Here is a 71812-nt window from a genome sequence, read left to right as displayed (position 1 = left end):
GTGCTCTTAGTCTGATTTAGCCCTTTCAAAGGTGTCCATTATTAGCACACTACTGTTAATATAAGAGTCAAAATGGGGCTGGCAAGATGGCTCCAGGGAAACTTGCTTGCCACCAAGTCTGATGACCTGAGTTTGATCCCCAGGACCCACATAGTAGAAAGAGAGAACTGATTTTAACAGGTTCTCCTCTGATTTCCACATGCACCAGGGCGCCCCCCCCACAACTAAATTAATGAAAAATGAATTTTTGTTTTGTTTTGTTTTGCTTTGTTTGAGACAAGGTTTCACTATGTGGCTCTGGCTGTCCTGGAACTCACTATGTAGGCCAGGCTGGCCTCAACCTCACAAAGATCTTCCTACCTCTGCCTCCCCAGTGCTAAGTTTAAAAAGAAAAAACTGTATTTTTTTTTAAAAGTCAAAATGGTTGCAGACTGGTCAACATAGTCTTAAGAGATTTTGCTTGATCTGATCATTCCAATGGTTTTATAAAATTTACAATCACCATGCTGCAAATACCATGGTCCACAGAGCAAAAATCCATGTGAAGCAAAAAGGAAGAAGTCCGGCTAACATGACTTAGTAGCTGGTGCTGGTTCAAAGTTCTAGAGTCTGACACCAGACAGTTTATTTTAGGCATATTTAAGCACAGCACAATTTTGGAAAAAGTTTCCTAGTGATAATTAACTCAATTCCACGTGCACAATAAAGCTCAAGACATGAAAACATTGAAACTCTTATAAAAGTTCCATGAAGATGGAACTCTTCCATAAAGACGGGTTCTATTGACTGAGGAACAATGCTCAAGATAAGGGTCTAGGGAGGATGACTAAGATAAACATAACAGTCTTGCAGATCCAGGTGTGGCCTGGCCCTACAGATAGCCCAGAGGTCGACAGGCTATTAACCACAAGCATTTCCAGCCTTCTGGACTGGAAACAGGCTATAGATCTCTCCTTTTGAAGAGACAACCCTCTGTGTTTAGCATTCCTGCTTTCCCAAGCGCTTATCTGTGAGCACAAGGACCTAGCGCCCTCTACACCGGGTGTGGGTCAGATTTGCATTAGTCTTGCCCAGCTGCCTCCAAAAGGACAAGGAGAAGCAGCTGTTTCTTGTTATAGGACTCAAAGACCACCATCCATAGTGGGGTTGCTGGTTCTGTGTTCTGAGCCTGAATTTTTCAAGTTGCCCATCTATTCTGCACCTGCATAAAACTGCCTTTGCTGGACTGGAGAGATGGCTCAGAAGTTAGGAGCACTGGCTGCTCTTCCTAGAGGTCCTGAGTTCAGTTCCCAGAAGCCACTGGTGGCTTGCAACCATCTGTAATGAGATCTGATGCCCTCTTTTGATATTCATGAAAACAGAGCACTGTATACATAAAATAAATAAATAAAAAATCTTTATAAAACAAACTGTCTTTGCTTGGGATTTATTTGACCCTTGTTTATGTCTCACGTGTTTATCAGCTTATTCTCTCGCTCTCTCTTTGGTGTTTTGGAGACAGGGTTTCTCTGTGTAGCCTTGGCTGTCCTAGACTCACTTTGTAGACCAGGCTGGCCTCAAACTCACAGTTATCCACCTGCTTCTGCCTCCCTGAGTGCTGGTATTAAAGACATGCACCGTCATGCCTGACTTAGCTTATTTTTTAAGAGTTATTTTTAATTGTGTGCCTCTGTGTGTCTGTGTGTACATATGTACACGCAAGTACAGTATACTTGAAGAAAAGGGTTCTGGATATCCTAGAGCTGAGTTACAGGTGGTTGTGAGGTGTTGACATGGGTGCTGGGAACCAAACTTAGGTCCTCTGCAAGAGCAGTAAGTTCTTGTAACTGCTGAGCCATCTTTCCAGCCTGGCAGCTGTCATCAATACAGCCTACCTCTGTTACTTCTTGAGAGGTCACAAAATTGTGACATTCTAATTATAGCACGTTTGTGTATTTACTAACAGGATTGAATTTTAAAGAACAACACTGGGCAGGGCTGGGAAGGGGCAGTATAGGGGTCAGTGGTAAAAGTGCTTGCCGGGAAAACCTGGCTACCTGCCATTTAATCCCTGGAGCCCAAGCAAAGATGGACAGAGAGGAGAACCATCTCCACAAAATTGTTCTCTTACTGTCACACATGAATCAGGGTTTATACGCACACACACACTTAAAATCTCAACTCCATGTATCCACACAATTAAAAACCCAACTTCTTACCAACTATTTGACATATTAAATACCTGGGATCATTAAGACAGATAAAAAACTTGATGTCTCTTCCTTTATTTACCCATTTTTGTAGTTTAACTGTCTTAGTTATTTTCCTATTGCTGTGACGAGTGCAACTCTTATAAAAGAAAGCATTTAATTGGGAGCTTGCTCACAGTGTTAGAGAGCTAGTCCATTATCATCATGGTGTTGAAAGCAGACAGGCATGACACTGGGGCAGTAGCTGAGAGCTTTTCATCCTGATACAGAGACGGGGTGGGGGGCTGATTCCTGGTTTTTGAAACCTCAAAAAACCTCCACCTCTGATTATATACTTCCTAATCCTTCCCAACTGTTAACCAACTGGAAATCAAGAATTAAAATATATGAATCTGGAGCTGGAGAGATGGCTTAGCAGTTGAGAGCACTGACTGCTCTTCCAGAGGATCAATTCCCAGCAACCACATGGTAACTCATAACTGTAACTCCTGTTCCAGGGGACCTGACATCCTCACACGGATATACATGTAGGCAAAACACCAATCCACATTAAAAAATAAAGATAAAATCAAATATGCGAGCCTATTGGGGTCATTATCATTCAAACCAAAACAATAACCAAGGAAGATGTGTTAGTTAGTTAATTTGTTTCTTTGCTAAGACAGAGTCTCACTCTGTAGCCCAAGCTGTTCTGAAACTGACCTTAAGCCTACAGTGATCCTCCTGCTCCAGCTTTCTGAGTATTGAGATTACAGCCATGAGCCAACACATCTGGTTAGGACTTATTTATTTGTTTATCTTTTATTCTAAGGAAGAACATTTAATTGGGGCTGGCTTACAGTTTCAGGGGTTTAACCCATTATTGTCATGATGGAAAGCATTGATGTGCACAGGCTGACATGGTGTTGGAGAAGCTGAGAGTTTTTATTTTCTTTTTCTTTCTTTCTTTCTTTTTTTTTTTTTTTTTAAGACAGGATTTCTCTGTGTAGCCTTGCTAGCCTGGGCTCACTTTGTAGACCAGACTGTTCTTGAATTTACAGAAATCTGCCTGCCTCTGCCTCCCAGAGTCCTGGGATTACAGGCATGAGTCGCCGTGCCAGGCAGGTGGTGAGAGTTCTATCTGGATCCACAGGTGAAGGGAATCCACAGGCTTATTTATTTTTGGCATCATTATAAGTGGACAAATTTCATCCAGCCACTGATGGGAGCAGATGCAGAGACCCACAGCCAAGCACTAAGTAGAGCCAGGAGAACCCTGCAGAAGATGGGGAGGAAGTATCGTCGGAGTCAGAGGGGTCAAGGACACCAGAAAAACAAAACCCACAGAATCGACTCAGCAGGGCTCCTGGAGACTGAAGTGAAAACACAGGCTCTATATGGGTCTGTGTGTAGCTTGATGTTCTTGTGGGACTCCCAACAATAAGAATTGGGGCAGTGCCTGACTCTTTTGCTTGTGCTTAGGACTCTTTTTCTCCTGCTGGGTTGCCACAACCAGGCATGATATGAAGATTTGTGCCAAGTCTTACTGTACCTTGTTAGGCCATATTCAGTGGATATCCCTGGGAGACCTGCTTTTTTTAAAAAAAGGGAAACAGAAGAGTTAATCTGGGGGAGAGAGTAGGTGGCAGGAGGGACTGGGAGGAATGGGGGGAGAGGAAACTGCAGTTGGGATATGATGTATGAGAGAAGAACAAATGTTTTTAAAAATTGACAGATTTTTTTTTGAGGCAGGGTTTCTCTGTGTAGCTTTGGCTGTTCTGAACTCACTTTATAGACCAGGCTGGACTATAACTCACAGAAATTGACCTGCCTCTGCCTCCCAGAGTGCCAGGATTTGTGCCACGGTGCCCAGCTTAAAAAGGACAGATTTTTAATGAGTGGTATGTATGTGAATCTTGTTCTAGTTAGTTCCAGTTATCAACTTGACATGGGCTGGAGTCGCCTGAAGATGTGTCAAAAGAGGGAATTCCCAGATCGGATTGGCCTGTAATTGTGTCTGCTGAGAGGCTGCCTTAGTTAAAAATCAATGTGGGATGGCCTAGCCCACTGTGGACAGCCCTTTGAAAATGCTATGTGGAAACCTACTGCAACAGGAAAAACATATAGTTAAAATGGAGTTGCCCTATGATGGGGGGATAATGCCTCCCCCAGACACCATTGGCTATCGAATTAAATGCCCGGTGCCAAGCATGTATTTCGAGTTATTGGTCAGTGGAGTCCTGTTGATCTGTTACCATTGTTCTTGGTTGCTCTCCAGAATTTGATGGTAAGACCCTATTGTTGACGACACTACACATCTGAGTCACAGGACATGGCAAAATCAATCAAGTACCAACCTGGAAGTTTCACTGTAGCTTTCACAGTTGTGGTGGTTTAAATGAAAATGGCCCCCATAGGTTCATAGGGATCTGAACTATTAGGAGGTATGGCCTTGTCAGGCTAGGTTGTAGCCTTACTGGAGGAAGTGCGTCACTGAAGGTGGGCTTTGAGGTCTCAGATGCTCAAGCCAGGCCCAGTGTCACTCTTCCTGATGCCTGCTGATCGAGATGTAGAACTCTTGGCTCCTTCTCCAGTACCATGTCTGCCTGTGAGTTACCCTGCTTTCTGCCATGACGATAATGGACTAAACCTCTGAACTTGTAAGCCAGCCCTAATTAAATGTTTCTCCTTCTAAGACTTGTCATGATCATGGTGTCTCTTCACAGCAGTAGAAACCAAGTATAACAACAGTGCTGCAAAGTTCTATGTAGTGCTACAGAGAGAAAAAAAGAAAGCTATCATCAGTCTTAGCCAGTTGTGAGTTCTGCAAGCTATAATGATTGGCCTAGCTGGCAGGTGTGCCACTGGTGCAATAGTGACAAGAGTGGTATGGAAGTAACCAATCACATCCTAATTGGGTTTAAGGCTCACTCCGTTAAGATGGACCTCACATACGAAACTGTTAATTGGGCCAAAAACTCATGGAAGACTAGGTTATTGACCCTAGGGGAGAGCCTAGCACTATTATTTTGATAAGTAGACCCAGAAATAAACAGCTCTGTACATTCATGTGGTTTTGTGTTTGTGTTTGGTTTTGTTTTCAAGACTGTGTTCCTCTGTATAGCCTTGGCTGTCCTGCACTCACTTTGTAGACCAGGCTGGCCTCAAATTCACAAAGAACCCCCTGTCTCTGCCTCCCTGAGTGCTGGGATTACAGGTGCAGACCACCATGTCCGGCTCATTCGTACGTTTATACCTACAGATTACTGTATCTCTCACCCCTCATCATAGAAGCCTTTTTTAGAGAGACCCACAACCAGTCAACATGTAGAGAAGAAAAGGCTGTAGAGCGCTCAGATCTAAATGGGGCACCTGTATCATGTTCTCTCCCCACAGGGCTCAGGGATCACGTTAGAAAAAGGAGCGGAAACGTTAGAAGAGCCAGAGTGAGTGAATGTCTGCAGCAAAACATTTGTTGGACATGACAGCACGGTTGTACACTTGAACTCACAATGTCTAGGATTGTTTTCAAGATCAAGCCAGTCAAAATCTCAGCACAGATAGGGGAAGGGATCATTAAGTCCTATCCCCATCTGATAGCTACTGTGAGAGGGATAGTCATCTTTCTTCAGACATGTGGGCACTGAGAAGCTATCCATGAGCCAGAAGATGGTTCCATAACCGTGCACATGCTGACAGTCTAGGTAACTCAGTAACTCAATGAGTATTTTTTTAAAAATAATTTATTTAACTTTATTCTTTTTGTGCATTGGTGTGAAGGTGTCAGAATTCGTGAAACTGGAGTTACAGACGGTTGTGAGCTGCCATGTGGGTGCTGGGAATCGAACCTGGGTCCTTTGGAAGAGCAGACAGTGCTCTGAACCACAGAGCCATCTCTCCAGCCCCTCAATGGGTCATTTTAGAGGGGGGTTGCTCAGTGCTGAAGTCCCAGCACTTGGGAGACAGGGGTGGATGGATCTTTGTGAGTTTGAGGTCAGCCTGGTCTACAGAGCTAGTTCTAGGACAACCAGGTCCTTTCTTGAAAAACCACCTTAAATTAAATTAAAGCAAATGAAGTTTGGAAGGAAATGTGTGGGAAAGGAGAGAAAATTAGAAGGGTGGGAATGGGGACAGATTTAATCTAAACATGTTATGTGCACATATGAATATTTAATAAAGAGTTCCTTGCAAAAGAAACCAGAAGAAACAGGAAAGGGATGTTGGATTTACAAGTTCAGAGCTCTCATCCTTGGTTGGTTGGCCCATTGCTTCCTGTCCTGAGGTAAGCAGTGTGGGAACACATGGCAGGAGCCCTCACCTCCTGACAGAAGCAGAGAAGAGAGAAGAGACCAGTGACCCACCCTCAGTGATACCGGACCTGGAGCTAGCCCCTGACTCTCTAAACTTCCATTGCTTCTAGTAGTGTAAGCTGAAGATCAAGCCTTTCACAGGTAGCCCTTGGGGAGAAATGAACCCAAAACCACAGCAAATAGGGACGTTCAGCGGGAGCAGGCGCAGGATCCAGCAGTCTTCTCCAGGGCCTTCCTCCCCACTGAGGACTCCTCACTCAGTCCAATGCTACACTCATTCTGTGCTCCTATCTTGTGCTTTCAAATTCTTTCTTTCTTTCTTTCTTTCTTTCTTTCTTTCTTTCTTTCTTATTATTATTATTTTGGTCTCATTGTGTAGCCCTAGCTGGCCTGGAACTTGCCATGTAGACCAGGCTTGAATTCACAAAGATCCATCTGCCTCTGCCTCTCTAGTGCTGGTATTTAATGGCCTATGGCATCATTCCTAGCCTCTTTTGTTGTTTTTTTTTTTTTTTTTTGAGACAGAGTCTCACACTATAGCCCAGGCTTGCCTTCAGCTTCAAACAATCCTCCTGCCTCAATCACCTGTGTGAACTTTGCAGGCATGTACCACAACATCTGGCATTAAATATATATATATTTTATTGAGCAGGGCATAGTGGCACACTCAGCTCTTGGGAAGCAGAGGCAGGGGGATTGCTGTGAGTTCGAGGTCAGCCTGGTTTACAAAGGACAGCCATGACTACATACAGAAACCCTGTCTCAAAAAGCTTGCTTATTTATTTATTTATTTATTTATAGCATCTCGCGTATCCCAGGCAACTTCAACATAGTATACAGCCAGGGAGCTCCCGATCCCCCGTTCTCCACCTTCTAAGTTCCTGGTTACAGAAGTATGTCACGGTGCTCGGTCTGCTTTGCTGTTGTTTGACAGGCTCTTGCTATACAGCACGAGCTAGGCTGGACCCTGTGATCCCTGCCACAGCCTCCTGACAGCAGGAACTGCAGGCGTGCCACACACACACACACACACACCCCGGTGTATTATGGTTAATCTCACTTCCAGTTTGCTCCCGGGAGTCTGGGAAAGCACATCTCTTATGTGTCTCTGTGGGAGGAAGACTGCCCTGAATGGATGCTGCACAGCAGACTACTCTGGAGGCCAGTTGGACCAAACTGGGGGAGGAGGGAAGAAGTGTACGCAGATGGTCGTACACAGAACCTTTCCACCGTGATGCACCAAGTCCAAGGAAGAATGGGCTGAAACCTCTGAATTAGTCAAAATCAATCTTCCGCTTGAAATTGGTTTCTTGAGCGTTTTGTCCCCAAAGACAAAAGTCTGACAATTACTTTTGAAACTTTAGTGTGAATGCCAGAGTCCTAGTATAAAGAATTTACTTCATCCCTCTACAAACGCATATGCAAAGCTAAGAGAAATAAAGATGTCACAAACTGGCCAGAGGGACGGCTCGGCAGGTAGAGGTACTTGTCCCCAAGCCTGATGACTTGAGTTTGATGGAAGGAGAGATCCGATTCTTGTAAGTTGCTCTGAGGCCTCCACATATGTTCAGGTGCACACACAATCATGTGCCGTACATAAACGAGTAAATGTGCTGCTTTTTTTTTTTTTCCAGGAAAACTGTAACAATTGCAAAATGGTCCCACGAAAAGTATAGTTTGTTTGTGGTTTTTTGTTTGGTTTTGTTTGTTTGTTTGTTTGTTGTTGTTGTTTTTTGAGACATAGGGTATCTGTCTTGGAACTCTGCAGACCAGGCTGGCCTTGAACTCATCATCCTGCAACACACACAGCCCTTATGACTACAGATCTAAAATGTGAGCCTGCCAGAGCTGCAACAGTGCTTCACAGCCGGGGGCAGCGTTTCAGTGTGTAAGAGCCTGTCACATTCCTGCTGTCTAAGGGGAAGGTTCTGATGAATTCATATAAGAACTGCTGGTCTTGGATTGAACAGCGACACGGCCCATCGAAAATCATTTCATGCCTGTGTTGGGGCAGGAGAGATGGCTCATCGGTGAGGAACACAGGCTTCTCCTACAGAGATCAGGGTTTGGTTCCCAGCACCATCTGGTAGCTCCCAGACACCTGTAACTCCAGTGCCAGGGAGTCTAACACTCTCTTCCGGCCTCCCCGGCACTGGCATGAATGTGGTGTACATATTTGCACGTAGGTAAAAAATACTCATGCACATAAAAATAAAATTTTAAAAACTATACTAATATTATTAGTATTTAAATATTTATTTTATTTACAACTGATTATTGTATGTGCATCGGTGTTTTGCCTGCAGGCATGCCTGGGTGAGGGTGTGAGACCCTTTGAAACCGGAGTTACAGACAGCTGTGAGCTGCCACGTGGGGGCCGGGGATTTAACCCCTGCCCTCTGAAAGAGCAGCCAGTGCTCTTAACCGCGGCGTCATCTCTTCTGCCCCTATTTATTACATATTTATTTATTTGTTTATTTATTTTGGTCTCTGTGTACGCGCATATATAAGCCTTAAGGGTGTATTGCCGTAGTGAGTGCGTAGAGGGCAAAAGAGATCTCTCTTTCCACATATGGATCCTGGGGCCAGAACGTGTGTCCTCAGGCTGGATGTCAAGGATCTGTACTTAATGAACCATCTTGCCAACACTAAACATTTTCTCTCTCTCTTTTCTTTTCTTTTTTGAGACAAGGTCTCATGCAGCCTAAGATGGCTGATTTTCCTACCTTTCCCTCCCAGGTGCTGTGTCATGGATTCCCCAGCACATCTAGCTTAATGTGGTTCCAGCAATCAAGCCCATCACTTTGTATTTGCTAGGCAAGGTCTCTACCCACTGAGTTGCATCTTCAGTTCATGGTTGTCCTTGAAGGTGTAGATGAGCATTTCTCTGGGGAATAAATGATGTTTGTCATAAGAACGGACAGTGAGAGCTGGGTGGTGCATGCTTGTAATCCCAGGAGGCAGGAGGATTGCTGAAATTCAACACCAACCTGGGTTACATAGAGAGCTGAAGGCCAGCCTGGGCTACATGCTGAGACTCTGTCTTTCAAAAACAAAGTGATCAAGTGCGTTGGCTGAGGCCTATAATGCCGAAGTGTGGGAGGAAGAAGCATGAGGATCAGAGCTTAAGCCAGCCTTGGCTACTGAATGAGTGGGAAGTCAGTCTGTTCTACATCAGACCCTGTCTCGAAACAAAACAAAAAAGGTGTCTCTAAAGGAGCAAAGCAGGCCCCATCCCCATATCTGACTTCCTGTCTCATAGATGATTCTGTCTTCATGTAACTGGGTCTAGTTGCTTCTTGAAGTGGAAGTTTCTGGGTTGGTTTTTATTTTTGAAGACTTGGGTGTGTTCTATGATGACTTGCTAGGAGCTTTCTCGTGAGAGAGCATGAGCTGTCTTGCTGCTAGCTGTCTCATGCGAGGGACGTGCATTCAGCCAGCTGAAAACATCTGTGGGTAGCTCCGAGGAGAGGAGATACACAGAAGCCCACGGACAGTGAAACTTTCAGGGTGACACCGCTGCCCTGGTCTTTGGGCTTCTACAGACGTCACAGACAGAAACGTTCTGGAGAACTTCTCGGTGGAACCCGACTGAGCCTTGAGGCTTTTGCTGACTTGCCCAGATCTTCTGAATCATGCTCATTCGTGTTGCTGTTTCGTGTTGGTGTTTGGACTGGACTGCTGGTATCTGGACAACAAAGAGTGGACTCACCCCAAGGAACTACTTCTAAAAAGGTCGCAACCCCTTTTTCCTAATAACCTTTTCTCCCATACCTCTCTGGTCAGTGGGTGGAGGAGGCAGAAGTATTGAACAACCCTAAATAAAATAGGTTTGGTGAAAAAGCCTCCATCTCCTCCCTTCTTCCTACACCTCCTTTCTTATTTTTTTTAAAAAACACTTTTAATTAAATTTACTTATATGCATATGTGCATCGTACATACATACAATATGTGCCCCAGTACGCACGCAGAGGTCAAAGAACAGCTTGTGGAGCCAGTTTTCTCCTTCCACCTTTACATGGTTCCCAGGTTGTCACTTGGAAGTCATGTGCTTTCCTGGCCGAGCCCTCATGCCAGCCTCCTTCTCCCTTTAGGTTGCTTTTGTCAGGTAGTCACAGTAGCAAGAACCTCTTTTTAAAGGGGATTATTTATTTTATGATTATGTTGCCTACATGTCCAGAAGAGAGTGTTGAAGGCCCTGGAACTGAAGTTACAGATGCTTGTGAGCTGGAAACCAAACCTAGGTCCTCTGCAAAAACAGCAATTGTTCTAACTCCTGAGCCATCTGTCTAGCCTCCTCTCTTCCTATTCTTTTTTGATACATGGTTTCACATTAGACTGGGTTGTCTTAAAACTCACTATGTAGCCTATGGTGGCCTCAAACTCACAGCAGACCTCCTGCCTCAGCCTCTCAAATGCTAGGATTAAAGCCTGGCTACCTCTTTCTCTACGCAGCACCCAGATTTAAGCACTTTGTGCCAGCAACAGAAGACAGACTAACAGATTTTCTCATTGGTTATAACCTTGCCTTTGGGTGCTTTAAACATTCTGAGCAAACAATCCAACTCAATGTGGGGACAACTGAATGCTGGCGTTGCCAATGGTTTGTTAGTGAACTGACTAATTAATTAATCAAGCATGTATGGAGGGTTAATATGTACCAGGCATTGTGCAGGTCCCAGAAGCCCAAGCTATCCAGGGTTGGGAGATCCTTGGACTTGGCTGCTTCAAGTCTTAGGAGCTGAGCAATAAGCCAGAGGGGAAAGCGCTGAGGAAGAGAAATTCAGATGTGGGAATTCATGGTGCTTCTGGAATCTCATCCACAGAAAATGTGGCACAGAAGGCTGAGATCCCCAGGGGCCATCTCTCTCAGGGCAGTTGCCTCAACCAGAGAGGGAATTGAGTCTAGCCAGACTGATTTATGTCTTCAATTTAATGTTGCTAAATAGCATCTCCAGAGACAGTGTGGTGCAGTTTCCCTTGTACGGTTAATCAAGGACTCTGCCGGAGCACTTAACACTAAGCCCCAGTCTGATTGTTTCTGACTTTGAGGTGACTGTTGTAGGTCCAAAAGAAGTCCAGGAAATTAGTTTCCTGACCTTTATAAATAACAGCGACAATCAGGTCATGGGAGCACAGAACTGAGATCCGAGTACTCGGGAGAGGGAGCCTTAAGCGTCAAGGAGCTCAAGGTTATTCTCGGCTGCATAATGAGTGGGAGGTTAGCTTGGGGAAACTGTCACAACAAAACCAAAACACAAACCAACCAGACAAACAACAGTAGGAGAAGGCTGAGACAGGAAGAAAAAAACAGGGTAACCCAAAGAAAAAAAGCACCTGGCTGTGCTGGGCTTCTGGACTGGGACCTCAAGTGGGGACTTCTGCTTGCTCATTTGGAAAATAATATATTGGTGCCCCATTCAGCTGGGTCATTGAGTGGATGAATGGCAATAAAGGATCGCAAAGACCCACTCAGGAATGGTGGGAAAAAATATTTCCTTTGCTCTTTCCTTGTGACACAAAATGACCATAAATAAATTCGTTAGCCTTTTTATATAGCTTTGCCTTCTCTCTAGAGTCATAATTGGCTGTTAGTGGAGATGGCTGCAGAACTAGCCATGTTTTATTCTAAGACAAGCTGGGGGTGGGAGGCACACCTCTAAACTCAACATTTGGGAGGCCAGGGCAAGAAGATCGCCGCACGTTAGAGACCAGACTGTCTGCAGGGTTCTGTGAATTTGGGTCAGTATAGTATATGAGTGGTGATTAAACAGTTTTGCTCCTAGTTCACAGTCACAGAAATGTTTAAAACTGTTGTCTACCAAATATTTGTTTCCCCCTTCCCTTGCCCCTAAGTACAAGGTTTTGAGTTGCCCAGGCTGGTCCTGAACTCCCTAGGAAGCTGAGAATGACCTTGAATGTCTAATCCTCCTGCCTCCACCTTCCAAATGCTGGCATTATAGGAGCGTACTACCATGTTTAGTTTGTTGGGGTTTTTGGTTTGTTTTGTCTTGCTTTGCTTTGTCTTTGACACAGATTCTCATTCTGTAGTCCAGGCTACCCTAGAACCCACTATATAGCCCAGATTGACATCTACCTCAAGGCAGTGCTCTTGCCTTACCTCATGAGGTATAGCTTACAGGTCCAAGCTGCCATGCTTGGTTCTAAAAGCTTAGTTTTAATTCTTAGCCATCCTTTCTGCACTGTTGAGAGAGTTCATCTCTTGCCATCGAGACAGAGAAATACCCAGACTCCTTCCCAGTTATTCTTGGAGATAAGATGGAGCCAGCTCTCAAGTCTACAAAGAGACTCCTAGAAAAGGGTTCCTCCTTAGTAACGTAGCTCTGTGGGATCAAGCCCCCGCCCCCCCCAGCCATCCCTTGACCACGATAACAAACATGGTATACAGATGGATTGAGGGGCAGGATGTGAGTTCCTAAGGCAGCCTGGATCACAGAGTGAGAAACTAAATTCTCTTTAATGTCATTGTTGAGTCACAGACCCATAAGCAGAGAATCACAAATCTTTACTGCCCAGGCAGAGGCAAAGAGGGTCAGAGTGCATTACACCACACAAGGATAAACATTCCAACAACAATAAAGAAACTAACATAAGCCATTGTTTTAGGGCTGGGTGTGATGGTACCTGCAGTAATTCCAGCACTTGGGGGCCTTCTACAGAAAGCTCAGTTCATTGTTAGCCAGGGCTACACAAGACTTTGTCTTAAGAAGCAAAACAAAAATCGTTCTAGACCTTATGATACCTGTAAGCTCTCCTAGAGAAAACGTATGCATGTCTGTAGACTACTTCTATGATCTGAGGCAAATGAATGCCAGTAGGAAAGAATTCCAAGTGAAGAACTTCATGGGCAAAAATGTTGAGTCCACATGGAAATTAACCATTTTTGGTCAGATCTAACCTATTGCAAAAAAGTTATTTTTTTTTCCCCAAAGAAGGACAATTTTCAAATCTGACAAGTATTTCTTTTTCTTTTGGTACGAGTTCTTGCTTCATAGCCTAAGCTGCCCTCAAACTTCCAATCCTCCTGCCTCAGATCCTGAGTGCTGGGGACTAGGGGTGTGCACCACCATTCCTAATCTTAAAGTTGAAAAATTTTTAGGACAGACGGTTTAGAATGTTAGTGAGTTAAATGGAGAGTTAAATGAGGCTGAGCTCACAAAGTGGAGAGTGGAAGGGTGGCTCAGGCTTGAAGAACAGAGTACCCATGTTTGCCTCTCAGCACCCTCATGGCCCCTCACGACCATCCATTGCTCCAGTTCCAAGGAATCTGATGTCCTCTTCTGGCTTTGCCAGACACGAGGCATACTTGTGGTATACAGGCATATATTCAGACAAAACACACATATACATAAAAAAAATTTTTAAACCTTTTAGAAGTCATATGTGTATATAAAGAAAACAAGTGGGAGAGTGAAATAAAAATTCTAACAACAACCATCAGGGGAATGAAACATCACTGAATGAGTTTCACATAGTTAGTATAGTCAAAGAGGGGCCGGGGAGATGGGTCAGTGGGTTTACTGTGCTTGCCACCAAGCCTGACATGCTCATGCCCCCCCCCCCACCACATGATGGAACTAAAGAATAAACTCCGGCAAAATGTCCTCTGACCTCCACACTCATGCTCTGATGTGCTCAGCCACATACACACACACACACACACGTACACAACCAAACAAACAAATTTAAAGGTATATATTTATAATATAACAATTGGTGAATTCAAAAATCCAGTCAAATTATCTAGGATGTGTCACAGCAATGCGGGACAGGTGAGAGGTTAAGAGGACGTGAAGGACTGGATGCAACTGTCTAGCAAGTCTGGAAGAGGAGCTCTAGAAAGGGAATCAAAAGCCTGGGCAGTGTGGTTGTATCTTGAAGGCTCCCCAAGGCTCATGATTTGAAAGCTTGGTCTCTCAGCCTGTGTTGCTGCTCGAAAATAATGAACTTTTAGGAGCTGGGTCCTATGTTAGTTGCTCATGTTACGCTTATGGGAGAAAGGATTTGCTTTAGCTTAAGGTTCCAGAGAGATAGGGTCCATCAGGGCAGGGAGGGCATGCATGGTGCGATCAGAAAGCTGGCTGATCATGTCTCCATCTACACAGGAAGGGAGAGACAGACAGGCAGAGACAGAGAGAAACAGAGACAAAGACACACAGAGAGACAGAGAACAGGAAGTAGGATGAGGCTATGAAGTCCCCTAAGTGATGTACTTCCTCCAACAAAGCTGCACCTCCTAAGACTTCATAACCTCCCCAAACAGCACCACCGACTGAGGGCAACATCTTCAATACCTGAGCCTACGGGAGAACATTTCTCATCCAAACTACTACAAGGCCTAATGGAAGGAAGCTGGGTCATAGGCAAAATGCCCTTGAAGGGGTATTGGGACAGTGTACTCCTCGTCTCTCACTTTGTGCTCACTTGTGTAATCGTCTCTCCCTGCCCATGCACCCATCATAATATACTGTGCTACACAAGCCCAAAACAGCAGGACTAATGACCAGGGGCTGTAAAATGAGCCAAAACAAACCTCTTTCTTTATTAACTTGATTGTCTCAGGAATTTTGTTACAGTACCAGAAAGCCAACTAACAGCAGGAGAAGGAAAAGTCAAGAGAATTAACCATTTAAACATCTCTACTGAGGGCCAGCAAGATGGCTCAGCAGGTAAAGACACTGCCACCAAGCTTGGTGACTTGAGTTTAATTTTAGGAACCCATATAAAGGTGAAAGGGGAGAACTGAAAGTGGTCCTCTGACTTCACACATGTGCACATGAACCGATGCATGCACAAGCACACGCGCATGCGCACATACACGCACATACACACACACACACACACACACACAAATAAATAATGTAGCAAAAAATTTAAATCATCACATCAAGTTTAGAACAGGGGGCAGGGTATGTGGCTCAGCTGATAGTATTCACCTAGAATGGATGACCTCAGAAGAAATAAGGAAATGGTTGGCAAAACAGACAAGAAAGCCAACAATGTGGATGAAAGAGTCGAGAGGAAAGAAACAAGATAACTGAGATTCTGAAAATAAAAAAATAAAAAAATAAAAAAAAGAAAGAAATGTTGGAAATGGAAAATGAAACATAGTGGGATGCATTACTTAAGGACTTGGCCAATCGGAAGAAAGAATTAGCAGGGGTGGAGGACAAGGATAACTGAATGCTGCATTCAAGCATCAATAAGGGGGAGGGGGAAGAGAACACAGCGATTACAACAGAAAGTGTGGGGCTGGAAAGGAGCTCAGGGGGAGGGAGCACTTGCTGCCTGCCTTGGGGTTTTATTGCTGTGAAGAGACACCATGATCAAGGCAACTCTCATAAAGGCCGACATTTCATTGGGGCTGGCTTACAGATTCAGAGGTTTAGTCCATTATCATCATGGCCAGAAGCATGGCAGCATGCAGGTAGGCATGGTGCTGAAGGAGCCAAGAGTTGTACATCTTGATCTGCAGGCAGCCAGGAGGAGACTGTCCAGCAGGAGAGGAGGAGGCGGCTCTGGGTCTCCCTGGCCAGACTTGAGCATGTAGGTGAGCTTTCAAAGCCCTGCCTCCATGTTGAGTCACTTCCTCTAACAAGGCTACACCTCCTCCAGTAAGGAAGGCCACACCTCCTAACAGGGCCACTCCCTGTGGGTCAGGCATTCAAACACATGAGTCTAGGGGGGGCCATTCCCATTCAAACCACCGCACTGCCCGTGCAGATGGTACAGCTTTGGTTCCCGGCAACCAGGTCAGGCGTCTCACAGCGACCTGCAACTCCAGCTTCAGAGTATCTGATGCTCTCTTCTGAACTTTACGACCACTACATTCATGTAGGCGCGTGCGCGTGCGCAAACACCCACCCACCCACCCACCCTTACAACTTAAAAATAAAATCTTTTTTCCTTTCAATTTATTTATTACAGTTTATTCACTGTATCCTGGCTGTAGCCCCCCTCCATCTCCTCACAGTACCACCCTCCCTCCCTCTTCTCCCCCTATGCCCCTTTCCCTAGTCCACTGATAGGGAAGGACCTCCTCCCCTTCTATCTGACTCTAGCCTATCAGGTCTCATCAGGGCTGGCCGCATTATCTTCTTCTGTGGCCTGGAAAGGCTTCATCCCCCAGGGGGAGCTGATCAAAGAACTGGCCACTGAGTTCATGTCAGAGACAGCCCCTGTCCCCCTTACTAGGGAACCCACTTGGAAACTGAGCAGGGCGTCTAGGTCCTCTCCATGCATGGTCTTTGGTTGAAGTATCTGTCTCTGTAGGACTCCCTGGGCCCAGGTTTTTTGGCTCTGTTGATCTCCTTGCACAGTTCCTGTCCCCTAAAATGTGATCATGAGTTGTATCCAACAACTCAGAGATAAGACCAAGAGACTGAGAATCTACAGGACTGACAAGGGAGCTGAGATAAACACTAAAGGCATAAAGAATCTATTAAGGCATAAAGAATCTATTAAATGAACTTAAAACAAAATTTCCACAAATATTGAGAAAGATGCAGACATTTAAATACAGGAGAAATTAAGAACCCAAAACAGAGACAGACGAGGGAGAACATCTTTACAAGATAGCCAATATGTTAAAAATATGAAGCAAAGAAACAACATTAAAGGTTATAAAGAAGGGCCTGGAGAGATGGCTCAGGAGTTAAGAGCACTGGCAGAAGACTAGATTTTGTTCCTGGGGCTCCCACGGTGGCTCATGTTCTCTCACTCCAATTCCAAGGACCTAACACCCTCTTCTGGTCGCTGTAGGTACTGCATGCATGCGATGCACATACATTCAAGCAGGCAAAACACTCATTGACTTTAAAAAAGTAAAACCGGGTGTGGTGTCATGTGACTTTAATCCCGGCACTCTGGAAGTAGAAGCAGGTGGATCTCCGTGAGTCTGAGGCCAGCTTGGTCTACAAATCGAGTCCAGGACAGCAGAGCAGAAACTGTCTTCTGACCAACACAGGCCCACTGTGGCATGCACGCTCCCACATCCAAGAACAAAACGCTTGGTAAAAGTTCAACATCACTTATAAAACCCCCAAGACATTATAAACAGAGGAACACTCACAACAAGAAATCTGTCGTTAAGGAAGGAAAAAAAATCTTACATCTAGCCTACTTTTTTGTGGTGTTAGTCATGTTTATGGTAGGCACGTATTCTACCAATGCTATCATATTTAATGACAAAATACTGAAAAATCTGAGCCAGATGTGATGTAATCCTAGCAACTTGTGAGGTCAAGGATGGAAAAAATAAGTTTGAGGCAAGCCCGGGCTACATATCCTGACACTGTTTCAAAAGCAAAACAAAATACCCTGGAAGATGCAGGCATCTACTTTTCCCACTCTTATTCAACATTATAAAGGAACAGTTAAGTATCTTCCCCACGGCCAGCAAGATGGGCTCTGTGGGTAAAGGATCTTGCCATAAGTTCAACCCCCAGAAGCCATGTAAAGATGCAAGGATTCACAAGGTTGTCTTTTGACTTCTACACATGTGCTGTGATGTGCAAGCCCACTTACGTGTGTGTGCGTGTGCACACACATACACACTGCACATAATCCTGGCACTTGAGAGATGGAGACAGGAGGACACTGGATGTAAGGACTACCTGTGCTGCACAGCAAATCCCTGCCACCAATAAACAAAACAAAACAAAACAAAACAAATTATTAATAGTAACTTAAAAACCCAACAGCTTCTCCAAAACCAAAGCAAAGCCTTCAAACTTGAAATAATGTACCAGAACCCTACTAGGTTTGAAAAGTAATTTTACAAGGTCACAGGATACACAGATAATTTAAAACAATATCTTTCACTGCAATCGATGCCCAACTGGAAACCACAATGCTAAATGCAGTACCACTTGCAACAGCACAAAACAGAACCACGAAACAAAGATGACTCTGACAAATGCCAGCGAAGCTGAGTCTGCAAGAACAAAACACACTGACCAAAGAAATCAAAGCAGAGGTTGGCAGACAGCGAGACTCAAGGATTAGAAGACTCAGTATTGTTAAGGTATGAGCTGCTCCTGAATTTGATCTATAGATTAAGTATGATCTATTCAGGATCCATCAACTCGGAATTCAGGGAGAAACCAATAAGTTGATTTCTAAGAATTATGTAGGAAAGGATACTAAAAGATACTAAAACCATCAATTTAAATTGGCTTTAAATTTTTTATAATGTTAAGAAAGTATGTGTGTTATGTGTGTTATGTGTGTGTGTGTGTGTGTGTGTGTGTGTGTGTGTACTCATAGCATCATATCATCCATGGAGAAGTCAGAGAACCCCCATGGGGAGTCAGCTCTTTACCATATTGGCCCTGGGAATTGATCTCAAGTTGGTGGGCTTGGATGCAAGAACCCTAACCCATCTCTCGCCCCAAAAATTAGTTTTAAAGGACCAGATATGGAGGAGTCAGGCTACCTGATATCAAGTTTCCTGCAAAGCTACGCTGGTCAAGGGAGAGTGATGCTGGGAAAGTAGTAAGCTGTCCGGCACAAGTGTGGTGAGGTGGCACATGGTTGTACTCCCAGCACAGCAGAGGCAGACCCCAAGAGATCACCATGAGTTTGAGGCCAGCCTGGTCTACACACTGAGTACAACCAGTCAGGACTACATGGTAAGACTCTTGCAAACAGACAAACTGATCGGGGGGACAAAATAAACTTCAGAGAAAGATTCAAATATATGAGAATAAGTTGTTGGTGTTGAGTTAGTTTTGTGGTTTATTTGTTTGTTTGTTTGTTTATTGACACAGGGTCTCACTGCATAGTCCACACTGGCCTGGAACTTATTACAGCCCCAGGTTGGCCTGTAACTGGAGGTAATCTTCCTGCCTTAGCTTCTTGAGATTGTAGTTGTGAGCCAACATGCTCAGCTACAGTTTCTTCTTCCTCTTCTTCCTCCTCCTCCTCCTCCTCTTTCTTCCTTCTTCTTTCGGTTTTGAGTGCTTTTCTTCTTGTCTTTTCAAAACAGGACCTGGACTCAAACTCTCGATGTAGCTGAGAGTCACTGAGCTCCTGAGCCTCCTTTTTTCACTTCTTTAGTGCTTGGATTATAGGTGTGAGCCTTTGAGCCTACCTCAAAAAGATTATTAAAAAATCTTTAGTTGATCTAATTCATATGTAATAAAATTCATGGACGTAAAACATACAATGTAATGGTTTTATGTCCACATAGTTGTACAACCGTGCCCAAATCCATCAGTATCCTTTCAACACCTGAAAAAGAAGCTGTAGCCATCAGCGGTCCACTCCTCTCTCCCCCACTCCAGCCCTGGGCAATGACTCTTCTACTTTTCGCCTCTGTGGATTTTCTCATCTTGATACATCAGAGAAGTGGTCTTTATAGAATGCTGCCTTTTGTGCCTGGCTCCTATCACTCAGTTCATTGTTTTCTCAATCCCTCCACACCATAGCACGTATTAACATTTTGTCCTGTTTTATTGTTGAGCAGTATTCCCTTGAATGGCTACATACACTATATTTTATGGATCTGATTACCAGTTGAAGGGCATTTGCTTTTTTCTACTTTAGAGATATTATGAATAGTGCTGTATAAATTATTATATGAGTTTGGAGTAGCCATTTTTTTCTAAGAAAAGTTTATTTCTTCTTCTTTGCCTCCTCCTTCTTCTCTGAGACAGAGTTTCTCTGTGTAGTCTTGGCTGTCCTGGAACTCACTCTGTAGAGCAGGCTGGCCTTGAACTCTACAGAGATCCACCTGCCTCTGCTCCTCTGAGTGCTGAGATAAAAGGCATACACCACCACCACTTGGCTGAAAAGATTATTTCTTATATGTGCATGCACACAAACACACATGCCTGCATCTGTTATGTGTGCCACATACGTGCAAGTCTCTTGGAGAGCAGGAGAATGTCAGATCCCCTGAAGCTAGAATTAGCTGCAGGTAGTTGTGAAGTGCCGGGTGTGGGTGCTGGGAACCTAACTTGGGTCCCTTCAGAAGCAGGAAGTGCTTCTAAATGCTGAGCAGTCTCTTCAGACCATATTTATTCATTTTTGAGATAGGGTCTCACTATGCATCCCAGGCTTCCTCAAACTTGAAATCCTCTTGCCTCCATCTGTTACATTCTAGGGTTACAGGTGCGTGCCACTACACATGGCCTCTGATTGTTGACAAAGGTCCCATGGTTATAAAAAAAAAAATTGCTTTCCAACAAAAGGTTCAGCATAGCCACATACAAAAGTAAAAATGACTCTTGAGGAACCGGGGATGAAGCTCAGTTGGCTGAGTGCTTGCCTCCCCTCCTGGAGCCCTGAGTTAAATCCCAGCACTGCAAGATCTGGGCCTGGGGGTGCGCTGATGGAATTCCAGCATGCGAGGAGCTGGGAACAGAAGATCAGAATTTAAGATCATCTTGAACTTCATCGTAAGCAAAAATTGACTCAGTGTGCATTACAGAGGCTCAATGTACAGAGTAAAATGGAAAATATCTGGAAGAAAGTACAGAATAAAATTTTCTTAAATTTTCTTGGGTCAGGCTGGAAAGACAAAGGAAATTAAGGGGAAATGAGAGGAAAAGAAGCCCCTTGCCCTGGGATTCAGTTTGCCTGACTAATTGATTGATGTTATGGAGATAAAAATCTCCCATAGCCCAGACTTGAATCAAACTCACTATATGTAGCTAAGGATGGTCCTGAACTCCTGATCTTCCTGCCTCCATCACCCAAGTGCTATTCATATTCAAAATTTAAAAGATAAATATATTTCTTAACTCAAAATAGTTTGGTACTGGAAGAGGATGGACATAGAGACCAAAGCAAGTTGGCCTTTGAAGTTGGGATCCAGGGACCTACTATGTTTTGTATAACGGGTTCCTCCTAGGGTTAAAACACTCCATCTTTCAGAAAGCTCCTTGAGCAGGGAGGTAAACAACATAAAATAACTTCAGGAAGTCCCTGAAACTGAACAGGTTCACTAAGCCCCTCTGCCAGAATAAGCAATGAAAGCTGAGTCCCTCTCAAATGAAAGGAAGCTGAGCTGCAGAGAATGCTTTCAGACAAGCCGAGCTGCCGAGGCGTGGCAAACAAACAGAGCTACAAATAAGAGCCTGAAACCTAACCACTGCCTGAGGAGCAGAAACTAGCCGAGCTTCGCAGAAGAGGTTTCATTCTCCAACCTGTTGAGCTGCCTGCAGTATGCTCCAGGTTTCCCAGTTTTGTGAGCTGTCACCCATGCTGGAGTAGGCATTGGTGATACAGCTATCTTTGAGTCCTTTCTGCTCCTGTTAGGTAGCCCCTCACCCATGTAAGTAACCCCAATCAGATTCACTGGTTCACCAGCTTGGATTTTGGTCTGTGGACTCCCTATCTGGGCTGAGTAGACGTGTATCCCGTATCTCCCCAGGGAGTGTGTTGTGACACAACAAAAATGCTAAGTATCCACTCTACCTCTAAGCTATGGCTAGCCGGAAGCTTCCCGTTCCTGTCTGACTTGAGACAAAATATTGCCCAGTTGCCTGGGCTGATCTTGAACTTGTAATCCTTTGCCTCAGACTCCTAAGTAGCTGGTCTGCATGGTACAGCAGGCCTAGCAGTTCAGCTGGCTTGCAGCCAGGTGCCAAAAACCGCTAGGGAAAGAACAGTCTTACTTCAAAGTTGTTAGAAAATCTAGATCTCTGTTCAAAAAGAATGAAGTTGAGTGGACTCTTGAATCATACTATTCTATTATTAATTTTGATCTTAGCCAAAAGGCCAAGAAGTAATTGTTGCTTATTTTTTAAATAATGATTTTAAAAAGGATTTGTTTTCATTTTTATTTTCTTAGACTATATTATTTTGTCTGATCTTGAAATGGCATTTTTAGGGTTTTCAGGAATGTGTCTCAGGGCCTCACGTTTAGCAAGTGTTCTGCCAATGTGTTACATACCTGGCCTGATACTGGACTAGATTTCATCAGTTCCTCATTACTTCCTTTATTCTATCTCCGTTTTCCCAACTTCAGTAACAAGAAATCTAGGTGATATGAAATTTTGTTTATTTCATTTTAGTTTTTAGTGTGTGTGTGTGTGTGTGTGTGTGTGTGTGTGTGTGTGAGACCTCAGAGGCCAGAAGAGGACATCAGGTCCCATGGAGCTAGAATTACATATAAGCTGCCCTATGTGGGTGATGGGAACTCAGCTTGGGTCCTCTGTGTCTTAGTTAGGTTTATTATTCCTGTGATGACCAAAAGCAACTTAGGAAGGAAAAGGTTTTACTGTTCATCAATGCGGTGGTTTTAATAAGAACATCCCTCATAGGCTCATATATTTGAGTGTTTAGTCACCAGGGAGTGGTACTATTTCAAAGGATTAAAAGGATTAGGAGATGTGGTTGGAAGAAGTATATCACTGGGGGGCGGGGCTTTGAGGTTTCAAAAGGCTATGCCAAACCCAGACTCTCTCTACCTATGGATGGGCTCTCAGCTATTACTCCAGTGCTTGCCTGAATTCCACCATGCTCCCCATTATAATGATAATGGACTAATCTATGAAACTGTAAGCAAACCTCCAACTAAATATTTTCTTTTGGGGCTGGAGAGATGGCTCAGAGGTTAAGAGTACTGGCTGTTCTTCCATTGGTCAAGAGTTCAATTCCCAGCAACCACTGGTGGCTCATGACCATCTCTAATGAGATCTGGTGCCCTCTTCTGGCTCACACACAGGCAGGATAGTCTATAAATAATAAATAAATAATCTTTAAAAAAATATTTTCTTTTATAAGAGTTGCTTTGGTCATGGTGTCTCTTCAGCAATGACTAAGACAATCATTGAAGGAAGTCAGGACAAGAACTCAAGTGGGATGGGAACCCGGAGGCAGGAGCTGATACAGAGGTCATGGAGGAATGCTGCTGCTTACTGGCTTGTTCCTCTTTCTTGAGACATCGTTTCTCTGTGTAGCCGGGGTTTGTCCTGGACAGGCTGTGATCCACCTGCTTCAGCCTTCCAGAGTGCTGGGATTACAGGCATGTGCCACCAAGCCTGGCTGTGCTTTGAGGCTTAAAAACCCATGCCACGCCCAGTCTGTGTGTGTGTGTGTGTGTGTGTGTGTGTGTGTCTGTCTGTCTGTCCTGTCTGTCTGTCTTTTGCTGCCTGCAGATCAGGATGTAAAGCTCTCAGCTATTGATCCAGCACCATGCCTGCCTGCTTTCTACCATGATGATCACTGAACCCTCTGTAGCTCCCAAACAAATGCTCGTCACAGCAACAGAACAATAACTAAGACAATGTATCAGTCAGGGTTCTCCACAGGAACAGAACTGATAGAATTATTGGCTTACTGTCTGGATAGTTCATCAATGGCTGCCTTCACCAGAAAGGCTGACATCATAGTAGCTGTCAGTCCTGGATGCTTCAGCATTCCCAATCTGATGTGGATGATGGAGGATTACTGGAGAGCCCTGGTCTTCAGTTCACATAGGAAAGTTGAAGAAGCTGGGTACTGATGTCATTGAAGCATGGCAGTAATGGCAACAGTGGCAGCATCAGGGTAGATGAACTCTATAGCAATGAAAATCAAGCAGGGAAAAAGCAAATGCTTTTTCTTCCTCTGACCTCTTCATATAAGATTGCCACCAGAAGGTGCTGTCCACATTAGAATCGGTCATCCAACTTCCAGTGACCTGGTCAAGCAAGGTCCTTACAGGTTCCAGAGACTTTTAGTCAGCTGGAGACACAGTCAGGCTGATAACCAGGACTAATAATCCCAGGGGACAATTAAAGAATCCCTCCACCTCCTGTTCTTCCTCTCTTCTGCTTGGTTTGCTTTGAGACAAAGTCTCACTATGTGGCTCAGGCTGGTTTCAAACATAGCTATCATCATCCTGTCTCAGTCTCCCAAATGCTGGGATCATAGGTGAGCACACTGTCCAAGACAGACATTTTTCAAGAATAATTTATATCATACGCATTTCCGGTCACTTTTTAGGTCTTGTTCTTTGTCTCTGTACGTTTATTTATTTCTGAGGTAGAGTCTCACCATGTAGTTCCAGCCCCATGGCCCGGAACTTACTATGTAAACAAAGCTGATCTCATAGAACATTTACCTGCTTCTGCCTCCTAAGTGTTGGGATTAAAGGCATGTGCCACCATGTCCAGCTAGATTGCATGTCTTGAGCAGAAATCAACTTTCTTGTAGCTGGTTGGGTTTTCCTGAGGTCTCTCTGCTTAGCCTGTTGATGGCTGCCTCCTACTTGCATCCGTGTGCTTGTCTCTTGGTCTAAGTCAATGCTTCTCAGCCTATAGATCATGACCCCTTTGGGGGCAGGATCAAATGGCACTTTCACAGGGGTTGCCTAAGACCATCTGCAGATCAGATATTTACATTATGGTTAACATTGTAGCAACAAAAATAATTTTATGTTTGGGGGTCACCCCAACACAAGGAACTGTATTCAAGGGTCTCAGCATTAGGAAGGTTGAGGACCACTGGTCTACGTTCTATCTATGTTCTAACTTCTTCTTCTTCTTCTTCTTCCTCTTCCTCTTCCTCCTCCTCCTCCTCCTCCTCCTCCTCTTCCTCTTCCTCCTCCTCCTCCTCCTCCTCCTCCTCCTCCTCCTCCTCTTCTTCTTCTTCTTCTTCTTCTTCTTCTTCTTGTAAGGATGCCAGTCATCAGATGTCCACACACTGCAGCTCTTTTTACCTTGTCTTGTCAAGCCCTGTTTCCAAATGCAGTCCCATTGCGGAGCGTTAGGTCTCTAACATAGAGACAGGATGACATTTCAGCTCATCACACTATGTCGAGGGTTTATTGGAGATACTAAATGAGACAGGCTGGGGGACCTAGATGGTAACACAAGCCTAACTGTGCACTTAGGCAGATTATGGATGTTTCTTGGCTAGGATATCAAATGGGCGCTCCACAAGCATTGTCCTTGCCTTATGGTCTCTTGACTTGATTTTTCTTTCTTCCTTTCCTCATTCCCCTTCTTCTTTCGTGTGTGTGTGTGTGTGTGTGTTTGAGAGAGCATGAACAAGCATTTGAGAGTCAGAATTGAATGTAGACTGTCTTTCTCACTTTGCTGTCCACCACCTTTTGTTAAACTCACTGATTCCACTTGCCCGGCTGTGCAGCGAACCCTAGGAATCCTCCAGTCTCTACCTCTTGAGCACATATGCTGCTGAGACTGGTGGGGCCTTATGCTGTCGTTGTTGTTGTTGTTTGTCCGTTCTTGTTTGTTTTTCGAGACAGGGTTTCTCTGTGTAGCCTTGGCTGGCCTTGAACTCACAAAGATCTGCCTGTCTCTGCCTCCCAGAGTGATGAGATTACAGGTGTGTGTCACCATGTCCAGCTTGTTTTTTTGTTTTTTTGTCTTTAACATGGGTGCTGAGCTTAGCACACCTACATTGCAAGCACTATACCAACTAAGCTATTTCTCTAGTCCCCTCCTTTTAAAAATATAATAATAATAATAATGTGATGATTATTATTACTTTGAGACAAGGTTTCTCTGTGTAACAACCCTGGCCCTCTTGAATTCCCAGAAGTCCACCAACCCTTGACTCCTGAGTTGCTGGGATTACAGGCATGCACCATCATGCCCAGCCTTATATTTTATTTTTTGAAAGTGTCTCATGTCGTCCGGGTTGGGGCTTGTTAAGTAGTTCGGGTAGGTTTGACTTCCTGTGCCTTCATCTCCCAGGTGCTAGGATTAAACACATGTACCCCCATAGGCAGTGTGAACACTCCTCCTCCTCTGCTTGCTGCAGCTGCTGCTACTTGCTGTCTGCCTTTGCAGCCTCCCCTCAATCCCCCTGCTTGATCCTCCAGGGTAATAAATCTCCTTTGTGTTGGGAATTTGGTTTAGACTGGGCAGGGGACACCCTCCCTTACAGGTGGAACCCAGGGTCTCATGAGCGCAAGGAAAACACTCCATTGAGCTACACCCCCAGCCTTGTCAATAGCGAGGCTCTTGCTACATTGCTCATGAACTTGTCACCCTCCTACTCCAGCCTCTGAAGCATTGACTCTGCAGGCATGCACCACCATGTTCGGCTCTTTGGTTGCCGAGATCTTTCCATCCTTGTCTGGCCCCTTCCTGGTCCCAACAAGATGCTTTTCCTGTGAACGGATCTCATATTCTCTTTCTGCAACTGCTCTAAGCTCACCCTTTAAAATGGGGACACATCCCGTCCTGGCTTCTCACAGCTCAGCAAGTGCATCTCCAAGGCTCCTCCTGCTGTATCTCTTCTTTGGAGACATCATTTATTATTAAAATTTAATGATAATCACTTATATTTATAGCCCTTTTTCCATTTACAAAGCTCTTTTCTATCCATTATCTCTTTTAATCCTCCCAGCATCTGTGTGGAGGAAGTGTGTTTTTTTCTACTTGAAGAAAATAAGACTTTCAAGAGCAGCATCAGAACCTGGGAGGCTGAGGCAGGAGGATTGCTACAGATGGAGGCCAGCCAGGGCTGCAGAGTAAAACCCTGACTCAAAACAATAACACCAAGCCCGAGAGGGGTACACACCTATGATTCTAACAGTTGTGAGGTTGAGGCAGGAGGATCTGAGTGAGTTTAAGACCAACCTGGGCTACACATCTCAATCCTCCTCTCACACCTGCCCTCCCCGGGAAATGGAGTGTTTGTCTTCTGAGCTGTACAGATCATATGTGGCAGAGCTTGGCCTCAGATTTTAGTCTTTTGGTTCTGAGTGGCTCATGTATTCAGACATTCTTCTGTTAAAAACAAACACCAAACAAATGCCCACCGAAGCGAGGGAGTGCATGCCTGCAATCCTAGCACTTGGAAGGGGGGAGGCAGGAGGATCAGAAGTTTGAAGTTATATCCTCAGCTACATTGTGAGTTCTAGGCCAGCCTGGGTTACAGGAGTCCCTGTCTCAGCAAACAACCAAATCAATATACAGGCTCCTGCTATCTCTTCTGGAGGCATGCAGATGAATTATTTAGGACTATTTAGTTTGGAAACAACAACTAAAACGGAAGAGAAACTGGCTTAAGCAGAAACCAAATTAACTGGCTCAGCCCCGGGATCAAGGCAGAAGCTGAGTGAGGAGGGCCATATGGGGCCGAAGCACTGTTGTTAAAGAGGTGGGGACAGAACTTTGTGGAGAGCCTCTGCCCTACAGAGCGGAGCGAGCAAAACCATGGACCCAGCCCAGCGAGAACTCTCAGCGGACCTTTTGATATCCTTTGTTCTAGGCCGCCTAGCTTGGCTCAGCAGGCTAGGAAAAGAATAATTTATGACGGAGTGGGGAATAGAGCAAGGAAATTGCTTGGAAGGCACCCAGAGTGAAAGCATCCTCAGCGGGGCGCCTGCTAGTGCTTGGTGAGGCCGACCCCTCCTGCCCTCTCCTTCCTGTACCTTCCCTCTCCTCAGTGATTCTGGGAACCCCAGCTGTCTGTTTTCTGTGTCCTCTTGTCTCCGGTGCCCGGTGCTGGAGTTGCCACACTTCAGCAGCCTTGTCCCTGCTTGCTAGATTGGTTGACAGTGTGGCTGTCTCCCTCCATCGTATGTCAGTTTTCTTCCTTGGCTTCTACCCCCATCTGTAAGGTGGCAAGAGGTGTGAAGGAGATCCCTTGCCCTGCCCCTCCCACTCATGATTCCAGGACCACAGGCTCCCTGGCACGTGGAAAGGAAGTCTTCTTCAAAGAGAGTGAAAAGGGAACCCAAATTCATGGTCCACGTTCTGACCCTGTGGGAAGGTGAGTTCATACGGAAGAGAGGTCTCAGATTGTGGAATTACATAGATCCACTCTCCCATTACAATTTGGCATTCAGATGGCCTGTTTCTTACAAAGATGTTAAAAACAAAAAAACAAAACAAAACCAAAAACCTACCCTGTCTATTATCACCATATTTTAAAAGTTGAAATTTTTGGTTTGGGATGTAACTTTTGGGAGAATGCACTCTTAGCATGTACAAAGGCCCCGAGTTTGATCCCCAGCCCTGCACAAACCAAGTGTATTGGTGCATTCCTGCAGTTTCAGCACTGGGAGATGGAAGCAGAAGGATTACTTCAAGTTCAAGGCTCGCCTGGTCTAACATAGTGAGCTTTAGGACAGCAAGGACTACTTAGCAAGACCCCCAAAACACGGCAGACGTTTACAAAATATGTAATGAGAAAAACAAAAACAGTCCCTTATTACATTGGAAAAAGAAAATTTGAAAATATCGTATGAGCTTTTGCATATAGAGTTCCAATAAATGGTCCAGTGTTTGGGATCTACTAACATGGCTTATTTGCACACATGCTTCTGTGAGCAGGCACATACGCATAGGCGCGTGCGCGCGCACACACACACACACACACACACACACACACACACACACCCCTGTAAAATGGAGCATAATTTGTCCACTTTACAGATGAGGAAACAGGTTCAGAGAGCTTGAATTCAAGGTCACAGTGTTAGTTTGCGTTCCAAAGGCTAAGAAAAGACTTGAGTCAAGCTGCCTTCCCCTCCGAGTGTCCCACGGGTGGTTCTTTGCCCTAATCACCAGCCTTAACTTCGAGGCTTTGTTGTTTAGATCTTCGTAATGTCCAAACTTCATGACACGCATCGATTTGAGCACTCGGGGGTGGGGGGCGGGGGGCAGTGTAGAGAGGAAAAAACAACTCCCCAGCCCCTTTCTCTCCTCTTCTTGGTACTCAGCCTGGGTCCTGTTCCCTGGCCAGATCTCCTCGCGCTGTGGGCCAAGGAATCCCCACGGGCTGGCGTGGGGTGTTAACAGTTTAGGAGTTTCCCTCTCCTAGGGGGTGTTGACAGTTTCCTAGGAGACTCTGGAAACCTTCAACGCCTCCAAGACGCAAAGGCGTGCAAGCAGAATGGAGAGACTGGAGGCGCTGTCATAGGTGGTAGGTGGTAATCCGGAATGAAGAGATTGAGTTCCACGGCAATCAAATAATCCTTGTTGGGTCCCTTCCCCCATCCCCATGGGCTTTGTGGGGAGCCGGAACCCCACAACTCAGGCTGGCGGAAGGGGAGTCCCGCAGTCAGGAGGCCTGCAGTCAGGGCTGGGGTGGGGGCTGTGGCTCTGGCTGAGGGACGTCAGGGTCACCGTCCCTGACTTTACCTCTGGCTGCCAAGACCTGGAGCGCCCCTTTTCCCCCAATACCCCTCCCCTTCCACTCCTTTCTGTTCTTCACGCTCGCGCGGGAGTGCGCCCAGGCCGCGGCGCGCCAGTGCACAGGAGCGCGCCCCTCGGCGCGGGAGCGCGTCCCGGCAAGAGCCTGAGCAAGATGGAGGCCGCGCAGAGGACGTCGCCTGGGCCGAGGCAGCCACTGCCTGGAGCACCTAGCCCCGGCGCTTGAGCCCTGCTGGTCCCGGATCACCTGCCCCGACCCGGCCCAGGTTGGTCCTCCCTCATCCCTTCTTGGCGGCCGCAGCCTCTGCGCGTGTCCGGGCCTGGGCGCTGGGCAGCCACCCCCAGCCCTGGCCCTACCCGGGCCCAGCCGCTCCCCTGAGCCCCGGCACGGCTCCTGCCCGCTGCCTGTCCCTCCAGGCCCAGACAGCCGGCTGGCCTCAGAGCCCCTGTTCCCTTGGCCTTGAAAGCCACTCTCCCCGGCCCTGGCCCACCAATCCTAGACTATCCCCGAGCCGCCGACATTCAGGGCTCCAAGGAGCGCCCTACAACCACCACCAATCCCCGCCAGGAGCGCAGACCCGCAGACCCTACAGTGTCAGCCCCTGACTCCATGCTAGCCTCATCCTGACCCCAACACTTAGTCTTGGTTACCAGCCCCTGCCCCCTGCATGGCCCTACTGTAACCTTCCTCGTGCCCTCGGTACCAGCCCCTGACAACCTCTTCTCCTCTTCCCCATAGAGAAGCGTATATCTGCTTCCAGATCCCCTTCAGACACCCAATCCCAGACACACTACCCTTAATTACAGCTGCAGTATGCCCTTCCCAGCTCCCTCTGTTTGGTGTCTGTTAGTGCTCCAGTATTGATCTCTATCGTTCATTACATCTCCCCTCAGGCCCCTCTTACCCCAGCACCAGTTCCCAAGCTCCCTCTTGAACTCCCCCACGAGCACTTTCTGGCACCCCCCCCCCGACTTCCAGCTTCCATGTCCTCATCCCACCCCCCAACTTTCCCATGGCCCTCTTTCAGCCCCCCCCATAGGAAACCTTAGCTAGTCCTTCAAGTCGCCGCCCTAACACTGTGCTGACCCCCTCTTAACTCCCCAGCCAGCCCCCAGGTCCCCAGCTCCGCCTCAGGCCCCGCCCTTGTGAGTTCCTTGACTCAGGGCTGCTTCTCGCCTGCGTCCCCAGCTCCGGCCCCGCAGCCTGGTGGTCTGTCTTGGGCCGGCGGCCCCCTGCCAGCGGCCGCCGCCGGCCCCGCCCCCGGGCACCATGCTGCCCTCGCAGGAGGCCTCCAAGCTCTACCATGAGCACTACATGCGGAACTCGCGGGCCATCGGCGTGCTATGGGCCATCTTCACCATCTGCTTCGCCATCATCAACGTGGTGGTCTTCATCCAGCCCTACTGGGTGGGCGACAGCGTGAGCACTCCCAAGCCTGGCTACTTCGGCCTCTTCCACTACTGCGTGGGCAGCGGGCTAGCGGGCCGAGAGCTCACCTGCCGGGGCTCTTTCACCGACTTCAGCACCATCCCGTCCAGCGCCTTCAAGGCGGCCGCCTTCTTCGTGTTGCTTTCCATGGTGCTGATTCTTGGCTGCATCACCTGCTTCGCTCTTTTCTTCTTCTGCAACACCGCCACCGTCTACAAGATCTGCGCCTGGATGCAGCTTTTGGCAGGTAGGGGAGGAGTGGGCGCGGGACCCTTAGCAAAGACTCTAGAGGTGAGAGCTCTTTCTTGGAAGAGCAAGAGCTGGGTTATTCTCTGTGTTGAGACACTCACCTCGTGGCCAGCCCTGAGCTGCTATTGGGGAGAACATTCAACAGCAGAGAGCCACCTAAGGCCAGGGGACAATCCTTAGAATTGGTAATTGGGTCTGTCTGCTTGGAGGTGCAGGATCAATTGATAGGTTAGCGTTATGTTCGTGGGGTTTTTTTTTGGGGGGGGGCTTCTCTGTTGGCTTTCTTTGAGGGATTTTTTTTTTCCCTGAATGAGGACTTATTAGAAGTGTTATGTGGGGGAGGGGAGAGGATGCATGAATTGGGGACTTGTCTTGGCCCTTGAACTTGCTGGCATTATTGACTTTTTTGAGGTTTGGTTTCCTCATCTGCAAGACTGTGCACTGGAGAGATGAAAGGGTCTTTGGTAAACTTTAAATCCTTTCCTGAGAGTGGGGAAAGCAATCTGTGGTGTTGGTACAAGGTGTCTGTTGAAAGCTTGCAACATAAACCTCTGGAGAGAAGAACTCTATCCTTTCAAATGTGCCTGTCCCTGACTCTTTCTCAGGAAGGGTTCTGTGCCACATCCAATGGTGATGAGTCCCTTGAAATCTCTGAACCGTTTGATGGGGACAGCCATTTCCCCCTAAGGATCGGGGAAAGGCCTTTTGGGAATGAGAAATGCTGAGACAGTTCCCCCTGATCCATTAGAGCCGTGTCCCCGCCCACTCTTCGATCGAAGTCACATTTTGAAAACTCAGCAACCTGGACCTTTGCCTAATTGCAGGAAAGGAAAGAGAGTTGGGCAGGGCAAAGTGGAGCCTAGGGATGACAGGGTGGGAAAGAAGATGGGTAGAGGCTAGGAGAGAGTTTGGAGCCTTCCAAGGATGAGAAAGAAATGAGAAGACTTGATGAAATGGCCCATTAGATGGTTCTTTGCAGTAAGCACTTCAGAATATTCAACAAGTGTTCAGCCCTTCAAGAGAGCCCCCCCCCCCAAAAAAAAACAAAAAACAGGTTATATGAACTTACAGACAATGCCACTGCAGGAACTAAGAGTAGAGACTTGGCTGCCACAGGGAATGTGTTCACTTGAACTTCTCCATTGTAAAGAAAGCTCCATCTTTTCAAGAAGGCGTGTGAGTTTTCTAAAGGGCTCTGGAAGTCACTCAAGGTCATGTGTTAAGAACACAGTAGTGATCAAATTAAGACTTGTCACTTGGGCTGAAGGCCAGATGTGAGGGCAAGGTCATGAGGCTAGTTTGCTTCCCCAAGAGAACTTCAACAAATGTAGAGAGGAATCCCTGCCCTACTAGAGGATTCTCGATCTGAAAAGGGCTGGTTGGAGGAAGGTAGTGTATATTCAGATGTGGAGTTTTTTAAAAATACTTATTTAAATTCTTAATTATGTGTATGGGTGTGGGTGGTGGTGGTGATAAGATGTGCTCAAAGACAGTTGAGTGTGAAGGCCAGAAGAGGGCATTGGATCCCCTACAGCTGGAGTTACCGGTAGTTGTGAGTTGTTCGATATGCATACTGGGAACAGAACTCGGGCCCTCTGTAAGAGCAACTATCATCCTTAACCACTGAGCAGGTCTCTCCAGCTCTCAGATGTGGACCCGTCTTAATGGAGCTGTTTAAGAACCTTTGAAAAGAACAAAGAAAGGAAAAAGAAGGGAATAGGATATTGTTCCATGTTTTGCAGTGGTGCCCAGAGGTGATGGTGTGCATTTTCTCTGTATTTTCCCTCGAAGGCAAGCTGGAAAGAATATATGTTCCTCTTGAACCCCAATCCATCAACTTTAATTTGGAGTCTGCAGATGGATTGCTGACCTCTTGGCCCTCAAATTCTCGGTAATCCATGTGGGATTTCATTTTGAGATTTGATGGACAGTCCGACAGTGCTATCACTGAAATTTAGCAATCTTAGAGATCACCACCTTCAAATTCCACCTTCATTTTCTCCTGTTTCCGAGAGGTAACAGACGTGCAAAAGACTTACTCAAAGTCACACCAGTAGCATGGAAGGAAATTCAGTCTATAACCAGGGTTGTTGTTGGTGGTGGTTTTGCCTCCTGGTGCAGGGAATTTTCCTTTTCCTATGGACTGAGGGTGCAGTTGGTGGAACTGAGAACTTGAGGGCATTTTGCTCAGAGATGTCTAAGTGTCTGATTCATACCTCTTAATTCATACCTCTTAATAAATTCATACTTAATTCATACCTCTTAATAAAGTGGCGCTAGGAAACAGGCCAGCTCTGGACTGCAAGTCATGTGTTAAAAGTACCTCAACTTACAGTCTTTTTACTTTTTCATGACAGTCATTTGGACGTGTGTGTACAGGTGCTAACCCACAGGTGTGTTTGTGCTGTGGTGCAAGCATGGAAGCCAGAGGGCCATCTGCAGGATCCGGCTCTCTTCTTCCCTCTCATGGGGCCTCAGATGAGATTTGTGTTTTTAGGTCTGTGTGGCAAGTGCTTTGTATCCATCGAGCCATCTTGCCAACCTCCCTTATAGCCTTAAAGAAGCCTGTTTAGTTTTAATCTGAGTCTTCTCATCTGGAGCTGAGGGACTGACACTTGATTGGTTGGGAGTGTATCTTCCAGCCCTTGGGGCTCCTGCAAATAACTTTTTGACTAAGATCACTCTGCTCAGAAAGTGAGACATCAGCCATCCCCAGAGTGACAGCAAAAGCCTTGTCATACAGGAATTAGAACACTTGTCACTTGATTCTTGTTCTTTTGGACTCCCCTCAGCCTACGCATCTTGAAGAACACCTTCTCATTAGGAAAGTTACAGCTCTCTCGCTCTCTCTCTGTCTCTCTGTGTGTCTCTGTTTATCTCTGTCTTTGTCTCTCTATCTCTCTCCTTAACCCAGGCTGTCCTGTAACTCACTATGTAGACCAGGCTGGCTTCAAACTTGCAAAGACTTGCCATCTTGCCTCCCAGGTGCTTGGATTAAAGGCATGAGCCACCATACCTAGTTTTGTTTTTATTTTTCAACTGTTCTGTGGTCATCCTGTGCACAGTGCTACAATGCTGAGTATCTTAGTCACTGCTCTATTGCTGTGAAGAGACACCATGATCAAGGCAACTCTTCTAAAAGAAAGTCTGAAGGCTTACTTACAGTTTCGAAGGATAGTCCATTATCATCACAGTGCAGAGCATGGTGGCAGGCATGGTGCTGGAGAAGCAGTTGAGAGCTATATCCAGAAAGAGAGACACTGAGCCTGGCATGGGCAATGGAACCTCAAAGCCCACCCTCCAGAGACACATTTCCTCCAACAAGGCCACACCTCCTAATCCTTATAATCCTTTGAAATGGTACAATTCCTGGACTTCAGATAGGTGAGCCTATGGAGGCCATTCTTATTCAAACCATCACAATGGGGTACACAGGCCCCCCCGACTGGGTTAGTGTTGTACTAATGGAAACACAGTTTTCCTTTTGGATTAGCTTGACTAACATTGAGCCCAAATGTGAATTCTCCACATTTCTCCCTGTGTCTTCTGTCTGTGATTACTGACCTGTCCGTAGTCTGTCTGGTGTGTGTGTCTGATCTGTCTGTCCCTGTTGACTATGTCTGTCCTGCATCTCTGTGTGTGCTTGAATCTGTGACTGTGTGTGTTCCTTACAGAGGGCTTTGTTTAGCACTTATTGAGAAGCACAGAAGACATGGTATGGGAAAGCAATGAGAAATTCTTTACAGAAATCCTAACAGAGTTCAGAAGGAAAGAAATTGCTTTACTAGCCTCAGCTACTTGAGAATAACACTAACCACTACAAAACAGATGTTATCACCGTATATCCACATGTAGCTCCCAACATGAGATATTTATGAGATATTTATTGTATAGGTTGCCTTCAACCTGTTGGATGCATTCAGCAAATGATTACAACACATACGTACGTACATGTACACGTACACACACACACACACACACACACACACGCAATATTTTTGGTCAGGAGCATATAAGAGTACACAGTTTAAGATTAAAGCTATGTATTAGTTTAGGTAATAAGAGCTGATTGCATGGAAAATCCAAGGCGTAGGAAGGTTTAGTTACATTGTTCTCTCAAGGGTAGTTAAGCATAATCCTGAGCACACAGTAGGACATCAGGAAAAGTACAGAACCTTAAATAATCTCAAGACATATGTATTAATTCAGCTGCAAGGTCCAGATAAACTCTGGTGCCTTTGGAGTCCAGAAACATTTTCAAAAAAAAAAAAAAAAAAAAAAGCATCACCACATCCAACCCCAAGGACCTTAAGCCTCTGGAATGTAACCCCTGCTTTCAGAAAGCTTACTGTCTTCTTGGTCCTGCTATTGTCAGCAGCCCTGGAGTGATGGGCAACAGAGACTCAGCTCATACTACCATATATAAGACATAGCAAAGAGCGCTGGGTTTATTGTCTCATATGATCTGGAAGTCAGGAGTTCTTGGCTTGAGGGTGGATCCAGATGCTTAGGAGACACCTGAGCACCTTTCTCTGTTTCGTGGTTCCCCTGTGCTTGTTCACCTTAAAGCCCACTACCTCTTCCTTTTAATTTTTAAATGTATTTATTTTTATTTTATGTGCATTTGTGCTTTGCCTGCATATATGTCTGTGTGAGCGTGCCAGCCACTCTGGGTTTAAAGACAGTTGGGAACTGTCACATGAGTGTTGGAAACTGAACCCGGGTCCCCTGGAAGGGTAGCCAATGCTCTTAACCGCTGAGCCATCACACCAGCCCCTAGCCCACTACCTCTTAAAGGTAAGAAATAAAGTCAGCAGTAGCTTCAGCTTTTCATATCTCAGACTTAGCAATGACTGTGGAAAATGGATGCCAGCAGCCAGGCATGGTGGCACAGATCTTTAATTCCATCACTGGGGGACCAGAGGCAGAAACAAAGGTAGTGGGAGCTCTATGAGTTCAAGGCCAGTCTATACAGTGTCCTATATAGGACAGCCAAGGCTACACAGAGAAACCCTGTCTCAAAAAGCAACAAACAAACAAAACCAAAAAGAATGATGCCAGTAAAAGTTCCGGGGCTGAATTCTATCAGCCCAACTTCTGCCAGGTAGCTGTTTCCTAATGAATCATGGTGACTTTATCTAAGACCTAGATTGCCTGTCCCTGCATTTACACCATGTAGACCAATAGTGAGAAAGGTGAATCCCCACAGAGATTGTAAAAGAGGGACTGTGAGTGAGATGACCACAGACAGACGCCCCTACCCCTGTGGACTCTGATGTGTGCTGAACTATAGATGTTGTAGATATATAGCCGAGGCTGGCTGTGGCTTAGCTGACAATCAAGGCTGGAGGTAGGTAGTGTTGGCGTGGGGGGGGAGGGGTGTAGGCACGTGCAATCTGAGCAGAGAAGGCCGTGCACAGAGAGGCACAGCTGATATGAATGATGCAGGAGGTTCGGGATGGACTGATGATGAGGGCCCTACAGTGCTGGGCAGGGGAGTTTGGACTTCCGTGGGCTGTTAGAAGTTACTGTGACTGCTACAACTACTCAGGACTGCAAACTCAGATCAACAGCCTCATCTCCATAGTGAGCTAGAAGCCAACAGGGGCTATGTGAGAGCCCGTCTCCAAAAGAAAACTACTAGCATATTCTGAGACTTTACCCTACGCTAGACCACGCGCTAAGGAGCCATTTGTCCCAGGTCATAGACATGCTGGGTCACAGAGCTATTACTGTGACCCAATCCTCCTACCTGAAGTCAGAGGACAAGTTTGTGGAGTTGATTCTCCTTCCTACCAGCACATGCCTCCTGGAGACAGAACCCAGCTCGTTGGGCTTTGGGGCAAGTGCTTTTACTTATGGCGCTGTCTCGTTGGCCAGTTTCTGTGCTAGATGTCTTTACACTGCCTGTTACAACAATTTGTCCAATTTCACATTTCTAGTACGGAGGGGAGGCTGAGTCTCAGTGTGAGTATCGATGACTCCAAAACCTTCTGCTGCCAAAAGGAGCAAGGGAACCGAATTCACAGATGACAGGTTAGAGCTCTAAGTGTCAGAGGTAAGGCTGAGGATAGCCACAGGAAACAGCTACAGCCTGGCTGAGGAGGAGGCTGGTGTGCAGTACTAGTGTAAGGAAAGGGGATCTAGCCAGGTGTGGTGGCACATCCTGGTCCCTGAGAGACTGAGGCAAGAAGATGGTGGGTTGGAGGACAGTTTGGGGCACACGGTGAGACCACATATAAACAAAAGCAGAAGAGTTGAGAATTCATGATTGCCTGTCTGCTATACACGAGGCCTTTGGGTTCAACCCCTTATGCCTCAGATATAAAAATTAAAAATAGAAGAGTGCACCCATACATCCCAGCTATGCTGTCCGGGAGAAGTGGGTTTGCCTCTCTGAGTCTATTTCCTCATCTGCAAAACAGTTGTTATTGTACCTGCTTCCAAGGATGATAGAGACAAGTGGAACGATGATTTTTTTTTTAAAGAAGATTTATTTATTTTACGTATATGAGTGTTCTATCTGCATTTATACCTGCCAGAAGAGGGAATCAGTTCACATTATAGATGGCTGTGAGCTACCATGTGGTCACTAGGAATTGAACTCATGACCTTTGGAAGAGCAGGCAGTGCTCTCAACCGCTGAGCCGTCTCTCCAGCCCCTGGAACGATGATTTTTTTTTTTAACGTGGCTCCCAGGGTGCAGTAGGCACCTGAGACACAGCCTTCTGTGTCTCAGCCTCCTGAGGGAGGCAATTTGTGAAGACTCTGATGCCGAGTTTGAACTTGCTGCAATGATCACAAGGCTCGAAAACTCAACCACAGGCCAGCCTAACTCCCTCATGGATGAAGGAAGATGCCCAGAGACAATGAATACCCGGATGGTCACAGAGGTGGGAACCTAGGCCCCTCTTCTGTCCCAGAAGGAAGATGAGCCTGGCCTTGTTTCAGCTGATCATGAGTGCCAGGTGAGGCCTGGTGTGCAGAGCCTCGAAGGGGAGGTGGAAACAAGAGTGCTGGCTATGCTGTGCAGAGGGAGGAAGCTTCCTATCCCCCAGGGTCCCAGGCTCCGGGATCAGAGGTCACAGGTGTTGCCGGAACAGAAACTCAAGACATGCGCTTGTGCCCCCTCCCATGGCCTTGGGCTTTGGTTCAGGTTGCCTTTGGAAGTGAACGGTTTAATAATATAGATAGGATCTTGCTATGCAGCCCAAGTTATATTTTAGCTTGCCGTGATCTGCCTGCCTCAGCCTCTCTAGTGGTGGGAATTCAGGCCCACATTTTAAGTCTGGATAGACTTTAGATTTTTATTCCTATGGTAAAATTTAGTTACTTAGTTACTTTGAATATATTGATACATAAAATTTAGCAGTGTTTAGTTACAGTGCTAGCTAGCACATCTACTCCACGAAAGGGACCCCTTTCCCTCTCTTCCCTTCTTTCTCTCTCTCTCTTCCTTCCCTTACTTTCTTCATGTCTGTCTCCCTCCTATTCTCCCTGCTCCCTCCCTTTCACACTGAACCTTTTACTGTAGGCTTCCTGTGTATGCCACTGTGCTGGATTCCAGATCCTGCTCAGAGTCAAAAGAAAGAAGAAAGGGGTCTCCTCCTGTGGCACACACATGAAGTGACTGGATCATAGAGGAGCTCTAGGGTGCATGAAGAGAATTCTCGCCACCACACACACACACTCACACATGTGCATGCATGCATGCATACATGCAACGCTAAATAAGTGGAACAAAACAAAACCCCAACATATAGTTAACCCTTTATAGGCAGAGTGTAGCAGAGCAGAGCTTTACTTGCAACACTCAAGAGGCAAAGGCAGGCAGATCTCTTTAAGTCAGAGGCCAGCCTGGACTACATAGTAAGACTCTGTAAAAGTTAGCTCTCGTTTCAGATTTTGTTCCGCCTTTATCTCCTGACTTTGTCTATAGATTCCTCTCCCATGGTGAGATTTTTGTTGTTGACGTAAAATGTCGATGCCCCTTTCAGCTTCTGGGTTTAACGTTGTTCTTAGAGAGGCCCTCAAGTGTTTAAACTGCTCTGAGATTAAAGTAGCTCATGACGATGAATCACATGGAATGGGAAGGGGGAAAGATGAAAGCAAGAAGCTTTCGGAAAAATAACCCAGCCTTAGTCCACTGCCATCCCCATTCCTGCCCAGACCTGATTGTTTCTCCCTCACTGAAGGGACTGGTACCACTGAGGCTGGAGAGTGTATGGCTAAGGAGCTGGCAATCTGGAAAGGGCCTGCATGCTGCTCCATGACACGCAGAAGCCATTAGAGGTCTGGGAGCAGGAGGGACTGACTGCTGTGGGGATCCTCCAGTAAGGACTTGGCACCTCTGAAAGGCTTTCCCTGCTCCCTGCCCACTGCCTCATCATTATAGATCAATTTTATAATCCACAGACCCTGGGAGACATGTTTAAACTGTAATAATTAGGGAACCCCTCTTTGGAGCCAATGGAAGATCATTGTAGGCACAGGTGTGTGCACTGGCTCGTGATCGTTAATGGTTGTGTGACCCACATCAAATTCATTTTGCCTCCGAAGCTCTGTCTGTGCTAGAAGAGGGAGAACTGAGGGGTTGGAGGAGGAGCTTTACAAGAACCTTGAGAGTCCAGCCTTGAAGCTTCCGTCTTATTTATAGGCCATTGCAATTACTTCTAGGAGTGGGAGTGAGCAGGGTTGGGTATGGCTTAGAAAGGTAGCCCAGGTGGCTGCTGGGAAGACGCATTGTTTGATTGTTTGAAGGCTTCCTGGGAAGCAGGAAGCTGGGAAGATGGACGAGAAGATGATTGTCCAGGCAGAATGTGAGGCCGTGGAAGGGAAAGGAGCCCACTGGGTTTGTTTGAGGGCTGAGGCTCAGGCAGGTGCAAAGCTCCCTTGGTGGGTAGCCAAGTCTCTGAAGAAGCATTCACAGAGGATACAAGAGGAGGAACGTGCTCCTGGAGGAAGAAGATAAGCTCCTCTCGGGATAGTATTAAATTCGTGAGCCCTGGATCATGTGCAAGCAGGAAAACACCAACAGTGTTGGCACGCTTGGGTCTGGAGTCAAAGAGAAAGCTCTATTCTAGAGCTGAAGATCTGAGGTTTCATCTCATGAATCTTAGTGTGAGCAGCATTGCCCAGGGACAAGATGAGGAAGGAGGAAGAGGGAACATCTCAGGACACCAACCATCAGAGGACAGGCAGCAAGAAACCAGAAAAAGAGGCTAAGAAAGGAACTGGGGCAACCGAGGGCAAGTAGCAAGTGAGAAGCTGAGGGAGGCACATGAAGAGACTGTGTCGGTGTGGAGGGAGGCATCGGCGCCACCTGGGCTGAGAGCATCTGAGGCTTTTCAGTTTCAGTGCTGCAGATTGGATGCCTGGCAAGTCCTCCGCTGGCCACCGTATATCCTCAGTCCCGGAAGCTTGTACTCCATGGAATTAACCTCCAAAACAAAGAAAAAACCCAGGCGTGGTGGCATTCGCCTGTCAACCCTGCTACTCTGAGGGCTGAAGCAGGAGGAGCATGACTTCAAAACAAAGAGAAATGAAGGGAAAGCTGAGGGACTTTCTTTGTGGCAGACCTGTGTTACAATGAGTTGTGTGTGTGTGTGTACATGCATGGATGTTTGTGCAGGTGAGTGTGAAAGCTAAAGATTGTCTTTAAGTGTCATTCTGCAGGAGCTAGTCACCTATTTTTTTTTTTTTAGACCAGGCATCTCACCTGAGACTCTCCAGTTAGCCTAGGCTAGCCTGACAGAGAGCCTGGAAATCTGCCTAGCTCCACTTCCCCAGTGCTGAGATTCCAAGTAGACCATGACCAGGCTCTTAAAAAGATTCGTTTTTGTTATTTCATGTATAAAAATAAAAATAAGTAAATCTTTGAAAGAAAGACAGAGAATAAAAGGCAAGCGTGGTGGCACATGCCTTTAATCCCAGCACTCGGGAGGCAGAGGCAGGCGGTTCTCTGTGAGTTCCAGGCCAGCCTGGTCTACAAAGCAAGTCCAGGACAGCCAAGGCTGTTACACAAAGAAACACTGTCTCCAGTCTCCCTTCTCCCCCCCCCCAAAAAAAAAAGAATAAATAACAAGGACAACAAATAGGAAGGAGTGAGAAACATAGTAGGGGTGAGTCTAGCCACATCAGCAATCCCGCTGGGTGCCAGAGGCTAAGTGTACCAGTGAAAGCCATCATCAGAATGGATGGAAAAACAAAAACGACTCACCTGTATGTTGTCTATCAAGAAACCACTTCAACTATAACGAAACGTGAATTAACAGTAAACAGATGACACAGGCTTGGTGTTGCATGTCTGTAGTGACAGCAGTTGGGAGGTGGAGGCAGGAGGATTAGGAGTTCAGGCCCCTCCTTGGCTATATAGCGAGTCTGAGGCCAGCCTGTGCTGCTTAAGACCTTGTTTTGAAACACAACAATGACCAAAAGAAAAGAAATACGACTGCCAGAAAGTCACTCAGGACATGACCGACTCGGCAATAGAATCACTGACTTGATCCAGTAGCTGGTGCATTCAACAGCCACCGGGAACGCCATTTTCTCAAGCCCACATGGAACATTCTGAACCCCAAACCACACTGTTACAATTACAAAGCTAGAAGCCACAACGTGTCTGCACTCAGACTTAAATCAGAGTAACAGAAAGGAAGCTGGAAGGTGATGACATTTGGCTATCAGAGAACTTTGAATTTTTTTTTTTTTAAAGACAGGGTCTTACCATATAGCCCAGGCTAGGCTCCTGAAATTTGCTAAGTTGACCAGGCTGGCCTCAAACTCAAGAGACGACCCCTTCTATCAAGCAACATGTAGATTAATAAACAGATCAAAGAACAAATCGCAGGGACTGTGAAATATTTTTAATTTCATGAAAACACAACAAGATCTGGGAACAAAAGAACTAACAGTGAAAGCTGTAGCAGCAACAGAGACTAGAAAAGAAACAAAGATTTCTCCAGATTGCAGTGCTCCGGACTGAACCCAAGACTCACACTTGCTAAGCAGCTCTACCACCGGGCTACATGCCTGGTCTAAAACATTTGTTCTCTTTGTTTTTGTCTGTTGTCTGTTTCATGGTTTTTCAAGACAGGGCTTTTCTGTGTAGCCTGCACTGTCCAGAAACTTACTCTGTAGACCAGGCTGGCCACAAGCTCACAGATATCCATCTGCCTCTGCTTCCTTAGTGCGGAGATTAAAGGCATGTGCCACCACCACCTAATTAAAAAAACATACAACAACAACAAAAACGGTTATTTAAGCCCCTATATCAAGAATTAGAAGCAGAAGAGCAAATTGAATTAGTAATATTCTATGGCATGGATATTCTGTAATTCATATAACAGGTTCTTTTCTAATAGATGCGTTCACACCTGTGTTGTAAAAATTGCTGGGCAATCAACCCATTGTATTCATTCTTTCCTGTACATGTACAGGACAGAGATATGTACAAAAGGGGGGAGAAAGAGAGTAAAAGAGAAAAAACTTCCAGCCTCCCTTGCAGCTAGATGCAGCTTCTAGAAAACAAATATAAGTGGATTGAGGGGTAAGCACCTTCAAAAGTGTGAATACCATATTGATGTTGGTAAACATTCAGTCTACTTTGCAGCTTTGAGAAGTAGATGCCACCATTCGTAGAGGTTCTGGGAGGTGAAGGGACTTCCTCAGTGGCATACAGTTAAAAGTTTCCCCCTTAATAAACAGCAATGGTCAAGAGGTGGTGTCCCACTCCTCTGTGAGTTTGAGGACAACCTGGTCTACAGAACTAGTTCCAGGACAGACAGCGCTACACAAAGAAACCCGGTCCTGAAGACCGGCAAATAAATAAAAAATATAAATGATAAAAAAGTTAAAAAGAACATTTTATATCTGCCAGAACTCACCTTGTATATGAATTCGAAAACCCTAAATAATTATGGTTTAATAATCTAACTTTTACCAGGTGTGGTGGCACACGCCTGTAGTCCAGCACTCTTGGAGGCAGAGCGAGGCCGATTTCCATGTGTTTGAGGCCAGCCTAGGCTACAGAATAAATCCAGGACCCTGTCTCAAAAAAAAAAAAAAAAAAAAAACTAAGCTTTTAGCCTCACTTCTTTTAGAAACTTGTATTTTCACTCGTGTGTGTGTGTGTGTGTGTCTGCGTCTGTGTAGGGTACCCACAGAAGATAGAAGAGCTGGATCCAAACCATGGAGCTGGAGTTATGGGCTGTTGTAAGTGCCCATTGTGGGTGCTGAGAACCAAACTCTGGTCCTCTGAAAGAGCAGCGAGTTCTCTTAACTGCTGAGCCATCTCTCCAGCGCTAATTCTAGACTTTTAGGTAAAACAAATGTCCAAGAATTAGGTAACCCTGAACCAGTACCTTAGCCCCTGAAGTCATTACTGACTTCCAGCTTTCTGCTCCACTACTCCTAGGATGTGACCATTATTTTTCATTGTTAAAAGTGATTGCAAGATCCCTTGCCCTCCCATTTGTATTCCGTGCGTCAGGATGGATGGAGAAAAGCATGAAGAAAGGGAAACAGGAAGTATAGCCAAGGGACTGGAGAGCTGTCGCAGTGGTTAAGAGCTCTGGCTGCTCTTGAAGAGAACCTGGGTCCAGTTCTCAGCACACTCATAGTGGCTCACAACCATCTGTAATCCAGTTCCAGGTACACAAATGGTGCATATATGTATATGCAGGCAAAACACTCATACACAGTAAATTAATTAAAAAATTTAAAGGAGTCTGTCCAAAGATAAACATGAAGTACCTGTCTGGGTTTGAATGCAGGCTTTGCCACTTCCTTGCTGTGTCCCTCGGAGGCTCAATCTCTCATCTGTAAGTGGGGGTTGTTGGCATCCTTTTTAAAAACTCTTTTATTTACATTTTTCATATCTCTTTCTCCCTACTCCATCCCAATCTCTTCTAACACCCCAACACCAGGTAGGAGAGAGAAAGGGTTAGTGGGAGAGGGGGTACAGTTCTCTTAACTGCTTTCTGCTGATTAGGGTCGTCGGGTTCCTTGGAGCCAGCCCAGTCCTCCTTTCAGGAGATCTCCCACTTCTTGTCTCACTGCATCAACAGCAACAGGAGCTGCAGAGGGGAAGCAGCAGCAGCCCATTCTACTACTCCCCACACTCTCTGGGCCCTGGCATTTATTCTCTCTCCAGAGTCCTCCAATTTAAACTATCTGCAGCTGGCAGATTGAAAATAGTTTGCTGCTGTGGACTATCTGAATCAGTCCCACATTCCACACCTGGGATTAAAACAAAAACATGTTTATATCCACAACAGGGGGTGATGCTTTTGTCAACCTCATAGATTAAAAAAAGATGTATTTATTATTATTGTGTATACCCATGATGTGTACATGTGAGCACACAGGTCACAGACTGCAAGCGCAGATCAGAGAGCAACTTTGTTGAGTCATTTTCTCTTCTGTCTTTACATGGGTTCTGGGGATTGAAACCAGGTCATCGGGCTTGCACAGGAAGCCCCTTTACCTGTGAAACCATCTAGTGGGCCGTTAATTTTTTTTTTATGGGATTAAATGAAATGGTGAAAAAAATGTAGGAGCTTAGCACCCTGGCCTATAGTTAAATGCTTAGTGCTGTTTATTTATCTTTGGATACAAGGTCTTGCTATGTAGTCTAGGCTAGCCTTGTACTCATGACTCTCCTGCGCTGTCCCTAATGCTGGGACTATAAGTGTGGGCCATCATACCCACCTTCAATATTATTGTTAAAGGCAATTTATTAGCAGATTATTATTATTATTATTATTATTATTATTATTATTATATTGCAGTACTAGGCACTGAATTTGGGGCCTTATGTAAGCACTCTCCCACTGAGCTCTACTCCAGTCTGATATTATCAATCTAAATTTGTCACAATGCCTCCTGGCTGCCTGCAGCACTAGTACCCTAGACTATAGGGTCAATCAGTGGAAATGCTGACTCCCAGGACCCCTGCCTCTACACCAGTAGCTTTTAGTAAGCAATTCCCACTCTCAGGTGATGCTTGCCAAATGTTTGGAGGGATTTTTAAAGCAACAGTATGTCTTTGCTCCTGTGATCTGGTGGGTGGAGGCCATGGATGAAGCTAAGCATCCCAGGGAAGACAGGGTAGGCCCCGTCCCAAAGTCTCTAGGCTTTCTGGTTGGGAACTCTTGTGGCACACTTCACCCCTCACCTGAGTATCAGACTCAGAAGCAGCTGATGCTTTGACCGTTTCTTGGCTTCCAAAAGAGACTCAGAGTCCCCAGACCTCAGCCTCAGTGTCCTCATCCAGCCGGTGGGAATGCTGAAGCCTGCCTTGTCTGTGGCATGCCATCCCCCATGCTTGGGGCACTTGGGTGAGGCTGACCTGTCTGTTCTGGTCACTCCTCTCCCTCCCATCTCAGCCTGGCTTTTCTCAAGTGGTATGGCTTCAGGTTCTCTCCCATTTCTAGAGAAGCCCCCGAGGCCCCACATCCACCATTGGAGCTCTGCAGAGCCAACGAGCCAGGGAGGTTGTCTTGGCATTCTCCAGCTGCCCCTCCTGCTCTGGCCTCTGCTCTGGCTGCTCCCAGCCTGTTTCCTTTGAGACAGGCCTTCCCATACATGACAACCAGCGGGGATGACTTGATTTTACGCCTCTTTTGTGCTGAAGATAGACATCACGCCTGCCTGTGTCTATGACACACTGCTCCTATGCGCCCAGTGTGGGTCAAGGATCCTGGGAATTTACTTGTGAGATGTTCAAGGGAAAAGGCAGAGGTAGAGGCACACACACACACACACACACACACACGGGGGGGTGAGAACAGGATGAGGGGTAGATGCAGAGATGGAAGAAAAAAGAATGAATAGAGGGGTCAAATGTTAATGAAAAGGAAGAAAGGAGGGTTAAAGCTCAGGCTTGAGCATAATGAGGGAAGGATAGGGGAGAGAAGGAAAGAAAAGATGAAGGGAAAGGCAGACGGAAAGAGGAAAAGAGGGAGACCAGTTGAGAGAAATGAGAGGGAAGTGTGTGTGTGTGAGGAGGGAGGGAGAGAGAGAGAGAGAGAAAGAGAAAGAGAGAGAGCAAGCACAGGGAAAAAAAAATCTCACTGAGGTCTCAGTGCCCGTGTTGGGAAGGGGGAGGAAGCTAGAGCTCTGGGATACAAGAGCAGTTTCCATGGAGACGAGGATGCACTAGGAGCTAGCAAAAACAGACTACAGCGAGGCCAGCCACTCGGGCACCTAGGGAAAGGAGGGCTGGGTAGCAGCTGACGGGATGCTGTGTATGTTTGTCCCCCCATCCCCCCGCCTGCCGGTTTCTAATCCCACTCCTGCCTTTTGCTGGAGAGTCTGAGCCCAGGGATGAGGAGTCAAATCAAGGGCATACAGGGAGACGGGCATTGAAGACTCCTCCTCCCTTTCCTTCTCTTTTTCCTCCTCTTACTCCTCCTCCCTCCATGCCAATGATAGCGCGCCCCCGGGCTTTATCGCATGCCTATATTTTGGTTTCCATAAGGTCTAATACCAGAACTTAAGTGGCTATGGGTCCCTGAAGCTCCCAGGGTTCACCCCCATCTCCTGTTCCCCCTGGGGTGGGGATGGGGAAGAGGCTCTGTGCTCGCTTCTCTATCTGTGCACCAAGGTGCATCTTCATGCTGTCTAATTCTCTAGCTCTTCTGGTTTGGGTCTGCTGCAGAGCCGGGCCCATCTAGGTGGGGGGTACTGTCTTGGAGACCGAAGGCAGCCCAGGTAGAATGAGAGATTGGTGACAATGCCATCGGGGACATTACATCAGGCTTGGAGGATGGGTGCGGGATGGAATCCAAGTTGCCAAACTCTGGAGGAGGATCCTGGGGCTTAGGGAGCACTCCCTCGTGCAGGAGACGGGGTGGGGGAGTGTCAAAGCCTTTGCCCCTCTCCCACCCTGGGGACTGGATGAGTTACACATAGTGAGCAGAACTGAGGACATCGGAACCAACGCTGTCAATGCTGTCATCTGATATTCAGGTTGAGCCCCTGGGCCTGGAGAAGTCAAGGGTCACACGGCTCAAACAGTTCTGTGCAAGCTGCAGACATTAAGACACCGGTGGGAATGAGCAAACCAAGTCTTCCCAGTGGCCTCTGGAACCTGGTCCTTCTGATTGGCCTGCTATGGGGCCCTGTGGCACTCTCATAGTCAGCCACTGCTCCCAAAGGAATGCAGTGAGATGGCTGGCTCAGGCTTGTGGCACCCCCCACCCCCTAGCCTAGTCTGGCATTGGGAGAGTTCGGTAGCTCAACCCAAGAGGGTAGATTGGATGAGGGGACTATTTTTATGGGGTCATCCTGATCTGTCCTTTCCACCTTTACTTAGCTCACCTTACCTAAACCTTTTGCTTTATTCCTTTATTTGTGTAATTATTATTTTTTGTTATGACTAGGGCTTTCATTTTGCTTGCTTGCTTTTTGAGATGGTGTCATGTTGGCCAAACTGGCTTTGTAACTGCGTAGATGAAGATAACCTTGAATTATTTTCTTTCATGTGTATGAATGTTTTGCCTACATGTACGTATGTGTTCTGTGCGTGTGCAGTGCCTACAGAGGCCTGAAGAGGGTGTCAGATCTCCGGGAACTGCTGTAATAAGACAGTTGTGAACTGCCATGTGGGTGCTGGGAACTGAACACAGATCCTCTTGAAGATCAGCAAGTGTTTGTTATGACTAGTTTTGACGTCAACACCTAACACTATAAGAACGTTACTCTGCAAAGCACTTGGAGGCCCCCTGTCGTCTTTACAACCCTTTGGTGATACTCTTAACCACCCCCATTTTACAGATTTGGAAACCGAGGCACAAAGATAAAGGAATTGGAGCTCAAAAACGTAACGAAGAGCTGTGCCAGCATTTGAGTCCTTAAGCCTGTACTGCTATCTTCCTCTTTCCCATTCAAGCTCCATGAGACATAGATCCAAGTGCCTCCCTGAGCTCCGCACTAGTGCCTGACACACAGTAGGCAAGATTGCCCGAGTTGGCACCCTGCTAAATGTCTCTAAAGCACCAACAGTTCCCATTCCACAGAAGGCATGAGCCGGGCACCTCCCACCTCACAGTCACCTCTGGAGTGGAGAAATTGCGGGAAAGCCCTACCCTCACCCTCTTCAGTGTGTTTGCCTAGCGTCTTTGAAGGAGCACATAGTGGTTGTCAGTGAACCTCTGTCGAATGAATAACAAAAGAAAAACCAAACCAAAACCAAACTCACAAAAACTGAAGTGGTGAGGATGGGGGAGATTAGAGGAACCAGAGGACGTTAGGGGGCGTGGCCAGGCTTTGGAATTTCCTTATTCCTTGAAGGCAGGGTGAGGCAGAAGAGGTCCCGGGTTCCAGTTTCTGTTTCCTTGGGTCAATGTCCGAGTCCCAACGAAGGAAAAGTAGTTACCACGTGTTCAGGTTGCTAGATGGGGCTGGGGGAATTCTCAGGACTCAATCCCCACCCCCACCCCCACCCCCTCGCTTCTAGGGATTAATAATGCCTTTCTCTTTCTTCCTGACCCGACCTCCGTGTGGGTTCCGCTCTCGATGCCCAGCCCTGTGCCTCGTCTTGGGCTGCATGATCTTCCCTGATGGCTGGGACGCTGAGACCATCCGGGACATGTGCGGGGCCAGGACGGGGAAGTACTCCCTTGGAGACTGTTCGGTGCGCTGGGCGTACATTCTGGCCATCATCGGCATCCTCAACGCGCTCATCCTGTCCTTCCTCGCCTTCGTGCTGGGCAACCGGCAGACGGACCTGCTGCAGGAGGAGCTCAAACAGGAGAGCAAAGGCAAGTGTGTGGGCTCGAGGGCTGCGGGGGCGGAGGGGCAGGGCAGCTGCATATAAAATAAAAGCAGGAAAGCAAAAATTGCACACAGGGAGATAGAGAGATGGCTTGGCCGTTGAGGCCACTGATTGCCCTTGTAGAGGACCCAGCCTGATTCCTAACGCCCACAGGAAGCCACAAGACCACCTTTAACTCTAGTTCCAGGGGATTCAACGCCCTCTTCTGGCCTCCTCTGACACCGATACTTGGTGTACATAGACTCAAGCAAAAACACCCACACACTTAAAATAAAACTTAGAAAATGACTTTTTTAAAAGTTACACACAGGGACCATTAAGATGGCTCAACAGGTACTTGCTTATCAAGCTTATGACCTGAGTATGATCCCCAGAACCCACATGGTGGGGGGGGTGGGGGGCAGAGAGACAGGGAGACAGAGACAGACAAGCAGAGAGACAGAGAGAGAGAGAGAGAGACAAAAAGGGAGGGAGGGAGAGAAGAATGGATGGAGGGAGGGAAGGAGGAGAATAGGAGAGAGCCTGAAAATAATTAGACAACAGGGGCTGAGGTTCAAAGGTCTCATCATCCCATGCCCCAGGCTGTGAAGTGAGAGGATGGGGCGCCTAAGAAACAGCTCCGTGGAGAGGGAAGAGTTAAGTTCAGAAGGGAGAGAAGTGTGTTTATTAAGCCCCAAGCTAAGCAAATGTAAGGAATGTGTGGCTTAAACAAAATTAAAATAAAAATGGAGATAGCGTCTTACTCTATTTCAGGCTGGCTTGAAAGAGACAGCACTCCTCCTGCCATAACCTCTGAAGTGTTTGGATTGAAGCATGGGCCACCATTCTCATTTGTTGCTGTTTTTTAGACAGCATCTCACATAGTTGAAGCTGGCCTTTAACTCACTCTATAGTCAAAGATAACCTTCATCTTCAAGTGTTGAGGTTACAGGCCTACAGCAACACACCAGGTTTAATGTATATTTAAAATATATTATATACAAATATGTTATATATTTAAATCTATTATATATTTAATATAAATACTTACTACGTTGAAATGTATAATCAATATATTTAGTATATATTAAAAACAAAGAAATAATGGGGCTTGGGAGATAGCTTAGCAGTTCAAAGCACTTGCAGTTCTTTTAGAGTTTGGTTCCCAGCATCCATCACAACTGCCTGTGACTCCAGAGCCTGGGGAGCCAGAGGCCTCTTTTGGCTACCACAGGTGTCTATCTGAACACACTAACACAGAGATACATACATAAAAAAAAACAAACAAACAATGATAGCTTAAAAAATGAGAGATACAGAAGCTAGGAGGTCAGTTAGCTGAGGCTGGGGCTGAAGGGGAGGAATCTGGGGCAGGAGATTGGGTCTTGTTAGTATATGCAAATTATTAGTAGTTACAGCTTTGAATGGTGCCATTCGCAATTTATTACACCATGCTGTACAATTGGTATATTACAAGTGTGTTTTAAATAACAGCAAAATACAACAAAGAAACAATTTAACAATTTAGGGCCATCAAGATGGCTTGCTATGGAGGTCTGATAACTGAGTTTGATACCCAGAACCCACTATGGAGGACAAGAACTGACTCCCACAGGCTGTACTCTGATCTCACACACCCCCGCCCTCACACACAAGCATAAATAATAAATTTCATTTCATTAAAAAAAAAAAAACCTAAACAACTCTAGTCATACATACCCACATAATCCCTGCTCTCTTGTGGCTGGCATAGGAGGATTATAAGTTCATGGCCAGCCTGAGCCACATATCAAGATCCTGTCTTCAAACAAGACACGATTTGCCCAGAAAGCCAGAATCTCAGAGGTAGCTACTATGCATGTTGTCACACAGATTGAATGATGCCTTATTTAATTCTTCACCCTACTTGAGAAGAGCTGAGGACTCCTGATAGTGCTACGGTGGACCTCAATTTTCTGACTTCACACACACACACACACACACACACACGGGTTTTCTTGGGGGTCTTCAGAAGTAAAATATAATGTCCAGGTTCATTATAGTCATTTCTTAGGGGTCTCTGCTCACCAGACCATGGCACTGGATGAGATAATGTCCATAGCTGTGTATCCAGGCATCTGGCAGGAGGCCTCGGTGAAGTCTTGGATGGCGAGCACAGGTTATAGTGGAAGCAGGTTTAGCCTAGAAATTACTTGACCTCGAGTTTCAGTCTCCCACACTTGATAAAACCAGGGTGATGAGGACAGAACCGTCTCCCGAGACTGTCGTGTGAGGGGAGAGTTTGGGCCTGCACAGTGGCTTGGGGGAATGCTCCAAGCTGTCAGTCCTCACAGGCCTCCGCAGGCAGCGATTATGAACTGTTTTACAGATGAGAACAAGGTCGGGGGCGGGCGGAGCCAAAACCCTCGAAGTGCTGCAGTCAGGACCTGAGCGCAGGTTCTCTTGAACCTGCCAAGTCTCAGGTTCAAGAGCCAAGTCTCTTCCTCGCAGTCATTGTCTCAGCCCAAGGCTAGACCTTTCCTGTCTGCCCCACCACCACACCCCTTTTCTTTTCGTTTGTTTTTCCAGATGTAGCTTTGAGTGTCCTCGAACTCACAGAGATCCGCCTGCCTCAGCCTCCCTGAGTGCTGGAATTACAGGCTTGCGACAGCTCCTCCCTCTGGTTTCCTGTCCCATTTTATTACAATCCTGGGACACTCCTCTGTCAATCAGACCTTAAAACCTCCCACAGAACCCTCCCATCCTGTAGTTTTTTGTTTGTTTGTTTTTGTTTTGGGTTTTTTTTTTTTTGGTCTTGGTTTGAGGGCAGGACCTGCCCCCTGGTGGCAATTTTCAGAAATGCAAGACCAAACCTATTTGTGGCTTCTCAGAAGCCTGGATGGATTTAACCAGCAGCAGATGGTTACACACCGCCATGTCTCTCTAAGACATGGCTTTACTGTGAAGACTAGGATACACTGGGACTCACTATGTAGCCCAGGCTGTCCCCAAACCTGTGGCAAGCCTTCTCCCTCAGCCTCTTGAGCGTGCGACTAAGATGTGAGCCAGTTGGCCCAGCCACAGCTCACTGCTAGAGTGATGGGGGAGGCCAGTCATGCTGGTGTACACCTGTGATCTTCATAGTCTGGAGGCATAGGCAGGAGAATCAGGAGATCAAGGCTAGCCTCTTCTACCTTGTAAGTTCAAAGCCAGCCTAGGTTACAAAAGATTTTCAAGCAATACCATCCCGCCCCCATAGAACTCTGGTCTGCTTCCTTCAACGCCAAGAGATCTCCATCCTTCACCGGTGGATGAAGGTAGATGCTACAGGTCAGTTCTGAGCCAAAGTGAAAATAAACCAAGCCACCACCATTTACTGTGTGCCAAGATTGCATGGCATCTCCTCTGACCCTTCAGAAGTAGGAGGGTTGTCTTTATTTCATACACGGCAGCTCACAGGTTAAATGGTGTGCTCAGGGCTGACCACTTGCTTGTGGGTAGTGGCTAAGGAGGCAGCTGTGACCTAACAGGCTCTAACATTCTCTCCCTCCCTGTCTCTCTCTCTCTTCCTCCCTCTTCCCCCTCTCCCTTCCTCCCACAGATTTCGTGGGCACTACAGTAAGTTCTGTGTTGCGGCCTGGAGGCGACGTCTCTGGATGGGGAGTCCTGCCATGTCCCGTTGCTCATACACAGGGACCCTGAAAGCCAGGATTGTAGCTCAGGAGTTGGCCTGACCTCGGCATATTCCGTCTGCTGCCCTCCCATTCCTGCGTTCAAGCTCCAGACCCAAATCTCGGACTGACTGCACATGAACCTCCAGACTCCGAAGAGAGGCAGGGTTGGGTGGCATCCTGGCAGAAGGCAGGGGCCCTTGAGATCCTGAGAGAGCCTGACTCCGGCCCTGCCTCCATTTGACCTAAGGGAGCCTGGGTCTTCCTCTCTGGTCCCTTGGTTTCTTTCTCTCCCGTGTAGACTATCTGGAGGTCTCCGAGGAATCCCAGGGGAAGGAGGACCTGCAGTGCAATCTCCTCGGACCCCTTCAAGTCTGGAGGGCCACCTGCTGCGTCCTTGCCTCCTCAGTCCCGGTCTCCTAAAGAGACTTATTCAAGACACTGCCCCAGGAGGGCCAGACTCTTTCCTACTTTATTTTTATTTGCTGATGATGGTCCCACCACATCTGCCACAAAGCTCCAGGTGCCACCAGCCCCCCCGACGGGGCCTCCTCTGACTCCCAAATTCAAGCCTGCACCCAGCTCTCAAAGGAATCTGAGCCTTGCTGAGGGAGAAAGCACAGGGTCTTCCTTTCTGCTGCTGGTAGTCCCTCCTTAGCTCAGAGTCTGAGGGGAGACACGGGCTCTGGAGGCTGTGGGAGGAGGCAGCTAATCGCAGCAGCTGCAGCTTCCCAGCCTGGGGCTGGCCTGGCCTCTTCTCCACTGGGATGGCTCACCAGTGACTGGACTCACGACCCATGACCCATGACCCAGGCCTGTTTTGTACATCATAGACTTCTCGGGCCCACCGTCAGGGTTGGTGGCTGTGGAGAGAGGCACAGAGGCGGGGAGTTAGAGGAAACTTCTCCCCTTCTCATGCTTCCTACACCCCGGACATCTGCCAAAGGCAGAGACTGTCTTGCGTCTTTGATACTTTTCTGCCTAACTTGAACTTGCAGGTCACCTCTGAACAGGGTACCCCTGTCCCCAGCCCAGACCCTGTTACCCGGTCCCTGCCTCTTTCTTCTCCTTGCCCACTTCTCGCCTTGTGATATGCCCAGGGTCTGTAACCTCATGGGCAGTGCTTGGAGCTGAGGTGTGTGTGTGTGTACGTGTGAGTGTGTGTGCACGTGTGTGTGTGTGTGCACGTGTGTGTGTGTGTGCACGTGTGTGTGTGTGTGTGTGTGTGTGTGTGTGTGTGCACGCTCGAGTGTGTGTTCGAGTGTGTGTGCGTGTGTGCTAGGGAAAGGCAGATGAGAAGCTCTCTCTTTTTCTCCCACCGTGGGGGCTACTCCCTCCCCCTCAGCAGAGAGAAAATGAGGGAGAGTCCAGGTGATTTTTTTTTTTTTTTTAACCATCCTTGGTTACCTAACTGGTGGCAGAGCCATCCAGTCATGGACAGGCCTTCAGTCCCCCGTGGAGAGGGTGGGGCGGACTACCTTCATCTAGCACCTTGTCTCCTGGGCCACCTGCTGCCTGGTCCCTGTGTGGAGGAGTGTGTGCCCCCTAGAGGCTCTACAGGAGGCTTGTCACTTCCGTGTGTGGTGTGGACCTCAGCTGCAGTTGGAAGAGTGGCTAGTCCATGAATCTGTTGTCCTTGTGTTCATTTTCATAGGACTTAGAGCTGAGAGTTAGGACTCCCGTGCAAGACCCATGACCTAAGCCTGCCTCATCAGAACCCTAACTGGAATCTGATGCTGGTTCTTGGCAGGATTCCTGACACCTGGAACTCTCCAGGCCCCAATTCCACCTTTCCCCACATCTCCTCCAGGGCAGACACCTTCTCCCAAGCTTTGACCACTGCCCTTGTATAGCCCCACACTTGTCCCCCGCCTGGTCCCTTCCTGGAGCCACAGCACTGGAGCCATCTTCAGCAGGTGGCCAGGAAACTGGGAATGGACAGGGAGGGCTGGGGAGCCTTGTTTGAGGGGGAAGAGAGTGGGAGTCAGTTCTTCAGATTCAAACCAGAGGAGAGGGGTCAGGTAGTGATGAGAAGGGCCGGGAGTGGGTGGCTGATTGGGAATGAGGCAGGAGCAGAGCCACAGAAGCAAAGAGGAGACAGGCATGTTGAGGGAGGGACAGTGGGGGGGAGGGAGAAAGAGAGAGAGTTCCAGGAGGGGTCTGGAGAGACACATGCAGTGATGGAGAAGGAAAAGTGAAGAATTGGAAAGGGGCTTCCACGGATGGGCAGCCAAGGCAGGTGTGATTTGCAGTAAGGAAGAATAAGAAGAAAGAAGGCAGTAGGAGGGTGAAGAAGAAACACCAGAGTTTGAGGAGGGCAGCCACGTGGGTGCTTGAAGAATCTGTTCCCCTAAGGACTCCTGCTGCCCAAGGGGTCCCTTGTGCTTTGGTGGGCAGGTTAGAATTGACCCATAGGAGGCCAAGTGGCTGGAGGTCTGTGGTCCAAGCAGCTCTGTTCCTTTGTAGAGGAGTGTGTGCATATGTGTAAGGGATCATAGAAGTGGGGCAATCAGGCTGCTTCGGAGGAAGGAAACACCCTGCACCTGGGAGGCGCAGCATGGAGTTTCAGGCCAGTGGGTTGAAGTCTGCATTCTGCAGGAGCCCCAGGGCAGCATAGGGACAGAAGAGAGGTGGAGTGGGGACCAAAGTGTGTTCTTGAAGACTTATAGGGATAGAGAGAATGGATGCCTTGGCCAGGAACTCAGCTGAGGCTCCCACCCACCTCCTGGCAGCTGACATGGTACAATTAGGCCAGGTGAGCTGGCATTAGCCTTTGGGAAAGAATGGGCTATGGAGATCAATGTCTCTGGCTTTGGGTCCCTGAAAATCCTGAGGAAGCTGGATGGGCAGGCTAGTGTTTGGTGTTTGTGGCTTTCTTTGCTCCTGGCAGAGGGTGGAGAAAGGAGCTATAATCTCAATGTGGTCCAGTCGCTGGTCCAAAGCACTGTTTAGACTAGTCCTTGGGACCCTGGGAAGTAGAATGCTCTCCCCTAAGGATCAGAGCTATGGAGGAAAGCTTTCCCAAAGGCACGAGGATGTGGGGCAAGATGAGCATCTTTCTGTGGCCTGCAAGAGCCAAGGTGATGGCTTGCAGATGGTGCTCTGCGAGGAGTTCAGGACTGTTTTAAAAGAGTCCCACCTGAGCACAGAGGGCACTAGCCCTACCTGCTCCAGCCTCTGGTGTGCACCAAAAAAAGGAAACCCTCTTTTTGGAGGGGCTGGGCTCCTTCTAGTACAAGGGGCTTCTGTGGGTTGTCTGGCTCAGAGCTAGCTTTTGGGTGGGACTGGAGTCTCCCTGAGAGGAGAACAGGAGCTGGCAGCTCTGCAAGACCTGTACTGTGTGTTAGGGTAGCTTGGTGTTGTCTACGCCCCATTAGTAAGTTCTGTCTGAATGTGTCCTCGATGTTCATTGTCCAATTTGGTAACATTTCTTTTGGTCCCAACCCCTTCTGCTGCTGCTGGATTTGAGCTTCAGTGCAGGTGGAATGATGTTCAAATAAAAACACAGTTTATATCACCCATGCTGGCTGATGCTCCTGAATCATGACCCAGGGCCCCATGGGTGGGAATGGCTGCACATTCATGAAGTTCTAATGTTCAGTGTGACTTAATGACAGTTTCTGTTACCCCCACATTGAAAGAAAGAAAGAAGAAAGAAAGAAAAGAAGAAGGAAGGAAAAAGAAAGAAAGAGGAAGAAAGGAAAGAAAGAAAGAGAGAGAGAGAGAGAGAGAGAGAGAGAAAGGAAGAAAGAAAATAAATTAATTAAAAAAATATCTCATAGCCTAAGGTGCTCATAGCTCATAGCTGGTGCTCCAGTCATTTGGTCTATGAGCTATCTGAAGCTGCCTGGAAATGCCACCGAACTGAGTCACCTGGCACAAGTAACCAAAAGAAGCTGGAAACATTAACTGGGCATGTTGCCAACCCAAATGAAATGGAGGTTCTGTGACAAGGCAAAAGGAGACAGCCACAGTGGCAGTCTGTGTACAGGCCTGGTGGCTCAGCCTTGACTGAGCACACAGGACTCCGGCTACAGCAACCAGCTTTCTACTCTCATGCCTGTGGGGATTTGGAGAAGTCAGGTGACCTCTTTCCAGAACAACTCCGACACAGGGGAAGAAGATCAAAGTCCACGCTGAAGAGACGAGAATAATACCACACCACACATTCCAGGGTGTGGTAAGGTGATTAAGGAACTGGGTGCACTAGCACAGCGGAGCACACAGCACACAAAGACTCTTTCGAAGACCGTACCTGAATGTGGAGATGAGTAAAACAAAGCATGGCAGAACCTGCTAACTGCCAGCTCTTTGTGGGTGCTCTTAGGGGAGGCACCTCACATGGCTTCTGGTAGAATGACTGTATCAGGATGAAAGTTTTACCCTGTGGGAACGAGAGCCGGGCAGGCCAGGATGGGAGAGAAGAAGGCAGCTTGAGAGGCAGGTGGGCTTCTGGTAGGAAAGTTGAAGCATGACCTGTGAGGTGTGGAGGGGTCAGATACGAACCTGGGAGTCGACAAGGGTCTGAAAAGCTCAGAGTGGGAGGTTGCTTAATTATGTGGGTGCGTAGAGCAGGTCTACCCGTGTCCCTGGCTGGCCCGAACTACGAACTACGTGGACCAGGTTGATCGGGAGCATGTGCGCCACCACCCATGGCAGGGACTGTTCTTGAGACAGGGTCCTGGTGTGTAACCCAGGCTACACTGAACTCAAAGCCGGCTTCCTATCTCAGCTTGTAAGCGCAGGATTATACGTGCATCCTGCTGCATTAGTTACTTCTCTATTGCTGTGATAATACAGTGTGATCAAGGCAACTTGTGGAAGAAAGAGTCTTCCGGAAGGTAAGAGCACACAGTGGTGCAGTGGAAGTAGCTGGTGGCAGGTGTCTGAGAACTTAGATCTTAAACTGCAAGCTGGACACAGAACTAGGAATGGCATGAACCTTTTCACACCTTCAAACCCCACCATTGGTGACATACTTTCTTCATCAAGGCCACACCCCATAATCCTCTCCAAACTCACCAAAATGGGGACCATGTACTCAAATATCTAAGACTTATAGGAGATACATCACTCAAATGACAGCTACCACGTCTGGTTCACAGCAGTATTTTAAACAGGGCTCACATTTCAAGAATATGACTTTGGGTGTGGTGATCATGAATAGGTCAAAAGGTGATAGTTTGGGAGGCTGGAGAGATGGCTCAGTGGTTAAAGAGGTAGCTCTTGCAGAGGACCAGAGTTCCCAGTACCCACACAGCAGCTCACAACCACCTGTAACTCCAGTTCCCGGGAATATGATGGCCTCTGCTGGCCTTCAAGATTACCATATACATACACACGATGTATGTCTGTGTGTATATATGTAGGCAAAACACACACAAATTGACATAAAAAAATAAATTTAAAATATTTTTAAATAAAAAATTTGGGATCTGGAGAGTGACTCAGTGATTAAGAGCACTGGCTGCTCTTCTAGAGGACCTGGGTTCAATTCCCAGCACCCACATAGCAGCTCACAACTGTAATTCCAGTTCCAGGGGCTCTGATACCCCAATACACACATACATGCAGGCAATACACAAATGCACATAAAATAAAAATTTGAAAAAGTAATAAAAGCAAATTTTTAAAAAGAAGACAGTTTTTGGGTTGAGCGATGGCTCTGCGGGGTAAAGGCATCCATCTATTGTCAAGCCTAATGACCTTAGTTGCACCCCCAAGATTCACATAGGAAGAGTGAACCAAGCTGGTCATGGTGGCACATGCCTGTGATCCCAGCACTTGGGGAAGCAGAGGTAGGTGGATCTCTATGAGTTCAAGGCCAGCCTGGTCTACAAAGTTAGTCTGGGATAGCTAAGGCTACACAGAGAAACCCTGTCTTGAAAAACAAAAAACAAACAAACAAAAACCAACAAAACAAAACAAAATAGAAGAGAAAATTGCCATGTGACATTAATATGTACACTGTGGCTATGCCACAGATATATATGTAGATGATAGATAGAAAAATGTAACAATTTTAAACCCATGGAATGCTTCACAAATTTGTGTGTCATACTTGCACAGGGCCATGCTAATCTTCTCCACATTGCTTCAAGTTTAGTATATGCACTGTCAAAGTTAAAATGACACAATTTGAAGAGGAGACAGTTTGGATGAGAGGAAACTAGAAGCCTGGTGTGAAGTGAGGTCATGGCAGTAGATCTGAGAGAGGGAGGGAGTCCAGTGCTCGGAGAACAGGGTTGAGGACGCTTGGTAACTGGTTTTGGGATAATGATATAGAGGCATTAAGGAAGATACAGGGCTTGAAAAAAATTTTGGTCACGGGACTAGAAAGATTTAGTATGATGTCAGGAGACTTAAACGATCAGTTTCTATATGGGAGGCCCTGGTGGAGTTTTCCTGAAAGATGTGGGCACACCAGTCATGGTTGCATCAGAAATGTAGCTGGGTTGCCCAACGTGTGACTGTACAGTGTGAGGAGAGCAGTGCCAAGGGAGACTGGAAGATGCTTGGTGTAAAGGCCAGTCAGAGGAAGAGATGTGCACAGAGAGAGGACATCTGCCAAGTCTCAGGAGAACTTCAAGTGTGGTGCTATGGAAACCAAGGGTGAACAGAGAGGTCCAACATTAAGGGGCTGATGGGGAATCCACCAGTGAATTGGCAAAACCACTGGGGAATAGCCAAAGTGAGGTTTGTTCAGGGAAATGGTGGAGATTATCCGTCATCTGGCAGGGAGAAATAAGCTAGCATTCTTTCAGGATCTGCCAAGTAGACCCATGACCCAGCAGAGAATGGAACCAGCTTTTTACCCAGAGGAGGCAATAGAGTCTCTAAATATGTGCGTATTTTCAAAGCTCACAGCTGTGGCTCACAGGAGGGTATGGAAGAGGGGACTGCAAAAAGGACCAGTTCTGTAGGGGTGGAAGCCAGGCCAGAGTGTAGAGGAAGGGGCTGGAAAGATGTCATTTTGGGTTAGGGTTGGAGCTCTGGCCTGATGGAGTCTATTTTCTCAGTGAACTAAGAGGCTGAGAGGACAGTGAAAGTTAGAAATGGATGCTGAAGGAGCTAACTATGAAGACAAGGCCTCACAGGTAGCCATGGATGTGCCACAGTCCCTATAGATGAGAGGGGAGGTTGAGAAGGGCATAGGTCTACCCTGAAAGCTGGGGTGAGTGTTGGAAAAGGGTCCCATGGGAGGAAAACATGGAGGAATTAAAGGACTGAAGTTTGTTGTTGTTGTTTATTTTTATTTTTGTTTTTGTTTTGAGACAGGGTTTATCTGTTTAACAGCCCTGGCCATTCAGGAACTCACTCTATAGACCAGGCTGGCCTTGAACTTATAGAGATCTTCCTGCCTCTGCCTCCTGAGTGCTGGAATTAAAAGGATGTGACACCTTTGCCCAGGTGAAGTTTTTTGTGAAACGGAAGGAAGGATAAGAGATTGTGAGGGCAGAACCCGGACTCTCACCTGAATATTCCCAGAGAGACACTGAGAGAAACCCTAGATATGGTTAACCCCAAAATTCAAGGAAACGTGGCTTAAGTTAGAGTGGAGGGCAAGGCTCCACAAAGCAGTCTAAAGACTTGGGGGCTAGTCAGAGAACGAAAAGAAAACAGTAATGAGAGAGAGCAGCAGTTTTCAACCCAAGGGTCAGGCCCCCTTTGGGGTTTAGGGGTTGCATGACCCTTTCACAGGGGTCACCTAAAACCATCAGAAAACAGATATTTACGTTATGACTCATAATAGTAACAAAATTACAGTTATGAAGTAACAACAGAAATAATTTTATAGTCGGGGGTCACCAGAACATGAGAAAGTGCACTAAAGGGTCACAGCTTTAGGATGGTTGAGAAGTACTGCTCTAGAGGCTGTACTAAAAGACCCAGAGCCTCAGGAGGGAGTGGATTTTAATCTTGTGAACGAGGTGCAATTGTCTGGAAAATTATAGCGAGAACCCCTATGTAACGAGACAAGAGGGATTAAGTGGTTATTTAAATGGCCTGTAAGGAAGAGGTGGTGCTTATCTGCAGTCCTACCCCCAGAGGAAGCAGAGGTAGGAAAGTTGTGAGTTCAAGGTCATCTTTGGCTAGTGAGAAGGAAAACAGCCTGATTTACGTGAGACCCTGTCATTAAACACATACACATACACACAGTCTTTAGTGGAAATGAGATCCTAATAATGTGTTTCATTCAGTAAGAGCTGATGGGTGAGATGAAGGTGAGTTTTATTTATAAAGGAGAAGAGTGTCTGAAAACGTAGCAGAAAGGCTATGAAGTAGCTGCAGGGCAAGGATAATGTTAGAAGCCAAGATGACATAGCACTTGTTCATCCTGGGAGGTCAGTCCTTGAGGAAGTCGGGCAGGATGGCTGCTGCCTTAACAGATGGACTTAGAGGAGGAGCCTGGATGCGGGATTCGATCTGGGTGCACCGGAATGTCTTCAAACTCACTTGCTCACTCAACAAAGCACCCAGTGAACGTCCACCCTGGTTAGGCACCTAGCCCCTACATAGAAACACACCACTTGTGGGGGTTCTCAACCATCTCAGTCCAGTTTCTAGTGTCCTGTTTTTGTTTAAGCATTACAGAAATGCAACACGAAACAAACAAGTTAAAGAGTTATAAAATATCCTTCAAACCACCATCAAGGAGAATCCTGCCAGACACTCCAGAAATCCTTCATGTATTGCTGAAGGGAGGCCTCAGCATTTTCTTCAGTGTGACAGCACCTTGAGTTGTACAGTAATTGCTTCCCAAGTATTGTGTTTTCTGTTTATGTTCCAAGTGAACCTCTCAAAAATATAGCTTGGCCCTTTTAAAAATGAACTATCTTCCTCTACTTATTTGGGATTAAATAGCACTTACAGTGAAATTTGGCTTGCTTCCCTCTTGCTCGGTAATCCTTTTATGTTTTAAAAAGTATTTATTTATAATGTGTGTATGTATATGCCTTCTTGAGTTTATGTGTATAAACTGTGGGCAAGAGAATATTTTCATAAAGGAAATCTTACACATACTTGTAACTATTGAAATCTTCTTTATCACTTTTAAAATATAAAAGCCTAGAAGAAGTAGGGTGTGGTCTTTCTAGTATCTTCTAAAATGAACACTTGTTTTGGTGTAATTATGAATACATGGATTTAAACATGCTTAATTATTTGGTAATATCCTAATCATTGCTTGGGAGCACCCCAGCTTTGATGAGCAGACTTCTGTCTGTATTGGTGAGAGCACTTTAGACCTGACTCTAATTATCTTTGATATTGTTAGATCATTGGTGTGTTCCAGGCTAACCTTGCACATTTCTTCCTTCCAAATTATAATCAGCCATTTTGCTAAAACTGGAAACCATTTCTGCACTGTGACAGCCACCAGAGCCAAGACATCCATTCACTCTGTAGACAAACAGGGTTTCTCTCAATGACAAGATAACTTAGTGCTGGCACAGGCTCTGCCTAAATCTCTATTTTATCCTCCATGTCTCACTTTGCACTACACCAAGAATCCCGACTTTAATAGCACTATTTTGTTGAGCTCAATCTCCTTTGACACAAAGCCAGTAAGAATTCTTGTCAAAAAGACCGAAAGGACAGCTGAGGATGTAGCTCAGTGGTAGAGGGCTTGCCTAGCATATATATGGTTGTGTTTGGTCCCCAGCACTGCAAGAAAGCAACTAAAAGGAAAGAGAGCCTACCATCCTGCAAAATAAAGAGCCTCAAAAATGTGACATGGTCAAACTTTCATTCTATTGAGACAAACATCTACAAACATACATGCATAAATACATACAGAAACACATACAATACACATACATACACATATATGCATATACACACTCATTACACACATGCATATACATACATACCCATACATACATACACATACCCACACACATACTTTCCCACAAACACACACACAAACATACATACACATATGTACATACATATAAACAGCCGTACATACACACACATACCAATATACACACATACACACAAACACATGCACACAAATACACACATACCCATACATACACACACATACAAAAACACATACATACCCATACACACATATACACACAAATACATATACACATACACCCATTCACTTACAAATACACACACACACACACACACACACACATACATACACACACATCCAAACACACATATTCATACACATAAACACAAACACACATACCCCTTGATTACTCAGGATTTTTTCCTTTACAATCTAGCCATCTGGACCAGTGAGATGGCTCAGTGGGTAAGTGTACCTGACACTAAGCCTGCTGACATGAGCCTGATCTCCAGGACCCAGACAGTAGAAGGAGAGAATTGGCTCATGCAGACGTTCTCTGACCTCCATACTGGGGCTGTAGCACACATACATATTCACACTAAATAAAATATAACACAAAATAAAATCCAGTATCTTTAAAAATTTTTATTTATTTCATATGCACTGTTTTGCCTGCATGTGTGTCTGTGTGAGGGTGTCAGACTCTCTAGAACTAGAGTTATAGACAATTGTGAGCATCCTTGTGGGTGCTGGGAATTGAACCCACGTCCTCTGGAAGAGTAGCCAGTGCTCCTAACCACTAAGCCATCTCTCTGGCCCCCAAAATACAATATCTTAATTAGGATATTTTCTTTCTCTCTTTCCTTTTGGTTTTTGAGATACATACTCAGTCTACAGCAGTGGTTCTTAACCTTCCTAGTGCTTTGACCCTTTAACAGTTTCTCATGTTGTGATGACTCCCAACCATAAGATTATTTCATTGCTACTTGGTACCTGTAATTTTGATATTACTATAAAGCATAATGTGAATATTTGATATTCAGGATATCTGGTATGTGATCCCCAAACAGGTTGTGACCCACAGGTCTATAAGTCTAGGCTAGTCTCAAATTGCAGTGATCATTCTGCTTCAGCCTTGAATGTGCTAGTTATAAAGCGCTATGTCAGCCTCAGGATGTCTTGATATTGGTCATCTGGGGTTAAATTTACTAAGCATGTTTTCTACTTTGCTTTCTGGTACTGTGATAAAACATCATGACCAAAGTAAATCAGGAGAAAAGGGTTTATTTCAGCTTACACTTTACAGGTCATCATCTGGAGAAGCGAGGGCAGGAACTGAAACAGGAACCTGGAGGCAGAAACTGAAACAGACACCAGGGGGGATGCTGCTTACAAGCTTACTTATCAAGCCTTCTTGTACAGCGTAGGCCCAGGGGACCTAGGGCTGGTAAAACCCTCCATTGGCTGGGTCTTCAACATCAGTAGGTATGTTAGTTTGGGTTTTATTGTTGTGAAGAGACAGCATGATCAAGGAAACTCTCATAAAGGAAAACGTTTAACTGGGGCTGGCTTACAGTCTCAGAGGTTTAGTCCACTATCATCATGGTGGAAAACACGACATCATGCAGGCAGACACGGTGCTAGAGAAGGAGCTGAAAGTTCTACATCTTGATCTGAAGGCAGCAGGAGACTGCTACACTGGGGGTACTTTGATCATAGGAGACCTCGAGGCCTTCCCCGACAGAGATACACTTCCTCCAACAAGGCCACACTTCCTAATAGTGCCACTTTTCTATGGTCCAAGCATTCAAACACACCAGTCTATGTGAGCCAACCTATTCAAACTACCACAATCAGCAATCAAGAAAATGTTCCATAGACAATGCGACAGTTCCCTCTTCCTAGGTGACTCTAATGTGTTACGTTGACAAAAACTAATCACGCATGTATTTTTTCCCTTTAATTTGTAGCTCCAATTATCTTAGGACAGTTTTCTTCAATTGTAGCTTCAATTCGGCCTCTTCGGTGCTTCTGTTCAAATTCCTGTCACACATACAAGGGTATCTGTGTAAGTCACTTAAAAAAAAAAAAACAAAAAACAAAAGCAAACCCAAACTTTATTTAAATCAGTTTTTAAATTCATGGCAAAAGTCTTCACATTTGTCCCCGATGCAGAGCATCCCACTAAATAGCATTCTAACTAAGATTACTCAGTGCATGTGCTATAGCTGATGAGCCCATACTGACATTTCATTATTACATAAAGTCCAGTCTACCTTAGGACTTCGTGTTGCACATTCCATGAATGTTGAGAAAGATATGACACAAACCCACTTGTGCACTCATCATATAAAAGTCTCACTTCCCCAAACTCCCATCTCTCCCTGTCCCTCAACACCTAATCTTTTTACTGCCTGCAGAGTATTACCTTTCCCAGAACATAAGAGATGAAACTGTACATTGGGTCTTTTTAGATTAGCTTCTTTCATACTGTAAGATCCCAGCACTTAGGAGGCAGAGGCGGGCCGATCTCTGACTTTGAGGCCAACCTGGGCTGAAGAGTTTCAGGACAGCTAGAGCTACAAAGAGAAACTGTCTCAAAACAAACAAACAAACAAACAAGCAAACAAACAAAAGCATTTAAGTTTCCTCTGTGTTTATGTGGCTTCTAATCTATCACGTCTCCTTCCTCAACCTTGAGGAATGATTGAAACACTACATACTCAAAACAATGTTTTACATACAAGTACATTCTAAGAATTAACATATCCATGACATTATTTGTTTATTCATTTATTTGCTTGTTTATTTATTTTGTGTGCTGAGAACATTCCAGGTCTATCCTTTAAAACAAATTCCAAGTCACCATTTGCTCACTGGGTCTGGAGAACTTACTCATACCATCTGCCAAACATTAACATATCTTGTTTTCCAATCCTATGACCTCTGGTGATCTCTGGCAACCACCTTTCTGCTTCTGAGTTTGATTCTTTTAGACTCCACATATATAAGTGAACTCATGCAGCATTCCTCTGTAGCTGGCTTATTTCATTTAATATGTTCTAAAAGGTAGGACTTCTCATTTGAAAGACTGAATATTGTTATGATTCCTTTCCATCTGTATGGAACTTCACCTTGTTCATTTTATCCTATTTTGTTCTTTCTGATGCAACTGCAAATGGAAAATTGATTTCCATTGCAGGTAACTGTTACTATGTAGAAATGTAGCTTCTCCTTTTAAGTTGGTCTCATGTAGCCCAGGCTGGCCTCAAACTTGTTATATAGCTGAGAAGAACTTTGAACTGCTGATTCTTCTGCTTCCGCCTCCTAATTTTGGGATGACAGGCTCATATAACTAGACTCAGTATGCAGACTGATTTTGGATATTGCTGCTTTGCTGTATGTATTAATCTTGACAGCATTTTGTTGAGTTTTAGCAGTTTCTGTATGTGTGGTTAGATCACCCTCTCTGCACCAATGTGTAGTCCAGGTTGGCTCACAACTCAAGATCCTTCACATTCAGCCGTCCATGTGCTCAGATTATGAGTGTTACACTTATTGGTATGTCTGTTGAGCATGTTTGCCAGGGATAAATCCCATTTGATTGGGATGTATGATCCTTCTAATGTGCTGAATCCAGCCTGCAAGCATTACACTTGGTATGGGAAGAAAATACATTTTTCAGGAAATTGCCATATTATTACAAAGCTACTGTCCTCTTAGCCTGTTGTTCACTTGCCATCTGTATGTACAGGGTCTTTTCAGACCTTTCTGTCTGTTTTTATATTTATTTGTGCTTTTTTTTTTTTTTTTAAGACAGGGTTTCTCTGTGTAGCCCTGGCTGTCCTAGAACTCACTTTGCAGACCAAAGTGGCCTCAAATCCAGTGGTCCACCTGCCTCTGCCTTCCTAAGTGTTAGAAATAAGTGCACTACCACCACCTAGCTTATTTTTGCATGTTTTTAAAGAGAGATGCTTTCTCCCTGTTTAGTTTAAGTTTGTTTATTTTGGATCAAGAGCCCTTGTTCAGATACCTTTTGCAAATCTATACTTCTACTCTGTTACTTGACAGTGTTTTCTTCAGAGAACATATTTTAATTTTAATGAAGTCCACCTTCACAGTTGTTTCTTCATGGATCATGTCATTTTTGGATTTAAAAAGTCTCCTTTGGATCAGTGGGTATAGGCACTTGCTGTCAACTCTGATGATCTGAGTTTGATCCTTGGGATCCACATGGTGGAAGGAACCAACTTTTGCCAAGTCATCTTCTGACCTCACACGTGTGCACACACAGCACGCAGAGAAATAAATTTGAAAAACAACTATAGTTAACCAAGATTTTCTGCTGTGGGATTGTCTCCACCTCCACAGTGGCAGTATCTCAGGTGTGTGCCACTCTATCCAGCTGTCCTTTCTTCTGTAGACATATGTCTGGTTATCCCAGAGCCATTTGTTGAAGAGACTGTCTCTTCTCTATTGCTTTGCATCCCGTGTGACCATACCCATGTGACTACTTCTGGCCTCGGTTCTGTTCCAGTGATCAGTTTGCCACTTTAACTCCATCATCACGATCACTGTAGCTTTCTTTACAGGTGGTGAAATCAGGTCATAGATGTACAGAAATAACCTGTTGTATTCTTACTTAGACTGCATGGAATCTATAGATCGGAAAACTGGACATCTCCATAACAACCTGTTGACTTACCATCGTACACAGGACATCTCATGCCTCTAGTAAATTAGTTCTTTGATTTCTTTGCCAGTATCTTATGATCCTCACATAGACCTTCTACCAGTTTTATTTCCACTTACATATTTCACTTATGTGATTTAAATGTATGGGTGGTATGCTCCATACCACCTTCAGTGAGTTCCTGAAACAATAGATGATATTGGATACCCAGGTGCTCCTCATTTAGGATGGCTTAAGTTATGACTCTGACTTCACAACATTATAAAAAGGCCCATATAATTATTCAATTCTTCATTTTCAGCCAGTATTAAATTACACTAGGCATTCAACACTTTATTGTAAAACAGGCTTTGTATTAGGTAAATGCCCCAAACTGAAGGCCAATGTAAGCATTCTGAGAAAGGTTATGGTAAGACAGGGTAACCTATGATGATCAGTTGGTAAAAGGTATTAAAAACATTTGACTTGGAGCTGGGTGTGGTGGCGCATGCCTTTAATCCAAGTACTCAGGAGGCAGAGGCAGAGGCAGACAGATCTTTGTGAATTCGAGGCCAGACTGGTCCAGGAAGCAAGTTCCAGGACAGCTATACAGAAAAACCCTATCTCAAACAAACAAACAAACAATGACTCACACAAATTTCAACTTAAGAGTTTATGGGTCTGTAACCCCACTGTAAATCAAGAGGCATCTATATACACACACTTTATCCCATTCATACTTTTTCTAATATTTAGTTTATATCTTGGGCACAGCACAGAAAGAGATTAATATCACATGAAATCTTGACTGTGTACACTATTTCTTTGGTTTTAAAGAGCCAAAGTTTTTACAAGGTGACAGAAGGCAATCTGTCACGTAGGAAGTCAAACAAGAAGTTAACCAGGACTCCTGAATTGTACATTTAATTCTTATCACATGGAGGACGTCTCTGATTCCTGTTTCCTGAAGAAATTCTTGTTTTATCTGTATCTTTACTATGTTATTGTGCTGTATTTTTGTGCTGTGATCTTAAGAGATGTGACTTTGAACTTTTTCCTGTTACTCATTATTATTAATGAGTGTTGTGCAATACCCACAGAAGCCAGAAGAGGATATCACACCCCCTAGGACTTGAGTTACAAACCATTGTGCAACACTATGCAGGTGTTGAGAATTGAACTATGGTGTCTTGGAAGAGAAGTAAGTGCTCTTAACTTGAGCCGTCTCTCCAGCTCCTTCCTTCTGCTATATATATATATATATATATATATATATATATATATATATAATAACATATATAATATATGCTATATATATTTTTTAATAGGAGTTAAGTTTGCTAACACTTGGAAAAAGGAGGCTAGATATGACAAATTTGCTTCTCAAGCTCGAGGATACTCCTTTTGGTATGTTTGTAAAGTATTAAAAATATAAACTGAAAACCTGAATTGTTTAAATGTGGCATAGAAATTTCATATCAAATTGTTTCTCACCTGAGTTAGGAGTTACTAAGTATCCTTAGATGAATCATTCTGGATTTTATGGGACAATCCTAGTTGCACTAGTTTCCAAAATACTTTATTAAATGGAATTCTGCCTGCCCCATCTCTATTTTTTTTTTTAACTTTTTTGTCCTAATAATTAGTTCAGTGTGGAGTTTTCTTTCTGGAATTATTAGGCTTTGCAGTGAACCCAACTAAGCTTCCTTCACTCACTGCAAATGCCTCAGTTTGAGCCATCATTCTCAAGCTACTTGTCTGCTTTAGTGGCATGTAGAGATGACTAATTTTGCTGTAAACCTCTTAGTTTTCAGTTTAGTTGCAATAAATGTCTAAATGTCGTTACGAGACTAACGATCACAAATGTCATTTCAGAACTGCTACAAAAGTAGGTTTTGAACATAGGGGCAGGTAAAAATACAAGAAGCCACATTTCTTTTGATAACTACCCTCTCTTCCAAGTCTTCATTTCTTTGAGCCTTACTGTGCATTATAGAGGTTGTTATCAGTACAGTTTAGAAGCAAATGGTCATTCTATTAGGACAACTCTGTAAACTTTATAACAGGTAAAAAGTGGGAAAGGCAATAGTTAGGTGATTTCTAGTCAAAGTTTGGGCTCCTCATATTTCTAGTGGTTTCTATACTCTCTTGGATAAGTGGTAAAATTTCTAAAAATGATTTGGATATTTCTAAATTTAAATTAAAAAATTAAGAAATAGAAATCCTTACATGTTTTCAAATGTAGATGATAATGATGATATGGACAGGAGGCAAGTATTAGAAATGTGAATGGATGGGTCCACCATGATGCTAGCTTTGGAGCTGGAAAGATGGCTCAGGGTTTAGAGCACTGGCTGCTCTTCTAGAGGAGCTGGGTTCAAATCCCAGCAACCACATGGCAGCTCACAACTTTCTATAACTCTAGTCCTAAGTGATGTGCTGCCCTCTTTTGGTCTCCAAGCACATACATGGTACACAAAACTGTAACACACACTCATATACACAGATACACACACACACACACACAATTTAAAGCTCAACTTTAACTTCTACCATGCAAAGCAAAGCATTTAGTAACACAGCTGGCATTTGATAACAGCAAATACAGTAATTTCCAATAAGCAGTTAACTATTGTACCTTCCTATTTTACATACAGGAGGTGAGCTATCAGTGATTAAGAAAACAAACAAACTAAATACCCTTTCTGTCAGGACACAGACTTATTCACAACAGAAGCCATGAAGTGCACCTCAACATTTTGTTTCAGTTCTCATTTTCACCTTCTAGTGTCTGGCCTGATTCTCTCACAGAATTATGACAAATGCTACAGCGAATACGAAACCACTTGTTTTTAGAGGACCATGCAACCTATTTTCCCTTTATTTATCTGAGGCAGAATTAGGTGGTGGATGGTGACAAGTTTTCGAAGTACTCCTAGGGCATCCACTCTAAAACGACCTAGGAATCGTTACCTTTCAAGTGCTTTACTTTAGAAACAATATCGTTATCATATTTGAATACCTTACGTACTCAGCAAAACAGTTGGTTAGAGGTACTGAGAAAACTTCTACTACCAATCAAATCCACTGCCAAATCCTGCTGTGTAACTGCAAAACATATCTTATTTCAGGTACTTTTCATCTCCAACATTGCCATTTTAATAGAAGGTCAGGGTTCTCTAGAGCAACAGAATTTATATAATCAATCTATCTAGAAACGGGATTTATTAGAATGACTTACAGGCTGAGGTTCAGCTGATCCAGCAATGGCAGGGTGCAAACAGAAAGTTCAAGAATCCAGTAGTTGCTCAGTCCACAAGGCTATCTAGCCTCAGCTGGTCTTCAGTATACACTTCAATCTTGAGTAAACAGACTCTAATGCCAGTGAAGGAATGGACTTGCTAGCAAGGCAAAGGCAAGTAGGCAAAGAATAAAGCTTCCTTCGTCCATGTCCTTACACAGGCTTCCTGCAAAAGGTATGGCCCAGAATAAAGGTGTCCTCCCACCTCAAGTTCTAGATGAAAGGTGTCTTTACCCCAGTTCAAAATATCAGAATGAAAGGTGTGTCTTCCTACCTCAAAGATCCAGATTAGAAGTGGATCTTCCTACTTCCAATTAAAAAAAAAAAAAAAAATCACTCACCAGTGTTCCCTCCATTTTTGAATTTTAGTTAATCACAGGTGTAGTCAAATTGACAACCAAAAACAGCCATCACAACTGTCATTGCATTGTTTGCCTGAACAATGGTTAATGACTGGAAACTGTTTTTTTCAGTTACTACTAATTTTTCTCTTAACACAATCTTAAAGAGAATAATTGTAAGAAAATCAGCAAACTACGGTAGATCATACCACTTTTATGCTTAAAATATTACAGATTTGGACTGGAGAGATGGTTTAGTGGTTAAGAGCACTGTCTGCTCTTCCAGAGGTCTTGAGTTCAATTCCTAGCACCCACATGGAAAAACACAACCATCTATAATGCAATCTGACGCCCTCTTCTGGCATGCACAGGTACACACAAATAGCGCACTCATAAAAAATAAATCTTAGAAAAATTTTTGCAGATTTTCCACACTGGTGAGAATGTGGACCCCTTGAAGGGCCTTTTTATTTAGGAACCACAAGCTACAGCCTACGAACCAAATCTAACTTGCCACCTGTTTCTAAAAGTGCCGTTTTCCTAGAGTTCAGTCACATACTGTCTACAGCTGCTTTATACAGTTCCAAAGAGCTGAGTCAGATAACAAATGAACAGCTCAACCCATTTCCTGCATTCTATCACTTAATTTTCAGCTAACCTTTCCCAGCTCCATCTCAATCAAGCTTTTTCTAATGGAGCTTACACTTCCTGAAATAATTAGCATCACCCAGTAAGCCCTCTCATCTTCACTAAGGTCTCACTTTGTCTCAACTCCTTGAAGACTTTTCCTGACCTAACAAATAAGAGTGGTTCTTTCAACTACTCAACTGTTCAGAAACAGTAAACACTTAGGTGTTTTCTTTTATAATGATGAGAAAGTATATACCTTAAATTACCTAGTTTTATCGACACTGCAGCATGTATCCTGGGATACAAGCAGCATGCAGGGCACCACAGTCAGGAATCAGTTACATATCTTGTATCGGGCCTGATCAGGATACTGACCTCAGGCAGATCAAGGTTGAAGAGCTGTTCACAGCCA

At 45.6% G+C, this 71812-nt stretch overlaps 1 protein-coding gene and 1 non-coding gene across 3 annotated transcripts; one reads left to right on the top strand and one right to left on the bottom strand.

Moving 5' to 3' along the window:
* The first annotated feature begins 29253 nt into the window (after positions 1–29253).
* Lhfpl4 (LHFPL tetraspan subfamily member 4) lies at positions 29254–56168 on the top strand. 2 transcript variants are annotated; one of them, XM_060383907.1, is made up of 4 exons: positions 29254–29831; positions 30671–31241; positions 48772–49008; positions 52582–56168. In XM_060383907.1, the coding sequence occupies exons 2-4, from the start codon at positions 30836–30838 to the stop codon at positions 52680–52682; spliced, it is 744 nt and encodes a 247-aa protein (XP_060239890.1). In that variant the 5' UTR covers positions 29254–29831; positions 30671–30835; the 3' UTR covers positions 52683–56168. The 2 variants fall into 2 exon arrangements, with proteins under 2 accessions (XP_060239890.1, XP_021493281.1); XM_021637606.2 differs by having other exon boundaries at positions 29257–29831; positions 30755–31241.
* Positions 56169–58675: 2507 nt separating this feature from the next.
* On the bottom strand, positions 58676–58783 carry LOC132654404 (U6 spliceosomal RNA). Its single transcript, XR_009592058.1, has one exon. It is a non-coding gene; the product is annotated as a U6 spliceosomal RNA (small nuclear RNA).
* Positions 58784–71812: the final 13029 nt, after the last annotated feature.

Source organism: Meriones unguiculatus, chromosome 5, assembly GCF_030254825.1.
Source record: "Meriones unguiculatus strain TT.TT164.6M chromosome 5, Bangor_MerUng_6.1, whole genome shotgun sequence".
Taxonomy (NCBI): Eukaryota; Metazoa; Chordata; class Mammalia; order Rodentia; family Muridae; genus Meriones; species Meriones unguiculatus.
Note: the sequence above shows the minus strand (reverse complement) of the source record. Positions and strands in the feature narration are given on the sequence as shown.

Bases quoted from the DNA above. Each gene is read 5' to 3' on its own strand.
- Lhfpl4 (XM_060383907.1), top strand. From the start codon at position 30,836: ATGCTGCCCTCGCAGGAGGCCTCCAAGCTCTACCATGAGCACTACATG. The intron at 31,242-48,771 runs GTAGGGGAGGAG...CTCGATGCCCAG, and splicing joins CTGGATGCAGCTTTTGGCAG to CCCTGTGCCTCGTCTTGGGC. The intron at 49,009-52,581 runs GCAAGTGTGTGG...TTCCTCCCACAG, and splicing joins GCTCAAACAGGAGAGCAAAG to ATTTCGTGGGCACTACAGTA.